The 69705-nt window shown below is 55.3% G+C and overlaps 3 protein-coding genes across 4 annotated transcripts; 2 read left to right on the top strand and 1 right to left on the bottom strand.

The window, feature by feature from the left end:
• Nucleotides 1-11606: 11606 nt before the first annotated feature.
• NPPA (natriuretic peptide A) lies at nt 11607-12203 on the top strand (the record flags this gene model as incomplete). Its single annotated transcript, XM_084244068.1, has 2 exons — nt 11607-11726; nt 11826-12203. 2 exons carry the CDS (start codon nt 11607-11609, stop codon nt 12201-12203), a joined length of 498 nt encoding a protein of 165 aa, XP_084100194.1.
• Nucleotides 12204-18795: 6592 nt separating this feature from the next.
• Nucleotides 18796-44256, bottom strand: CLCN6 (chloride voltage-gated channel 6; the record flags this gene model as incomplete). Of its 2 annotated transcripts, XM_084242576.1 has the most annotated exons (23): nt 18796-18876; nt 19993-20118; nt 20248-20355; nt 21805-21961; nt 22108-22265; nt 23058-23244; nt 24228-24334; nt 24417-24576; nt 24691-24844; nt 25128-25254; nt 27323-27449; nt 27965-28131; nt 28415-28528; nt 29087-29219; nt 30076-30134; nt 31122-31189; nt 31757-31883; nt 32434-32540; nt 35371-35437; nt 37255-37320; nt 37671-37736; nt 43305-43364; nt 44170-44256. In XM_084242576.1, 23 exons carry the CDS (start codon nt 44254-44256, stop codon nt 18796-18798), a joined length of 2613 nt encoding a protein of 870 aa, XP_084098702.1. The 2 variants fall into 2 exon arrangements, with proteins under 2 accessions (XP_084098702.1, XP_084098703.1); XM_084242577.1 differs by lacking the exon at nt 37671-37736.
• A 2004-nt stretch (nt 44257-46260) lies between these two features.
• On the top strand, nt 46261-56009 carry MTHFR (methylenetetrahydrofolate reductase; the record flags this gene model as incomplete). Its single annotated transcript, XM_084244067.1, has 12 exons — nt 46261-46575; nt 46813-47058; nt 48158-48396; nt 49233-49343; nt 51501-51694; nt 52399-52649; nt 52817-52951; nt 53156-53336; nt 53560-53742; nt 54606-54707; nt 55387-55506; nt 55788-56009. Exons 1-12 carry the CDS (start codon nt 46466-46468, stop codon nt 56007-56009), a joined length of 2094 nt encoding a protein of 697 aa, XP_084100193.1. The 5' UTR covers nt 46261-46465.
• Nucleotides 56010-69705: the final 13696 nt, after the last annotated feature.

The raw sequence follows: 69705 nt of genomic DNA, 5'->3' as shown, positions 1-69705 counted from the left end.
CCCCAAGACACACACACACACACACACACACCACACACATCACACACACATCACACACACACCCCACACTAGGGGTAGATCTCACAGCCCCTCTACAGATGGTTCCTGGAGAAAGTCTAAGGGTCACAGAAGACAGAGATGGTCCCAGGGGCTGGGAGCTGGCAAGCTGGCTTAACCGTGACTGAGGACAGTGACTGCAACAGGCTTTTGTGCCTGGAAGCAATTCGAGGCTACGGCCTTCATTCTATAGAAGCAAAAACAGGATTCCAGAGCAAGGAACTGACTTGCTCAGAGCTGCTTGGGGGATCAGGAGGGACAGAGACCCTTGCTGATGCCTGCCAGGGCTCCCTGCGCCTCCTCTCCCTCCCCCTAGGTGTCCCCTACTCTCAGGACAGACAACCAGGCCTGGAACTGGAATCCAGGCCTCATCATTTGTTCATTGTGTGAACTTAAAAAAACTAGATTGCTTCTTCTGAACTCAGTTTCCTCATCCAAAAAATGAGGAACAATAATAGCATTTTCCTCCCTCAGTGCGTGGCAAGTGCTATTTTATAAGTAAGATTTGCTTAGAGGTGATAGCTTCTGCCTCTGCTGCCCCTTCTCGGTCGTAACACATGTCCCTTCGGGACAACACTGTTCCCTGCTGCCTGTTAATGCCAGATCCTGCTGCCTGCTAATGCCAGGTCAAGGAAGGGGGTGATATTGCACATCATGGGGGGGGGGTGATGTTGCACATCATGGGGGAGTGATATTGCACATATTTGGGGGGTGTTATTCTGTCCTGTCTCTTCCCAGGGTTACTTTTCTTTGGACCCTCATTTATAACCACAGATGGGAATTCTAGACTATGTGCTCATGAGAAATAGATCTTGGACGGTCACATGAGTGAGGGCTTGTGGAAGGCAACCTTTACATGTCTTGCATCCCACCCGCCGCATCGTCATCTTTCCCATCACCCTTGCTGTTTCTGTCCTATGTGGCTGGTGGGGAGAGGAGGTGTTGGCAGCTGGAGGAGACTGGTGGAAGGCATTCCCGGAGGACTTCCTCTCTGGGCTTGGCCTCTCAAAGTTCCAGGCACATCAGTTCTACCCTTTAAGGGATGGAAAAAGGGCAGCATTCCAGAAGTTCCTTGTCATGTCCAGACTTTGAATCAGGCATTGGAGAGTTAGCATCTTAGTGTGGACGGTGGTGAGAGGCCGGGGAGGGGTCTCAGCGGTCTTTGGCCCCTACCCACGCTTGTCTTTCTGGATAGACCCGAGTTGAGGGGCACCAAACCCCTTGCTCTGAATTTGCACAGAGCGATCAGAACCACGGACAGCGGTCAGGACCCCTGGAGACCCTGGGCAGGTCCAGAGCAGAGTGGGGCTCTGGGGAAGGGAAGGGGGAAGACTCATTGCTGGTGGTTGCCTGCTGGCTGGGGTTGTTCTGAGCCACCCAGTGCACCCCGCACCTACACTTCCATAGGGCCTCCAATGCAGGAGCTCTGCCTGCCCTCTCCAGGAATGGCTGGGGGTGGGGAAGCAAGGGGAGAGCACCACACTCAGGCCCAAAATTGCGGGAAAGGAGGAAGTGGGAGGTGAGGGACCCACAGGTGTCCCCCACAAGCTCCAGCCACAGCCCTGGCGCTTTTCTATACAAGGCCTGCTCTCCCCAGCCTCCACCCCAGGCAAGCACTGGTCCCAGACCAGGAGGGTGCATTCCCCAGCCCTCAGTTCAGCGGGGGGTCGAACAAGGCAGATGCATCAGAGATAACCCTGGAGGACAGGGCAGGCTGCCTCCCAGATCTGGAATAAAAGGACCAAGTGCCCAGAGATTCAGGAGAGCGCCCACGGGCTGTGCTGAGAGGAGAACCTGCAGAGCAGCAGAGCAACCTCTGCCTGGCCCTCCCACTGCCCGGACCCCAGATGGCGCTGCCGCGGACACTCCTAGTCCTCCTGTTTTTGAACCTGTTCCTGCTAGGAGGCCGTGGCACCCCGGCGGGCAGCCCTAATGAAACTACGGACCGAGTGGGGAATTGATGAGTGCTGTGGGGCTGGGTACCTGGGAGGTGCCTCAGGTAGCCGTGATTAACCAGCTCCACCTGGAGTCCCAAGATGTGCCCTCCCTCCTGGAGAACTGGTGATAGGGAACCAGGAAGTGGTGAGATCGGGTGCCAGGTCTCCCTACCCAAGACAGTCACTTCCTTTGTGCACCTCGAGGGTGGTGGGGTGCCTGCACACAGTTCTGAGGTTTGGGCTCCCCCACCTGTGGCAGGAGCTGCTGGCCAATCCCCACAACTCAGTCTCAGGGCTGCAGGAGGATCTGATGACCCCAGCCCCGCTCCAGGAGGTCAACGACCCTGCCCTATAGGGGAAGGCTGGAGAGCCAGCAGCAATCGAAGTCCTCCAGGCCATGCGGTCGGTGCCCAACCCCAAGACAAACAGCTGCTTGGGGCTGGGTTGCAAAAGTGAGTCACCACCCTGCTCCTGGGCACACCCCCACACTCCCCTCGTTACCACTGTCAGAATGGCTACTGAGTGTGTGGCCTCTGGGGACCCCACTCTTTGAGGAAAGGACTCCTGGATGTCACTCCCTCTTGCTGATGTTCTCAGATGCAAGGGGTGACTGTCTGGAAAGATGAAACGCAAATGCCATTCACATCATGCTCGTGAGTCCCCGCCACCTGCTCTCTACCTCCTGCCTCTCATCCAAAGAGGCACAAGCATCTTAGGGTGGAATCTAGTCACTCCTGGGGGTAGAAAGAGTCCTCCACATTTTTCCTCCTGGTGTCCACTAAACCGTCTGTAGCTGCAAAGGCACAGACAGGGTTACCAGGGCGACATCACCCCCAGCCGACAGATGAGGAGACTGATGCCTGAGCAGATTATTCCAAAGGCCTGAACATTCACATCATCGGGAGGATGGGTGGGGGGCGGCAGGTGGGAGGGACATCACCTGGTGAGGGGAAGTGCTGACCTGCCTGTCCACCTACCTCGCTAACCTGTCCTCTCCCCTTCTACCCAAAAGGTCTGGGGAAGCCTTAAGAGAAAGTCTGAGGGCCTCCCTGGCGGCACCGGCAGTTGAACACAACGCTGTAAAGCTGTCCGCAACCTCTGCAGTGCGGGTTCCATCCCGGCCAGCCGGCGAAAGTCCCACGTGATGCGGCAGCCCTCTCCTGTCTCCCCGCTGCTCCCCTCAGCAGTGTGTTCCAGTCAGTCTGCCTGTTCTGCTCCCTGTTCTGTCTCTGGTGAACCCTCAACCCTCCCGCGCATCTGGCCTGTACCCCGGTTCTTTTATAAATAAATAAATCTTTAAAAGAAAGAGAGTGAAAGTCCAATGTTACAGGGCAGGGAGAGGGGCACCCCAGACCCCACAAACCTGCCTACTCTAAATAGGTTCTGCCACATCAACACAAAACATGAGACTTTAATGGGAAGGAACCTTAACACAATTAGGAAACCACACAGGAAAGGCAAAGAGTCGCGTTTCTAAATCAAGCACCCAAAGTGACCCGGCCCCTCCTGGTCAAAGTCCACCCAAGCAGGATTGGGCCAGAGCAAGGCCCCAAAACCTGCCACAGTCTAAAGCCCCTCCAGCGGGGACCCACAGAAACGGATCAGAAACCACCAGACAAGTCTGGGAGGAAAAGAGCAAAATCAAAATCCAGACAAAAACCGCCATGTCCCCTCCTCCAGGTCCCCTTCTGGCTCCATCCTGCTCCTTCCTTCTCAGTCTCCTCTGCAGCTTCTCTTTCTGCTCAGCTCCACCCTCCCTTGGGTGGGGCAGGGAACCTGGAACCTCCCATTTCCTGGGGACCCCCCTATTCCAGGATCACAGACATCTGCATCTGCTTCCCCATCCACCTCCTGATCCCCTTTGAAGCCACTGCTATTATTTTTATTTATTTATTTGATTATTTTATAGAAGATGGTTCTCACCTTCTAGCACAAATTTTCCACGGTAAAATAAAAGCCACCATTAAACATGGTTTTTCTTTCTGAACGAGTTCACTCTGTGCATTAAAAACAATTTCTAAACATAAACACCAAAAGCCTGTGTTTTCCTGAAGGTCCCAATGGAAACTAAATGTCTTACTGGGGTGTGAACTTGGCCTCAGAGTGGGGCTTGGCTTCGTTTTCTTTCAGGGACTTTCAGGCTCTGAAATGTTTATAACTACTTCAGGCACCGGAGCCTCTTCACAGACTCTGCTCTTGGCCTCTGTGGAGAAACTGGAGGAGATGGTCCAGGTGGGACCCTGCTTTCCCCTGAGGCCATTAGAGGCGCTCTCGTGGCTGAGTGCTGTTTCCTAAGGTCTCAGCTAAAATCTAGGGATGGGTGCGTGCGTGTGTGTGTGTGTGTGTGTGTGTGTGTGTGTGTGTTGCGTGTCAGGAACACACTGGCTCATTTGCATCCCTGAGTGGAGTGAATCCTCCATCCTGCCCCCAACCCCACCTTCAAACCTTCAGTCCTGACACATCCTGGAAGGGAGACTGTGACCCTGAGTTTTCAAACATACTCATGTCCTAAGACCCCAAGGTCAGAAATGGAACAAGAGGCGCAGCGTTTCAGGGCGCCCCTCCCTGACACTGGGCCCTCCCACCATGACTTCTCTCTGCCCGGATCCCACACTTGGAGAGGGGAGGACCGGGGAGTCTGCCTGTGTTGCCCTAATCACCAGGGCTCCTCCTAGACACGCGGCCTCTCCTGGGGGCTGGGGAGCCCTTCCCTCATCCTGCCCAGCATCCTGCACCCCAGATGCCCCAGACCCCGAACCCTCTCTGCTTTTCCGTTCCCCGGGGTTCAGCTCAAGTATTTGCTTGGCCCAGAAGGCCTTGGACAGGCTTAGCTCAGCGTGGGGCAGAGCTATTTTTATCCCCATTTTAGGGACAGGAAAACAGTGAAGCAACCTACCTGCCTGCAGGCAGTTGGGGCGCGTTCGTGAGCCTGCGGTGTGCGTGACCAAGCTCCTATGCTGGCCCAGAGTCACCCCAGGTGCTTCCTAGGGAACCAAAAGTAGCATGTCTTTGCAATCTGGCCCTAACTCCGCGCATCAGAGCCTATGGATACCGCACGGGGCCCATTTAGGAGTAAAAAGGAGGTTTCAGGAGCCACTTATCTTCCAATAAAACGGCATCCCCCTCCCCAGATGTGTGTGCAGGGGGGGCCCTGAGTGGCTAGAACCTTTAGTGCTCATGAAGGCATCCCGTGTCCCAGGCACAGTCTCCCCAACTCTTAGATTCTTGCAACACCTCCACGAATCTGTGAGTGGGTAGCCCCAGGGGCACCCGGACCCCCAGACTTCCACACGCGCATGGTGTCTGGCCCTCCCTGTGCAGACAGACGGAGAAGAGAAGAGGCAGAGACGCATGGTGACAACTCGTCTCCTCTTCCGTCCGCGGTGAGCCAAGCATGGCCGAGCAACTCACCGACCTGGCTCAGACCCCGGCCCACAGCCCCCGAGGACGAGCAGACCCCCAGCGCGATACATCTTCGCTGCAGTGGGTGTGCCCTGGGCCAGGAGGGAAGAAAGGGTGATCGTTTCCATGAAGTGCAACTCCCAGAGTTACCCATCCCCTCGTGGGAAATGCCCAGCAGACAGGGTTGGCCCAAAGCAGGGCTATTGAGGCAATGCTGCCCTCGTCTAGGGCACCTTCTGGCGGACACCCTTAGGAAAGGGGCAGAAGGGGCCAGCGGGTCTGTGACAAAAGGAGCAAAGTCAAAGGACACATCAAGGTCACAGCTGCCAGTGGCAGTTTCACCCACGTCTCTCCCAAGTGTCTCTCCATGTCTCCCCTCCGTGTCTTCTCCCTGGCCCGCAAGTCCCTGGGGCAAGTGCAAAGATGAGGAGCAAGAGGTCCTTCCCCCACCCCCGTGTCTCCCCCTGAGTCTCTCTCTCCCTGAGCCTCTGCGTGTCTCCTGGGCTGTCTGCCTGTGTCTCTCCCGGGCGGGGCCCTCTCCAGGTGTTCTCAGCCCACCTGCCTCCCATGTGGCTGCTCCGGCGCTGCCCCTCGCCAGGTGCGGCAGGGAACATGGAAACTCCCCCCCCTTTTTTTTTAAGGATTTATTTATTTATTTATACAAGCACTGGGTACAGTCAGAAGCGCGGGAGGGTGAGAGAATTCACCAGAGCCAGAGCGGGGAGCAGAGCAGGCAGAAGGACCAAGGTACACTGCTGAGGGGAGCAGCGGGCGGCAGGAGAGGTCTGCGCGCCATGTGGGACCCTCCTCCGGTGGCCGGGGAGCGGCCGGGGATCGAACCGGTGCTGCAGAGGCTGCGGGCAGCTTTGCAACCCAGTGCTCAACTGCTGCGCCACCAGGGAGGCCCCGGAAACTCTCCCTTTTATGGAGATGCCTGTGTTACAAAGTAAGGGCTCTTACTGTCTCCCATTTTAGATGGGGAAACTGAGGCACAAGCTCAGGGGCACGCAGTGAGCAAGTGGCAGAGTCAGGATTCCAGCCCCTGCAGCCTGGACCCAGGCTCCGCAACCCTGCCCCACCCAGGCCCTCCCCAGTGACTGAATTCAGCTTGCAGGGGGTTGGAGGTCCTGCCCCGAGTGGCACCCCTTGTTTAACTCTGGGGGCTGCTGCCTATCGGCAACCTATCCCCTCTGTTCAGTGAGCAGACCCCCTCCAAGAACCCCTAAAACTCAAACCCAGCAGCACCTCAGTATTTGTCAAGGTGAGTCCAGTTCTTCCATAAATGGGGTTCAGATAGGGAGGCCCTGTGTATTATAGGGGAAAAAATCTGCCACCCAAATATGTGTCTGGTTAAAGGTCGATGACTCGGGAGGGCCTGGGCAGGCTAGGCGGGGCGGCTTCGTGCAACAGATTTGTCAATTCCCCTGGGTAAGGACCTCTCCCAGGAAGTCTCCGTCTCATCTCTGTTCTGTGCAGAAGGCAGAGCTTAAATCTGCATCCTTTTGTCTACTGTGCCTTTCCCTGGTCACCTCCCGCACCCACCGCCCCTTCCTCCCCAGCGCAAAGCCCCTCTGTCTCAGCTGGGCTATGGGGGCGGTGTCTGAAGCCATGAGGGTGAGTTACTCGGCCGTGGCTGGTCTCACAGACATTAGAACACTTGCTGTCACCACACTGCTCTGCCTCTTTCTCTTGTCTGTCTGTCTGATGTTGGCTTGGTTATTTGCCAACCTGGAAGAACCCAGAGGGGCACAAGATGATTTCCTTTTGGGCCTCCCTGGGGTCGCAGGGGTTAAGTCTCAGCGCTATCAAGCTGTCGCCAGCCACTGCAACACGAGTTCGATCCCCGACCAGGGAGCAGGACCTCACCTGTCTCCCTGCTGCTCCCCTCAGCAACGTGTCTCATTAGATCCACCTGTTCTGCTCCCCACTGTCTCTGGGGAATCCTTCACCCCCGCACCTCTGGCCTACACCCCATTTCTTGTATGCATAAATGAACCTTTAAAAATACGTGTAAGGGAGCTCCCATCCCTGGGTGGGGGTCGGATGCGGGGGGGGGCACTTTGACCAGTGAGAGATGGAGATGGAAAGAAACTGTGAATTAAGGGCTCACTATGGTGTGAATTAAATTCTCCCTCCGCCCCGGCCCTCACCACGGAGATCTGTCGAGGCTCTAAAGGCCCAGAGCCTCAGGCCTTACCTGGAAGCAGCGTTGTCGTCTGGACGTTGTGAGTGAAGACAAGGTCATGGCGGTGTGGGATGCTCTCTGGCCAGACACGACTGGCGTCCTTGTAAGAGAAAGACAGACCGAGAGGGAAGGCAGCGGAGAGGGTTTGGAGTGCCAACAGAGGCGGGGGGTGTGGGGGCCCGGCTGTAAGCCAGGCAAGGATTGCCGGGAGCTGGACTAGGTGAGGAGGGATGCTCCCTAATAGTTTCAGAGAGAGCACGGCCCCCCAACACCTCGCCTCAGGCTTCTGGCCTCCAGAACTGCGAGGCAACACACTTCTTTGTTGTCAGCCCCCGTTTGTGGCGCACAGCAGCCACGGGCCCCCAAAGTTGCTCTCCCCCGTCTCTCCTCACAGGCTGTTCCGGGGTGCCGGCTCCACGCAGCCTCTGGAGATGCCCGGCGGGGCCAGCACATCCCAAGGGGCTGGCGAGGCTGTGGCCGCTTGGAACATGCCACCTGAGGTTTGCTCGTCCTCTTTCCTACCAGTGCTGGGAGCCTCTGAAACAGCCCGCAGGTCGCGCATCTCCTGGGGTCCATGGTCTTGTCCACTTTCCTTCTGAGTGTGGACTGGACAGAGCGAGTCACGTCTAACAAATGGCGGGAGGTCGCCTCCGAGATCAGGTGGCCGCGAGGCAGTGTCAGGCAAGCCCTCGCTCAGCCTCTCTTCCTAAGTCGTTGTCTCGACTAGACTCACGTCTAAGTCTCTGCAGAGGGCCGCATGGCAAGGAGCTGACATCTCTAAGCAGCATGAGCGAGGACCTGAGTCCTGGCCACAGAACAGGAGGGGGCTGCAAAGCCGATCGCCAGGCCGCGCCTCGAGACGGCACAGCCCGCAGCACCAGGCCTGAGGCAGAGGCAGAGGCACTCGGCTCATCGGAGCCAGACTCCTGACCAAGCGTTCCCTCCGCAGCAGAGTGGTGTTCATTTGCTGAGGTCTGGGGTGACTTGTTGGGCAGCAGCAGTTTACGGATACACTACTGGGTGTCCCTTCTTTCCTTTGCTCTTGCTTCCCTTGAACTGGAACGCCCGAAAAGCTTCAATAAGCAAATGCTGGCCTTGGGCTTTGCTTTCTAGGGAGGCTGCCTCCCAACTTCCAGTTCCAGTGACCCCGTATTGTCAAAGGAAAAGAACATCATTTTCAAAGTCAGAAACCACCATCCCTAAATATGCCAGCGTGTCCCCCAATTCTGCCTTAGGAACTTGGGAGCTGACAGAGTTGCATGATAATTGCCTGGATTTGTGGTTCCTGTTCTGGGCATGCGTGACGTCACTGGACCCTCCCGGCTCCCAGGGCGGCCACGGCCTCCCGGGGAGGGGCCTGATGTCAAAGTCCGGATGGGCAAATGGAAGGACCCAGAGTCTGGCTTCTCCCACCCACTGGCAGGAGTCATGCCGTCCTGTGACTAAGACAACGTCTTCCCCATGATAAGGAAATAAAGGCTTTTGATTTTTCAACTAGTGGGACAGGAGGGGGTGGGCGGTGGCTTTGGTTTTCTGTGCCTTTTGGTTTTCTTCTCTCTCACTCCTACAGGCTGCTTTCGCTATATTTTTTAAAGATTTATTATTTATGCATATGGGAGGTGGGCTGTGGGCCAGAGGTGGGGGTGGGGGAGGATGAGAGGATTCACCAGAGACAGAGTGGGGAGCAGAACAGGCAGATCTACTGAAATCCACTGCTGAGGGGAGCAGCAGGGAGACAGGGAGATCTGCTGTGCCATGTGGGTAGCTTCCTGGCTGGGGATCGAACTCGTGCTGCAGAGGCTGCGGACAGCTTCACAGGGCTGGGCTCAACCCCTTGCGCCACCAGGGAGGCCCCAGGCTTTTTTCTAAATACCCCATTAAATATTAACTGCCCCACATGTATCCCTAAAGTTGAACAGGGATATAGAATGAAGAGAAATTTGTCGTCAAGCGTTTCTCCATTCCAGATTCCCATCCAAAACTTTAATGGGTCAAAGCAATTGGTACATTTGGGGTTCGGCTGCATTCACTGGGTCCCCCGAGGGCAGGAGGTGGCGGTGGTTCTGCCCAAAGTCCTCAGGGCAGCACATCCAAATATTCTCTTCCTGCCACTTCCCTTCTGCAAAAAGAAAAAAAAAAAGCCGAAGTGAAGAGCAGAAACTCAACAAATGACACCACAGCCTCTCCCCCCCGCCAACTCCGGTTTATCTCTGGAAGAGAAAAGTGATGAATAAAAAGCGGTGGTGCACTCTGAACTTGTGTTTCTGCAAACTCGGATGGGACCTCCGCTCTCCTGGGGCCACCCGCAGGCTGCAGAAGTGGCTCGGGACAGAGGCGCTGCCCTGGGGCTCACGGGCCACCTGCGACGTGCCCTTCCGAAGCCTGCACCCGCTTCAAAGGTCGGTCTCAAAGGGCATCTCCAGGAGGCAGGCTGTGTGACGTGTGACGCGGGCAGCAAGGAGCGCCCCCCGTGCGGTGCTCACTGAATCATCTTTGCTAATAATAACCCTGCCGGCCGAGTAATTAAGCTGTGAGCACATTCTCGAGAGGAGCAGGATCTGATGATTCTGCCTTCAAGCTCCTGCTCGGACCCGCACCCATTTCTGATTTCAGCAGAGTGTGGCCGACCCAGCTAAGTCACTGAAGAGGGCTCTTAGAATAGCCCCCCGGACGCCTCTCACCTCGTGACCACGTCCGCCCTGACGCCCTCCGTCTTGGCACAGAACGGCTCTCCACCTGATCAGCTGAGTGAGCCCAGCCAGGCAGGGGTCTGGCCTGGCCGGAGGTGGTTGCCCAAAACACATTCCCTGGGCTTCCGTGGTGGACGGCTGCCGGGGTCGGGGGCTCTGAGGGAGCCCTTCCCTTGACACTGTTTCCTCCCTGCTATTCCCACTTGCAGTTCTACAGCACGTCACACTTCAAAATGGTTCCCTACGGTTACAGGCTCCTTTTAGCCGCCCAGAGAGGCAGGCGAGCAGGTTTTATATTTTCCCTCATTTTACAGACGGGGAAGATAAAGCCCCAATGATGTTCTGGGCTACCGGCGCTTGCCTCAGCCCTACAAAAGTCCTGTTCCCCCGTGCACCTGGTGCTGGGAAGCACCTGACGCCGAAGGTGGTGCTGAGGGGACATAGGCCACTTGCTGCAGGTACAAAGCTTTGCCACCCCTTGTTTCTCTTTGGGGAGGCAGGAAAACTGGGGCCTCAGAGGCTCATTACTTGCCTGGCCCAGAAATAAATCATGAAGGCGTTCAGGGAAATTGCACGCCTCATTCGCTTCCCATCCCCCCCCCATCAGCCAGCTCGTCAGGGCAGCTTTCCCGGGAGGAAGAAGGGACATTACTGAATTCTTGGGACATTCATCACATTTGGTTCCCAGCTGATTTAATACCCTGAAAAAATAACTCCCTCTTCACCTGATGACTGTGAGTCTGTGTCAGGCAGCCCCGCCGGAGGATGAGTCAGGTGTGAGGTCAGCTCCAGCATCTGGACTAATTTGTCCTGAGCTGCTGGCGGCCTGTCATTTCCTCCTGTCCCGCCCTTATTTGGAGCCCCCGACAGCTGAGCTGCGATCCAACCGGGGGAGCTGGGCACCAGCCAAAACGTCACCCACTGCTTCCCTGCCTTGGTCCAGTCGCTGAGGAGAAAGGAGCCTGAGGCATCGCTGTGAGATAACCAAGGACTCTTTTTTGCTCTCCTCACACCTTTGAAGTGGGAGCCTCTTGAGGCAAATCAACAAGAATGTGGCTCTTGCAGCTGAGGACCGGGGGTTGCCGTGGCTGCTGCAGGCGAAGGGGCTGTGACCAGCTCCGCAGGACTGATAACTTTAAAAGGGCATCATCTGCTCGCTCCTCACTCAGCTGCTTTATCACTGCAAGTGACAGAATGGGGAGGGTTTCATCCGTTTTGCGCTCCTGGAGAGCTGGGGGGCTATAAAAAGAGGAGGCGCAGGGCAGCTGGGAGACAGAGAAGGACAAAATCCAAGAGAGGGAAACCAGAGGGGCCTGCTCCTTGACCGACGCCAGAATGCGCTTCTCCACCATCACAGCGAGCTTCCTCCTCTTAGTGGTGGTCCAGCTCTTAGGGCAAAGCGGAGCCAACCCTGTGTACGGCCCTGTGTCCAATGCAGATCTGATGGATTTCAAGGTAGGACTTGGAGGAGAGGGGCTGCAGTCTGGGACCAGGGTCTCTGGGACTGCACCCAGTCACTGAGCCACTCCCTCTCTGTGTTTTTCCTTTGTAAAGAATTTGCTGGACCATCTGGAGGACAAGATGCCTTTAGAAGAGGAGGTTGTGCCCCCACAAGCACTAAGAGAGCAGAATGAAGAAGCTGGGGCAGCTCTCAGCCCCCTCCCTGAGGTGCCTTCCTGGACTGGGGAGGTCAGCCCAGGCCAGAGAGATGGGGGTGTCCTGGGGCAGGGCCCCTGGGACTCCTCCGATAGATCTGCCCTCCTGAAGAGCAAGCTCAGGGCCCTGCTCGCTGCCCCTCGGAGCTTGCGGAGGTCCAGCTGCTTCGGGGGCAGAATGGACAGGATTGGCACCCAGAGTGGACTGGGCTGCAACAGCTTCCGGGTAAGAAGAACTGGGTGTGGAAATGGGATGGGGTGTCAAAAATTTTTTTGACATGAGGTGTCAAAAAATACTACCAAGGACTCAGGCCGAAGTTGATTCCCTTTGAAGTTTCTGCCCCAACTAGGTGGGTGACTGTGAGTCTCAGGACAATGATACTGTCCTCAGCTACTAGAATGTTCTAATCGAAATGAAAGTTACTACCACTGGAAAATTAAAGGATCATGGGGCCAAGTCCCCTTTGTACTGTTGATGGGCAGTCCACATTACTCCCCAGAATTCAGAGATCCCAATGGATTAGATGCAACCTACCGGGGCCAACCTTATTGGCTTCTAATGAGTAACTCCTGCACCATCTCATGAAACCTGGGGGGGGGGGGGTCGTCAGGCTGGTGTGGAGACTGATGGGGAGTCCTAGGAAGCTGAATTTTCCAGTACAGCCAGTCATCAAGCCAAACATGTCTGTGTTCTGTTTGCAGTACCGAAGATAATGGCCAGGGAGGAAAAAGTGATCCAGGCCCTCATCCCTGGGTCTCTCACTTCGATCTCACCACCCGAGGACCTGGTTGTGAGGAGCAACCGATCCAAGCTGCAGCCTCCGGTCAACATTTTCACATTTTATGCTAAGTGTAGAAAAAGTGGTTTAATTGTGGCTTCTCCACCTCTCCCACCTACGCATTAAATGTTAGGGAAGACCCTCACCTGTTACTGACAGCGCTTTGAAACGTGAATAAAATTCAGCACCATGGACAGAGGACAATGGCCTGGATTGGCGTGATTTCTTTTATTTCCAGGGAAGAGAATTCAGCCTGCTAAAACTTTTCATTTTACCTTTTGTCAGAGAGGAATGCTCCCTTTCTTTCTACCTCCTTTAAAAAATAATTAGTAAGCTTTATTTTTTAGAGCAGTTTTCAGCTCACTGTGAAATTTAGCAGAAACCCTGTATTCAGCTCTGTCCAGAGATTTCCCACTTACCCCCGGCCCCGACCTGCACAGACCATCCCCACCAGAGTGGAACACTTAAAAATTTCTTTTAAAGGAAAGATGATTTCATTTAATTTTAAACATTCAGAAATCTAGAAGAATTGTGAAAGTACCGAGGGGTCCCTTGGCCCAGATCCATCAAGTGCAGAGTGGAACATTTGTTACTGTGAGTGAACCTGCACTTACACATCAGCCAGTGTCCATACTTCACACTGAGCTTGCTCTGGGTGTTGGACATCCTGTGGGCTTGACAAATTCCTCCTTTCATTCCTTCCTCCCTGTTTTTTTTTTTTTTTTTCCTTTGAGTGGAGTTGGGGCTCAAGCTGCAGCTCTCAATATGCTGACTTCACTCCAGCCTGATCATGGATACCAAAAGGCCCTAGGAAACAGCAAAGGAATGTATTTTTACTTAGGTTTGCCCATAGTGAGAGTGATGGAAACTCACAAATATCGGATTTTTTTTTTTGCACACCTTGGGATTTTTTTTTTTTTTTTAAGATTTATTTATTTATTTATACAAGCACTGGGTACAGTCAGAAGTGCGGGAGGGTGAGAGAATTCACCAGAGCCAGAGCGGGGAACAGAACAGGCAGACTGACAAAGAAATACACTGCTGAGGGGAGCAGCAGGCGCAGCAGGAGAGGTCTGCACGCCATGTGGGACCCTCACCGGCGGCCGGGGATCGAACCAGCGCTACAGAGGCTGCGGGCAGCTTTGCAGCCCAGCGCTCAATCGCTGCGCCACCAGGGGACGCCCTGATTAGTTATTTTTTGAGGCACATTTATAAAATGAGAGCATTAAATTTTCTCTGCTACGTTTTGAGAGTTGGCTATGGAGCTGAGTGAACTCATTTTAGGAAGAATAGGTACAATGTTTTGGGTTCAAAAGCTGAACAAAGTGAAGACAGTAATGTTTGCTATGTTGACAAACTGCAAGCTTATGGGCCTTTGGGATTCTGGCGCGTGTTTGAGAAATAGCCACCATCTTTCCCTAAGTCAGGCTTGCAGATTTTATTGAGGTGGGAGCCACTGGGGAAGACAGTTTGTACCTGTTTCTAAAAAGGCTGTTGTCTTAGGCAGAAAATATCAGGCACTAAGTTGATCCACAACAGAAAGTAGTACTCCCCTCCCCCTCCTGTGTACCCCCAACACCATATCGGCTTCTATGACACTCCTCCAATACCCCTTTCACTTACATGCTTGGTTCTCCATGTGCTTGATGTAGTTGCTTCCACCTGGAATTCCCTTTATCCAGTGCTCTTGAGACCATTCTACTCATTTTTCCAGGCTCGTTGCCAAGACCATTTCTTCCAGGAAGCCTTCCTTGAGATAACGTGCCCAGCACAAATTAAGATCGTTGTTAGCAGCATTTTGTTAGTAGCTACCATCTGGACACAACCTGCCTTGGAATGCAATTGGCTGTCCCTGATGACCCTTCAGTAGCCCCTGCAGCACGTAGTCGAACTGATACTGTTTTCTTGTACAGAAATTAGGAAAAGAGGAAATACGGTAGCAATTTACTCCCTGTAGAGAGAATGGGGGCGGTGAGCAAAGAATTGATGGTTAGGGAGTGGAGGTGGGGAAAGAACTCTAACCACTTCCACTAAAAATGTCCTTAAGTGCACTTTGAACATAGAAGGCAGAAAACCAAGAAGCAGGGGGTGACTAACAAGGACAGAGTTAGACAGGAAGAGAAGCATTTGCCCAAACCTGGCTGCTGAGCACCGGTGCTGGGAAGCAGGAGTGGCAGGGAGGGGAAAAGCAGGAATCTGGGCACATGCCTGAGGCGTCCCCGTGACAGTGGGTTCTCATGGGATGGATGGAAGGTGCCAAATACCAGGGCAGAAGATGCCCCTGGAACTGAGAGGGAACTTGGCAGGTGAAGCGATGTGAATGATTAACTGAGATCGCTTCCACCATGGCGGGTAAGGGCAGCTGGGAGCAGCTCAGTAAAAGAAAGTCTCCATGCTGGGAAAACCAAGAGTGAACAAGAAGCAATGTCAATTGCACCAACAGAAGCAAGTCCCAAGGTCTAAACACCCAGAGACCCAGCACCGGTAGCGTTTCTCCTGGCTGGACGTGGCACAAACCTTGAGGGGCCAGCTCCCAGCACGACGCTGCCGGGAGCACAAACGGCTGACTGTCCAGCTGGTGTGGGGAGCAGCAGCCGACATAGGCGGCGCTCGCGGGAGGGAGATCAGTAAACAAGTCTCCCAGTGTCCATTTGAAGGCAGAAACAGGAGGGTGTGATTCTGTGGGTTTTGCTAAGACTCACAGGGATGAATTGGTTCCGATCACGAAGGTGGAGAGTGGCCCTGGGAAGTGTTCCTCTGGGAGAGGTGTGGAAGGAGAAACCAGGCTATAAAGCTACCCTCAAGCTTTGCAAGTTTTCCATATTAGAAAAAGAGGCAGTAAAATAAAAGTCCAGTATGCACTAAAGTGGCAGAGACAAAGGGCTAGAGGAGACATGACGACATTTTATTCTGACATGTTATGGTTACGAGAACCGAGTTCCAAAAGTTCAAATAAAAATAGAATTATACAAATTAAAAAAAATACAATTTATATACACAGTGGAATTAGCTAACATTACTGTAGAAACAAACAGTGCAAACAGGAGGGGGAAGCTGCTGCTGTGAATGAGCAGCGAGTCCACAGGGGCCGCTAGGGCAACACTGAGACCCCCGGGTGCATACAGACCCCCAGGGTCATGAGAGTAGCACTCCTGTGCAGGGGATGCCGGGGGTCGAGCAAGCTCCATTCAAGCCAGGAACCTTAGTTCAACATGATCGTGAGCAAATCAGCCCCAGGGCACAAAGGGTCCAGTCAGGACAGGACCCTGCGCCCCACCCCCAATCACCACCATGAATGCCAGGCTGAAGAGGAAACACAGGAACCCCCTTAGCCAGCCCCGGAGCCCCCTCTGTGGGTTTTATCTATGGGGTTCATGTCACCAGGTGGCAAGGGGCGGCTGGAGGTGAGGTGTTGGAAATGCCAGTCTCTAATGAAAATCAAAGGCGCAAAGCTGCCAGTGGTTTTGCTCTAACGGCTGTCTTTGGGCTGATCTGGAAAGGGCAGAGGCCAACAGAGGACAGGAAATGTCCTTTCCTGGGGCCTGGGTCCTCCCTGGCCTCCAGTCGGGTCAGGGGAGGGAGGCGGTTGCATTCCACTGTTGCCAGGGGTGAGGATCTGGTGACCAAAACACAACAGGATGTGCAGGAGGGAGGGATTCCAGCCACATTCCCCAGGGCAGGCCTGAAGTCAGCTGCTGGTGACCCTACCCCTGAGGCTGCGGTCCTTGGGGGGAGCTACCCCATGGGCCTCTGGTTCTGCAGCTCAGGAGGGCGGGAAGAGGGGATTCAGCATCTCTGATGCTTCAGCCATTGGTCCCCTTCTTAATAAAAGGAAGAAACAACGTGGCCCAGTTTTGAGCGCAGCCTTAAAACTAAGAGGCAAGGGAGATGCGCACAGCGAGACGCAGGGGAGGAAGAGGGACAGAAACACAGGGAGGGACAGTGAGGGGCAGGGCTTGCCTTTTTGTGTGGGTTCCCATGAGCTGGCTACTAGCTGGCCACTCATGGGCAACTGTGACCTATCTGCTATCTACACATCACAGCAGAGCGTTCCTAGACCTCCTACGGAGCAGAGCCCGTATCAGGCGGCAGCCCGGGGACGTCAAGGCCGCTGCTGACCTGATTATGGGACTGTCTCCGCGGTGATCTTGGGATGCTCTGCCTGTGGTAACATCAAATACTTTGCTGACGCAAATGGTTCTTGATGGAGGGTCATGATGTCCCCCTCCCTGTCCCTTGTAAAACTTGTCCCCCATTCCTATCCCACCCCCCGGCCCGTACTCCTACCACTGTCGCACGGTCAGCTTTACCAGCCTGGGTGCTTTCAACCAATGGCACAAGAACTTCTCTGCTCAAGAAGCAGAGTCTGGCCTTGCCAACCTGCTCCATGACTGCTGTGTCCCTCAATGCGTTGCGCTGCAAAGAGGCGACAAAGCTCCTGTCGCAACATTTTTGGTCCTTGGGATTTTCCTAGCTATTTATTGTTTTATACACATTTTGCATGTAAGTGCTTCCGAGATGCTGAGACATTTAGAATTCAAAGTAATTTTGATCAAGATGATAAGAATAATAAGGTGGAAAGGGTGCAGAGCCCCTCTCCCCAAGCCCCAGCATGCCCTGACACCCCAGGCCCCGCAGAGGGGAGGAAAGAGGTGCCTCAGGGACAGGACCCCTCAGGCCCCTTCCATGATAAAAACCACCTGGCGTGAATGACCACCCCTGGGTCCCGAAGCCCCTCCACAGGGCTGCGGCTGCGTCCAGATGCTGACAAGCCACAGTGCACACAGAGGGCAGGAAAAGAAGTGAAATGTCTGATGCCCAAGGGAGCCTACTGGGGGCGGGGAGAGACCAAGCAGCCTGGAGGGAAACTGAGTCACTGAAAGACAGAGGGAGACTCCCAGTGTTTAATGCTAGAACCTCAGAGCATGCGCTGGCAGGAAGCATCTTCCCCTCCCCAGCACAGCCCCCGCAGCACTGCAGACCTGCCTGAAGCCCCCATTCTGAGCACCCCAGGGGCCAGCACGCCTGCAGGCTAGGGCTGGCCAGCAGCGGCGGGTCAGGGGGTGGTGGGGATGCCTGTGAAGGGCAAACACCTCTTCTTCTTCCTCAAATGAGCCACCTGCTTTACCAAGGCACATGCTTTTCAAGCCACATCACGTACCTTTTAGGAGCCCCCTTTCCATCATAAATGCCCATACCGTTCCCCGAGTCAAGCGAAGCAGTTCTATCTAGGGGTGCCCTGCTTTTAGTTGACTTAGAGGGTAAAGCCAAGGTCCTCTGGGCTGTGGCTGCTTCCCTGGGAAGACAGAGGTCAAACTTAAGAAGGTTTAGGAATTCAACGGAGAGGGCGAGCCGGGCAGCGCGAGGGGCGGCTGTGAGTGGGGGAAGGCGAGCAAGCTTCAGGATCAAAGGCTAGGACAGGCGTCCACCGGCCCCGGTGCTAGGCCTGTGGTTTAGAGCTGGCCATGGGGCTTGGGTGCTTTGTGCTTCTGGAGGGTGTGGTTTTAAGGAGACTCAAATGACGTAGGGAGCCCAGGGTGCCAGCTCACATCCAGGAGAAACCTCCCTAAAATCCATTGCCAGAGATGTCGAGTGAGAACCTCAAAGACTGGACAGGTTTCTGGGTGCCAATTCCTAAGTTGAGACATTCACTGACTTTGGAACTGGCCCCTGAGTGTCGGAACGGGCCAGAGCCACGGCCGTCATGGTTTAAGGCAACAGCTGGGTCCCGAGGAAGCAGCAAAGCGGGTAGGAAAACTGCTCTGGGGTCACCCTCCTGGGGTGAGCTGACTTCCCCTCTGGTCCTGGCGTGTCAGGGGAGGGGCCTGTGCCAACACTGGATGGTAGGGACGTGGAGGCAGGAAAGGGGATGACACTTGCTGAGAGTCAGACAAGCCCAAACTGATGACGGGCCCATGCTGTCCCAGGCCTCAGAGCAGCGTGCTCAGGGACTGCAGGCTTTCTGAGCGAGGGGGCAGCTGGAAATCTTGAGTGCCCAGAACAGCCCCAGCCGTGGGGGCAGAACAGGGCAAGCCGCCCACCCTGGCAGCTCCAGGGGTGGGTGGGCTGGCGTGTGGCAGTGAGGCAGCCTCAGAGGGTCTGGTAGTGCTGTCGCAGCCGGGCCTGCAGGAACTCGGTGGTCAGGTTGTGTCGTGTGATGATGCCAACGATCTAGGACCAGGAGAGAAAGACCCACGTCACCCGCAGGGCAAGACCCGGTGGCGAGAGTCTGAGCGGACAGTGCTTGCCTGGCCCAGGGTGGCGAGAGCGGACTGGCTGCCGGCCTGGCCGTGCGGGACAGGTCAGCGTCGATGTGGCCACGACTCTGTGACCTTCAAGAGGTGTCAGTCCTAGAGCACGGCTTGGACATATCTAAACGGGTGTCCACAGGGACACCCAATCAATATCCACGACAGGACTGAGCAGACCAGACAGCCATGCAGTGGGGAGCCCGCAGGCCATTAAAATAGGCATAGCGGAGGCTCTCTGCACAGGCAGCCCTCTCTGTAGGGTAAGGGGGAAGTCATTGTGAACAGTGATAAGGTTTTCAGGAAGCTTGCTGTGTAAAACCTCTATATCTAGTTGCAGAGAAAAAGACAGATTCTACCTTGAAATGTGAACAAGCTGCCTCTGGGGAGATAAGAGGTAGGTTTCTCTTTTTGTGTTTACTTGTATTTTCTGATTTTTCTACAGTCAAATAGTCACACTCAGGTAACAAGAAAAAAGGGAAATTCTAAGAAATAGGAAAAAATGGAAATGCCCCCAGCACAAATGACCAGGTATTGTATCTTTTCAAACTCCCCAAATATTTTGCTAGAAATTCTCTCATTTACTGACACAAATTCCCACGATGGGGTCAGAGTGAGGGCAGGGTGAGGGCGGTTGGGAAGACATGAGACAGGCAGCACAGGCCCCTGTTCTGGAACCATTTCAGGAGAGGGCCCTACACGGCGGCGGAGAAAGGTCGGTGTGACACGGGCGCCCTCTGCTGGCCCAAGTGGAGCTGGCCTAGAAGAAACCGCAGGAGGCAAAGGGGAGAGGTTTGCTGAGCTATGGGGGAGGGGGCCACACCCCACTTTTCCTCCTCACTCCTGGTGGGAGAACTTTGGGGGTGTACTTAGTCAGAGAAAGATCCCCGTGGGATTCTGATGTTTCCTCTTGGGTGAGAAGCCCTGGCTTATAAACAGCACTGTGGGGAGAGAATCCTTTCTAGAAGGTGGGCGGGTGGACAAATGCAGGCCAGCCCATCCGCAGGCAGCCCCTCCACCCGCCAAGGCCCAGACTCACCTCGCCCACTGCGTTCACCACCGGCAAGTGCCGCAGGCCCATGGTTCTGAACAGGTTGAAAACTTGGGAGACGTGGGTGTTGGGTGAGACAGTGAAGGGCGAAGGGTTCATGTATGGGGTGACATCCTGCAGAGGAAGACACCACAGGTCACCTACAGCAGGTGTGTCCAAACAGGACGAGGGGACAGCCGTCCACGCAGGGAGGACTCTGGCCTTCTTTCTGGCAGACTGTCCCAAAGGCGCAGCCCTTCTCACCACGATCATCCTGGGGTTCAGCAGGGTCAGGTCCAGGTCGTGGATGTCAGGGTAGCGAGGGTAATCCTCGGCCATCTCGGCGTAGGACAGGCGCGGCTGGCTGGCGCTCTGCAATTCCAACCAAGACACTGGCCTTGCACCAAGCACGGCAGCGGGAGGCCACATCTAGACCCCCCTCCCACAGCCTGGTGGCGGCCTGGAGCAGGGGCCGGACGGCAGGGCTTTAGGGCGAGAACGTCTCATCCCAGGCAGTTCTCGGCCAATTCCCAGCCAAGTCTCTGAAGTTTAAGCAAGAAAAGAAAAAATTCATAGCAGCGAGGTGGACTCCCTTGCATCCCCCGGAAGAGAAGTCCAAGTCCACAAGCCTGGCACCTGCGCGTGTCTTATTAGATATCGGGTCTTGGGATAGAGTCGGGATGCGGTCATGTTGGATCAGGGTGAGCCCTACAGCCAATGACTGGTGTCCTTCCAGAAAGAGGAGAGGAAGTCCAGGGAGGCCGACGGGGGCAGACTGGAGCAAAGCCTCCGCCGTGGAGGAAGGACGGCAGCCACCAGCACGAGCCAGGAAGAGGCAGGAAGGCACCTCCCTGGGAGCCCCCAGAGGCCCGAGGCCCTGGATATTCACGCTGACCTCGAGAACCAGGAAAGGAAAAATCCCTGCGGCTTGAAGCCACCCAGTGCATGACAACGGCTACAGCTGTCCCAGGGAAGGGCCCCGACAGCCTGGCCGCACTCCTCTGGGCTCAGTCTCCGCAGCTCAGGCCTCTCACGGTCACCCTGCGTCCTGGCTGCCCCACTGCTCTCAGTGTCCCCGTGCTGCTGTGACCCTCGCCCCTAATTCCACTCTGCACACAGCTCTCTAGCCCACTGCCTGCCAAGCAGCAAGGGTCCCCAGCGCTTTATCGGCAGGCTCTGGTGGGCTCCAGCAGGCAGGCGAGTCCTCCGTGACCCTCTGCTTCACTCCTCCGACCTCCTCATCCGCACAGCACCTTCTGCCCCACCTCTGCCAGGCTGGCCCTCCCTGGTCATATCTCCGAACCCTGGACCACTCCCTCGTTAGCTGCCCACTGCCAGGCCAGTCATGAGTGACCCCAGCCGGCCTCCCACGGCCAGACTGCAGCCGGGAGTCGGCGTGGAAATCGGGTCTCTGGCTGCTTGTCCAGCTCCGTCTGAGGGGTTGAAGCATCTGAGGGCAAGTGCGTCTCGGGTGGCCAAGGGGACAAGTCTGAACAAGCCACCACCCTGACTGCCCAAGAACCAAATGAGGGAAAAAGAAAACCACAGAGGAGTTGGTGGGAGGAGCAGCGTTTCTGCTGACGACACAGGTTAAGGCTTATATCAGAAATGAAAATGTAGAACTATTGAGCAGCTGCAGGCCGGCAGAACTCGAGGCCGAGTGGACAAGGGCTGGAGGGAGCCTCACACGCTGCCCGGCATCGCCTGGTAAGACGCTGCCGACTGCAAAGGGGACCCTCAGCCTCCCAAGGACCCAAAGGATGGGGCTGTGTCCTGCCACCTGCGCCTTCCCGAAGCATGAGACCCGGGCGGATGACTCACCGACTGACTCTCAGAGTAGCAGACGCCCCGGACGAGCAGCGTGACGAGCTGCGAGCGCAGGATCAGGCCGTGGAAGGTGAGCGGGCGGAAGCGCTCCTCCATGGTCCAGTCTTCACTCGGGGACTGGTCGGGGTACAGGTTGGGGTAGGGAGTGTATCTGGCACACAAAAACCACACGCTGCCTAGCACTCCTGCCGCAGCACCACATCCATGCCGCCCCGCCCCAAGCGCCCAAGGAACTCGGGGCTCCCTGCCGTGGAGCCCGGGGCGGGCCCTTCCGCAGCCCCGTGGACTGGCTCTCACCTGCGCTCCAGCATCTGCTGCAGCAGGTCCTCCTTCTCAGCTGGCTCCTCGGAGGCGACGTGCTCGTCACACATGTTCCGCAGCTCGCTTGACGGGTAGGACTTCATGGACTGGCTGCGTCTGCGCTGCTCACCCGCCCGCGTGAGGATGCTGGACTTCTGTGGACAGGAGGGCGCCCTGGACACAAGCTCGACCAGGGAGGTCGGGGTGTGCAGTGTGTGGATGCACCAACGTGGCAACGGCAGCAGCAACCGGGCAGCAGGATTTGGGGGACATGAGGGGTACGAGCCTGAGCTCATGGAGGAACGCAGCCTCCTCACAGCGGCTCTGGGCTTGTGACTCAAGAAGCTGCGGAGCCCCAGGCCCCGTGGTCTTTGCCGGCCTAGCACCTCTCCTCCTTGAACTGGGGAATAGCAGCCCAATTCTCCAGTCTTGGGGTACAGCCCCTCCTTCCCTTCAGATCTTGGTGGGATGGTGTGCACCTATCCCCAAAGCCAAGGGCACATGGCCCCAGGGAAGCAATGGGGCTTCCCCCTGCCTGGATGTCGAATCAGGAATGGCCGCCCCCGCCACGCCACGCTAAGCCGCCCGCCTGCCAGAGCATCTGTGCCGCGCCTCAGCTTGCCGCCAGTCCCGTGGGCTCTGACGGATTCACCTTCTTTCTAAGTAGGTCAAAGTCTGTCTGCTGTTGGCAGCTCCAGGGCTCTCCCTGACACAACTGGCACTGAAAATGGTCTGTCCACACGCCGACTGCAGGGAGACTGGACACACATCCTGATGGCCTAGCAGAGGCCAGACTCGCTGTCGAGCCCAAGCTCACTCCCTCACACACGCTAAGCAGGGCTGATGCCCCCCCAAGAGCCAATGGGTCCCGCAGGGGGAGCAGCTATAGCACGTGAGCTGCAAAGAGCCGCTGGCTGCTAATCCGCCTCTCAGGCTGCTCTGCTCACCTTGAACTTGATGTTGTTGCTGATGAGCTGGTTGCCCTTCATGAACTCCTTCTCGTTGCCGCGGTTCTCAGTGACCACGGGGAAGGCGTGGTGGACTGTGGTGCGCAGGATGCTGACCAGGGACTGGATGCGGGTATGCGGGTACACGTAGGTCAGGTTGGGCTCCATGATGTCACTGGCTCTTAGTCTGGCGAGGGAGGGGAACCGTGCAGTCTCAGCAGGGAGCTCCCAGCACCCCAGGAACAAGCTGTGAGCAGCTTGTGGCCCCCTGTACTTCCCAGACCACCCGGGGGCGCTCTTCTGAACCATCTCTGGCGGCTCCTTGAGCACACCCCACAGTCCTTGGTACTTCTATCCCCTTGGATAGAACCGCCCAGGCGATTCCGAGGCCTGGCATACCCATCCCTGTGCTGTCACACTGCTGGGGCGTGACCCCTCAATCCACACGAATGTCCCCTTACCACTGACCCTCTGCACTTGCCCAGGGCTTGGCCCTCCCTCCTCATCACACCGTGGCACTTGCCACACCTCACCACCGAGCCGCTCACTGTATCATGGAGATTTATAAGAAACCTCTGGGGGACCCCTTTAGACCACAGAGCCCCACAGAGCAAGCCAGCTGTGCGCACACACTCACACACGAGGCGCTGGATGGTATGACAGGCCTCACGGCTGGCAGAGCTAGAGATTTACTCTCTGGATCTTTACAGGAAAGCCTGCTGCCCCCTACAGCTGACCACTAGGGCCTGGTGCGATATGCGGATGCGGGCAGCCTAAACTGCTCGTGGGCCAGGGGAGCATTTGGTGATGATGCTGGAATCACTGCCGTTGACAGGACACATCATCGGGCACACGGGAGACTTAAATCCTCAACCACACAAAGACTTCATCCAGAAGCTTCTTTTCAGATTAACCAGAATGCCATAGGAACCGAACCAAACCGCCAAGCGGCCCACTCTCCTCTGCCCCCACCCTGCCCTGAGCTGCCAGCACCCTGGGCTCTGCGATACCCCCAAACCTGAGTGCTGTTTGAAGGACCTCCCTGTGGCTATTTACCGCCTCACCTCTTCCCTCCTAGGAACCTGAATTCCCATTTCTTCCCTGAACACCCATGGGCCCTGGCCCCAGAGTTTATGCATTCTGAACCAGCACGAGAAATCACGGCCTCACTTGTCCATCTCCACCTCTGTCTCCCATTCCAGAAGCGGCACGCCTCGCAGGCCCACGTGGATGTCATAGATGCCCTTATTGAAAAGGTCCCCCGTCCATTTGGCCACCTGTAACACAGCAGGGACTTGAGGCCGCGCAGCGGTGGGGTGCACTTGGCCCCGGGCCTGGAGAGCCAGAAGCGGAGCTCACCATCAGGGTGATCATGATGGGAAGCCCGTACGTGATCTCGTTGGTGGACTCGATCAGGATGACCGTGAGGCTGATAGTCATCCGGACGACCCCGCCCAGGAAGGCTGCGGCACCGATCAGGGCAAAGGTGCCCGAATAGATGTGGCCCAATCCAATGTAGCTGGTGGGGCGAGAAACCGAGACGCGGCTCAGAATCCTTCGGGGTGGAGGGCGGGAGGAATGCAGTCCATGGTCCGCGCTCTTGAGGGGGTTCACGCACGCACGCTCACGGTACCTCTTGAGGACGTTGGCAACTAAACGTCCAAAAGCAGCTCCACACAGCAGAGAAGGCACAAAAAGGCCACTTGGGACAGATAGGCCGTACGTCCAGCACGCGAGCAAGAAGTAGAAGACGAAGAACAGGGCCAGAGTGATGGGGCTGAAAGTACCTGCAAGGCAAGGACCCACCTGAGTCCCAGCAAGGCAGACGTCCACCAGACACGGCTCTTCACGCTGAACCGGTTCTGCAGGCACCAAACCAATCCAGCCCTGCCCACCAGCCCCTCGGCCCCTGCCAGGTCCCCCCGGGCCCAGGCAGCTCTCCAGGCACTGGCAGAAGCACTGACCTTGTCTGGGTTGGCGGACAAAGGTGAAGCCCCGCTCCTGCTGGGGGTGGGGGGGGTGCGGGGAAGGGGGCCGCTCACGGGCCAGCTGGCCAGGGCAGACACTCACCGTCCTGGTGGAAAAGCTGAAGGATGGCCGACTCCTGGGGGTTGAAGAAGAGCGTGGCCATGTCATTGTAGGTGTCATTGGGACAGAAAAAGGTCTTGATGCTTGAATTCACGTCTTCCGACATGACCTGAGGAGCAGAAGTCGGGAGTTACACCAGCGCCCAGTCAGGAAACCCTGTGTCTCGGGCGGGGCGTCTGTGGCTGGTGGAGTCGGGCTTGCAAGTTATACCCAATATTAAACAGGAGGCAAAAGAGGATGCACACCCAAGATCAGCCAGCGCGGTGCTGCAGGCTTTGCATTTTGAGAAAGAAAGAATCAGGAGGAAGACCTTGGCCCATTCACGCTCATCGTGACTGCGTAACTACAACTGGGATTCACCTTGGCCTTGGCTCCGCGTCCTCTTCCAGGGTGGATGCAGACACTGATTCTGGCTGCCTCTCCCCCCAAGCCCCATCTGGCTGAATAAAATCTAAAGTGGGGAAAGAGGAGACTGTCTCTCCACATTTCACTCTTGCTCTCCCCATCGTGGAGAGGTGAGATTCGGCCCCGCCTGACTCACTGGCGGACGAGAGCTTTTGGAGGGTGACAGTCCCTGGCCTTCCCGCTGACACCAGCACGTACTCCAGACCTGTCACTAGGCATGCGCGTGGAATGTCTTTAGAAAATGACTAAGGACACACATTCTCCTGGATTCAGTTCTACCGATGACATCCAGAGACGCCCTTACATGGGCACGGTAACAGTTAGAGGTGATAGGTTTGCTTAACTCCCTCGGGTGACCCTGGCTGGAATAAGGGCAGATTAAGGCTGCCCGATGGGAGAGGACAGCGCCCCCTATTGGCAGAACCTGGCAGGGAGAAGCTGGCAAAGGAGAAATGTGCACAGAACAGTGAGCGGTGAAGCTGAGAGGACCCCTGGTGGACCCCATAGTCTGGTGTTTCCAGAATATGCATGGAGGAATGCCAGTCCCAAGGGTCTCTGGAGAGAAGAGGACTCTTTCCAGTCAAGGGCACTGGAAAGCAACAGGGCACCTGCTGGGAGCCAGGGCTCCTGGCGAAACAAAGAACAGGCTGTCATCAGGTAGATTCGGCTCTCACTCTGCTGCTCCCGAGTGAACTTGGGAAAGAACTTTATTTTGTGAAGCTTCAGTTTCCTGGCAAAACAGGAATAAAACCTACCCCAAGCTACACATCACTAGCTGAGTGATCTTGGTAAGCCCTTACTTTGCCTCTGTTTCCTCATCTGTAAAATGGGGGTACTACTACCTGCCAACACAGTGGTGGTGGGGAATAAATGAAGTCACGGATGTCAAGTACTTAGAATACTTGGCACACAACAAATACCCCAGACACCCACAACACTGAAAGGCACTGAGAGCCCTGGAATGTCTTGTACCAGTGAGGCTTTCTGAGTTGTGGTCAACCCACTTAGCCACAGGATTCTTGTCCATCTGCTTGGCTCTGAATCACGTGTCAGTATTCCTTAGAACACACTTTGGAAGCTAGAGGTCTCAGAATGAGCTGGCCTAGGGAATAACTAGCAACAGGGGACAGCAAATTCTTTCTGTGAAGAGGCAGACAGTAAATATTTCAGACTTTGTAGGCCACATGCTGTCTCTCTGGCACATTCTACTGCTTTTTTTTTTTATTACAACCCTTTAAAAATATAAAGGTCATTCTTAGCCTGGGGGTGAAGAACACGCAGTTGCCAAGGGCCAAATGTGGCCAACCAGATCTACATTCCAGCTGTTCTCAGACCAAAGGATGCTGGGAAGAGCCAGGACTGCTGTTCACCCTAAAGAGACAAGTCCTCCCCACAATCATGTGGGTGAGGCTGGTGGGCACCTTTCAGGGACAGAGAGAGCAAACTGGGGCTGGAAGACGTGAACTCAGCTTCCTAAGCTTCTGTTTCCAATTAGGGGTGTTCATGTGTACGTGAGTGTGTGCATGAGCATGTGCACATGTGTGTGCAAGCGTGTGTGTGTGCATGATGGCTGGGATGGCTCCCCAAAGTAAAAAAGAGCAGGAATGTACATGTCCTCTTTTGGGAAAGGTGACTGTCACCCTTCTCTCTGTCACCTGACACAGGTGTGTGAAGCGATGAACCCCAACAGCTATTAGTTCTAAACACAGGCAAGCATTTCTGGATTCTTCCTTGTGGGTGTAGGACAGAGGTCGTGGGTGCACTGGGGTTACCTGGAGCTGGAATGAGCCATTACCGATTTGACTCGAAGACGACATTGGCCTGCATTCTCCCAACACCATGGAGGCCACGAACACCGCCACGGTGGTGACCAGGGACACCAGGAGGCTCTCCAGGACTCTGGAAGCAAAGTGCAGCATGACGAGATGTCCTGGTCTCAGGAACTCAGTGACCACCCAGCCTGCCCCCAGCCCTCACTGCCCTGAGCAGGCCCAGCAGCCCCTGCATGTGGTGCAGCGGCACAGTGAGACTGCGTGGCCACCTGCGTGTTTCCAGCTCCCATTGTGTGGAAAGCAGGGCCAACAACACAGCCACGCACCCACATCCTCTCTCGCCAAGAACAAAGCAGCCAGCCTTCCATCTCAGGTCCCTGGGGCCAGTCTCCTGGGCCCTTCTGTCCTGGTCAGGTCAAGAGAGGCTGGGAGTCAGCGGAGCTTTGCTGTAAAGGCCGCTCAGACTCGGCCTTCAGGCCTGTCCCAGAGCAGGGTCAGGACCCTGTCTATGTTCTAGCACCAGACACGAGGCACTGGTGGAGGGAGCAGGGTCTGGTCTCACAACGGCCTTCCTGGGGCGAGGTGGCCTGGTCACACAGAGCTCAGGGAGCCATGGCCGGCTGGGGGCAACTGCACAGGTACCTGACGAGCTTAGGTTTCGGGTGCACGTTTCGCATACGGTACTTTGCAAGCCTCTTGTTCAGACAGTTGAATGTGGCTCCCAGGAGGCCCCCAATGACCCCCATCACGACGAAGAAACCCAAATCCATAGCTGTCCAGAGATGACATTTTTTATCAGAGTCAGAGCACTGAGAGAAGGGGCAAGGGAGGGAGAGAGAAAAACCAGAGCCCATGAGACCAGGAAGGACAGAGGCGGAGAAGACAGAGTGAGCGGCGAGGCGGCCTTCTCTCTGCAAGCACCAGCGCAGCAGTGCTGGTCCTGCCGGGCCAGGCACGGGCAGGCACAGGGGGCCACGCGGCAGAGACACCCGCTGGACACTGTACCTACCCTACTGACCACTGCTCCCAGGCACTGAAGTTTAGAGCAATTCTCATGGGTCAAGAAATTCTGGAGGAAAGGACCAAACATACCTTAAACTCGCCGAAGTTCAGCAGTCCAGGGAGCTGGAAGGAACCCCAACTTTCAAACTGGATCCCAGAACGAAAGAAGTTGAGGGTGAAGGTGGCAGACATGGAACAAAAGAGCTAGGGGACAGGCGACAGAAACAAGAGCGTTTAATCACAACACACCCCGCCTTCTCCCTGAGCTGACCCTACTGCTCTGGAGACTCTGGTCTAGACTGGATCCAGGGCCCCCGGGGGTCATAACTCAAGTGGGATGGACCTGGCACAAGCCAGGCCATGAGAAGTTTTCACTCAAACAGCCTCCTGTGGGCCTGATCCTGGGCCAACGAGGAACAGAAAGCACTCAAGGGAGAACAGACGCCTCTGGGCGAGGAACTCGGAGTCAAGGCCATGTTTTGCCACTGCTGGCCTGACGCCAAGGCCAGTTTCAAGTATTCCTTTTAGATGATTCACCCAAAGGGTAACAGCAATTTCATGTGGGGGAGACAGCTTGGAGGGTGGGGAGGACATGAACATGGGGAGTCTAGAGTTTGGAGGTTATGGGTGTCTAGGGGAATTTCCAGTAAAGCCAAGCCCTCCTGGTCTCATCTAAGTACAGGTGGAAAATCAAGTGGGGTGTCCAGCCTAATTACAGGGGCGTGGCCAAGCTGACAAGCGCTCACTGCAGGTCCTCCTCACCACTTTCCACGTCAGCCCTTGGTTCCAGAAAGACGAGCCCTCCTCCAGACTGAATAAGGTACCCCCGATGGGAGCCCCAAAAGCCGCAGCGACTCCGGCAGCTGCCCCTGCCGATACAAAGTCCCGCTTGTCTCTGAGGAGGGAAGAGAAAGAGCTGGTTGATCCCCGACAGAGCCCTTGGGTGCAAGAGGCAGCTTTTCACCTCATTTCCAGCATCCCCTCTCACACCCTGCGAACGGTCGGGCAGAAGAAGGGCAGGGCTCTGGTAAGACAGACTCGGGGGCACACACAGTTCACCAAGGAGTCAGAGGCCCTCCCCAGCCGGGTGCCTGTGGGTGGAGGGGCTCCCCGTCATTTGCTGACTGTGAGCAAGGAGCCCCAGCACCGGCAGGAGGTGGGTGGAAGAAGTCGGGCTGTCCTGCTGAGACACATTCTCTCCAGGCCTTCCTTCCAGAAGCCCCAGCACCAGGGAAAATGCCAATGTGCTGGGTACAGAGAGAAGGGCAGCAACAGTGACTTGCAGGAGTGCCAAGAAGAGGGGACATCGCTGACCCCGGCTCCGGTTCCATGGGCCTTGCAAGGCGTGTAGGTCAGGGACACACCCAGCCCACAGCATGAAAAATTCCAGTGAGACCACCAGAAAGGCGACCCAGAGAGGCGGCTGGCGGAGTAAGCACTTGGGGAAATAAAACACATTCTTGCCAAAGTCAGAACACAACTTTCTTGGTTGCGATTTCGATCTTGGACTGTCTCCTCCATCGTCTGAGACGGTCCAGGCCTTATGGCGCAACAGAGCAGGGCCAGGCTTCCGCGTGGCCCCTGCGCTTGTTTTCAGGAAGAGAATTCAAAGCCCACCCCCTTCCTGTGCGTTGGGCTTCCGGCACAGCCGCCCAGCGAGGAGGCCGTGAGCTGGCCAGGGCACGGGCCGCGCAGAGTAGGAGTAAATTAACTGTTTCTTCAAAAACACCCAGATCCTAACTTTTCCATACCTGTCGCTTCGGAAATAGGGGAAGTTAAACTGGATCTTCCGTAAGGAGATGCTCTGGCACTAAAACAAGGGGAAAACAGAGAGAGGAGCTTAGGAATCTGAAGCCTGGGTGGTCGTGGCTGGGGGGTCCCCTAAGCGCCCCCCTGGACAGGTGTGCTGAAGGGCTGAGTCCAGAACAGCAACTTGGAAATAAAGAAGTTACACCTGGGACTGGGAAGGACTCCTTTTCCTGCCCCCACATTTCCAGGGTCTTTGGAAAGTGCGTCTTGTACATATTCAACAAGTCGGAAAGAACAAGGGGAACCGGCTGAGCGGAGGCTTGGGAGGAACTGAAAGGGCGTGTGGTCAAGGAAAGCGTCCGGAGAGCGAACTTTTGAAACAAAGTCTCTCGCTGCCCAGACCTGGCTCTGCGCCCTGGGGCCTCTGGGCTCACTTCTGAAAGTGGGGAGCCAGTGGGGAGGAGTCGGGGCAGCAGCAAGAGAGGAAAAGATGGGCTCCGGAGGAAAGACTCCCCTCTTGCCTTTGCCTGACAACTGAGGGGCCGTAGGAGCACTGAGAACCGGTGTCTGGAGAGTTCGCAGTCCTGAGCTGGCCCCTTTGGGAGCCTCAGTCTCCTCATCCAGGCATGAGGAGGAGGAGGCCAATGAATCTCTCCAGGTGATTCAGTTTAAAGAAAGGAGCAAGGGGTGGGGACGCAGGGAGCTGCGCACATGATGCCTGTGCACTTCAGAGGGAGCAGCTCTGCCCCAGCTGGTGGTCTGGGGCTGGGCAGCACTGGGACAATGTGGGGTGCTCAGGAGTAGCCAGGGGACCCCCAGGCGACTTTCATTTAAACATGTCATCTCTATGTCGCATTTTTCCTTCCAGGGTGCAGCAGGGCCTCCTTGAAACTCGTAGGCACCTGTTGCCCACCCTCCCGGAGACAAGCCCTCCCAGGAGACAAACTAGAGTTTTCTCAACTTCCACGGGCATCAGACTCCCTAACATGGGGCTCCGAATGGATTTTTCCGCGCTGAGGGACGCCCCCTCCCGGCCACTGGCTCTTACCTGCGGCAGGCCAGCTCCCACCACCGCGCCACTGTGGATCATGGGGCCTTCCTTCCCCACAAAGAGCCCTGGGACAGGTGAAGAAGGAGACCACGGTCAGCACATAACGGTCTCTAGGTCGGGAGACCTTTCTCTCAACGATTATAAAACAGAGATGATCATATCACTTTATAAGGGAAAGAGTGAGCCAAGTCCCATCAAACAAGCTGTTTAAAGTCTTGCTCCAAGAAACAAAAGACTCTTTAGGGGGTTAGCAAGCGGCAGCCCATGTGCCTGTTTTTGCACAGCCAGAGAGTTGGAAGTTTAAGTATTTACATCATATCCTCTGTTTGCCTCTTGGCCCACATCACCTAAAATACTCGTCATCTGGCTGGTCCTACAGGAGGTGTGCTGACTGCTGAAAGTTAGCCCCACAAACCCACCAGGTGGACACTCTACTTCCAAGCCCAGCGTTTGCTGCCATGCTAGGCAGTAGCTTCCTAACAGTATCTGCACTGACAAAGTCACCAACCGGCAAAAGGTGCGAGATTCGCTTGAGGGTGGGCCCTGCAAATCTGAATCTATTTACACCCAGAACAATTCCGTCATCTCTACCCTGGATACATGGGGGCTCAGAGACAGAAGCGACTCCTTACCTCCAGCCACACTGAACAGCACCCCAAAGACTTTGCACAGCAGGGTCCGGAGGCGGACGATTCCGGGCACCTTCACTCCGTTCAGATAGCACTTGATCTCAGGGATCCCGGAACCCGCCGCCACGGGCTGACGGGGAGAGGAGGCGCACCCACAAATCACAATTCATGGGTTCTGAAGCCTACTCTCAACACCCTCACCCCTCAAAAGGGCAATGGACCCTCTTCATTAGCTGCCTCAGCCTCACTTGTTGGGTCTGTTAAAAGGAAATCGCTAGGACTCTCCCTGAGTTTCTGACCTGGGAGGGGAGGGGAGGCAGGAGGAACTGCACTTCTAACAGGGTCCTGCTGATTCCGCCTCGCCTGGGAGCCACTCAACAATGACCGTAGGCTGCCCCCACATCTAGAGACCCAGAGCTCTTTTGTCTGAGGGGGGCCTGGGTACCCAAGTCAATTCAAATGTGCTGCTGAGGCCTTGCAGCACCCTACTAATCGAGATCTTTCCTCTTCAACCTCACCAGGGGCTGAAGCTTCACTTTCAGAAATATCTCTAAGTGGCCACTTTCTGCAGGCACCTATATTCGAGGCCTGAATCCGTTTCTGACATCCCAGAAATGGAGATGGAGAACATGAGTGCCAGAATCCAAAATGTCAGCAAAAGGGCGACACCCACACCTCACCTCAATGAGGACCAGAAGGCTTGCCAAGAAGACAAAGGTCAAGTTGAAACCCAAGAGTTCAAGGAGGGACAAGGCAAGGCAGCCTTTCTGGCTACATTCTTCCACCGCTACAGACATGAGGTTAAGGGAAATGTGCCGGTAGCCAGGGCTTTCCTGCCATGACTGGAAGTGGTGTGGCTTCTTTTCTAGAATATGCTGACTGCTTACTGCACAGCTGCCTGTCCTCCACACATACATTTCTTTTTTTTTTTTAAAGATTTATTTTTATTTATTTATGCATACAAGAACTGGGGTACAGGCCAGAAGTGCGGGGGGTGAGAGGATTCACCAGAGACAGAGTGGGGAGAACAGGCGGATCTACTGAAACACATTGCTGAGGGGAGCAGTAGGGAGACAGGCGAGGTCTGCTGCGCCTCACCATACATACATTTCTTAAAAATTGCTGAGATGTCTTCTACATCAGCAGCACTGGGAACCCTTTTTAATGATGAACTATTTCAAACATTAAAAATCAAAAGTTACATCCACACCCCACAGGCCCAATCTCACCCAACTCAACACTGTGTCATCTTTGTTCCGAATGTTTTAAAAAATAAAACATTAAATGCCACTGAAAAACAACCACCTTCATGTTGCTCTTGCTCCCTCTTCGGAGAGACGCCACTAACCTGCAATCATGTAGGCCTTCCCCAGACACTGCCCTCACTGTCCAGATTGTTCCAGGTTGTTACTAAAGTGGAACTATTACTGGATGGACATCCCACGGTTTCCTCCCCACCCCGCCATTAAGGCTTTGAGAATTTGCCATGTAGATAGAAAACAGCTCTGGTTCACCCCTCTGAATGTTTGTATAAACTTAAATCACATGAACATACCACAGTTTTCTGAACCATACATTTGGGGTGGTTTCAACTTTTGCCATGAAAAAGCTGCACAGACACCTGTCGCCTAGACCCACACGGATAAGAGGGGCTCTTGAGCCACAGGCAGGGGTACCTTCCTAGGAACTGAATCTGCATCTCTCAGGTGGTGGCAAGGCCAACCTTTCTCCCCTGACCTGCCACCCACGTCCTGTCGGGCTCCCCTTCCCGCTGGGCTCTGTTTTATTGTTGTTTACCCTCCAACAAACCACCCGTGCCCGTACCCCACCTGCTTCCCTCCTCCATCCCCTCCACCCTTCCTCCTATTCCCCCTGGTAACCATTATCTTCTTTTTTGCCAAGTTCACATTTTAATTTCTTCTATTGTTTGTGCGTAATTGTACACACAATTAGGTATTTATATTCCGCAGATGAGTGAAACCATATGTAATCTCTCTTTTATGTTTTGACTGATTTCACTCAACAAAATCACCTCAAAGTCCATCTATTTTGTGCCAAATGCCACCGCCTCATCCTTCTTCAGGGCTGGGTAATATTCCACTGGATATATTGCTTCTCTATCCATTCACCTGCTGAAGGGTACCTGGGTAGTTGGGCTCTTATTGAGTTACAGTTCTTTCCTTTATTCTGTATTGTAATTACTTGGCTCTTCAATGCACAGTGAACAACCTCTCCCAGGCTGCACCCTTATTTATTTGGCTTATGGTGTTTTATTGTTGTTCTTTGTGGGTTTTGGTTTTTTGAGTAAGTATAGTACTTAACGTAGATAGGTTTTTCAGTCTTTTCCCTTTCACCTCATGCCTTTGGAGTTGTAAGAAACGATTCCCTACTTTTGATATAACATGGTCTCTGAAACTACTATTTTGCCTATTTGTACTTGACCCACCCAGAATTAATTTTTAGTGTAATATAAATATATTTTTTCCATATATATAAAGTTAATGTCCCAGCATCTTATATTCCATTGCTTCCTCACTGACTTATAAGCCTAAGGCTGCAATTCACCACACTTCTATATACCCATGGGCCAGTTTCTGCTTCTCTTGTTTCCTATTGGTTGAACTGGGTATTTCTGCACCAATCTGACAGTTTTAACACTAGACCTTAAATCATAGGCATCTTGACAACTAAGACAGCAAGTCCCCCACCTGTGGTTCAAAGCTGTCTCGACGTCTTTTGATTTTTCTATACAAATTTAAGAAGAGAGTGTTCAAGTTCCACAAAAAATCCTACTGGAACTTTGATGGGTATTGCATTGAATTCACAGGTTGGCTGAGGCAAACAGGCATCTTTCTGGCATTTGCGTCTTGCTAACCATGAACCAGAGATGTTCTCCATTATCCTTTGGTGCCATTCAATGATGATTAAAAACTTAAAGCCCAATGGCTAATACACAGCTCTTCAAAGATTATATCTAATGTTAAACTCACTTAGTGGGTCTCCCTGGTGGTGCAGGGGTTTAGTCTCAGCGCTATCACCCCTACGGCCTGAGTTCGATCCCCGGCCAGAGAGCTGTCCCACCTGGTGGAGAAGACCTCTCCTGTCTCCCCACTGCTCCCCTCAGCAGCATATTAAAGTGGATCTGGGCCTCCTCGGTGGCACAGCGGTTAAGTGCTGGGTTGCGAAGCTGCCCGCAGCCTCTGCAGCACTGGTTCAATCCCTGGCCACCAGGCGAGGGTCCCACATGGCACGCAGACTCTCCTGCCACCCACTGCTCCCCTCAGCAGTGTATTTCGTCAGTCTGCCTGATCTGCTCCCCACTTTGGCTCTGGTGAATTCTCTCACCCTCCCGCACTTCAGACTGTATGTACCCAGTGCTTATATAAACAAATAAATCAATCTTAAAAAAAATAAATAAATAAAGTGGATCTGCCTGTTCGTCTCCCCACTCTCTCTGGTGAATTCTCTCACCCTCCCACGCCTCTGGCCTATACCCCAGTTCTTCTATGCAAAAATAAATAAAATCTTTTTTTAAAAAGTTACACTCAATTCTGGGCAAGAAAGCAAAGTCAATGACCGATGACATCCAGGAACACCAAAGACAGTGAAAAGGATACAGGCTTGCACCACTCCAAACTTGATCTGGGTGAAGAGGCGCACAAAGAAGTCCACAAAGAGACCCACCTGTGAAGAGCAAGCCAGCATCAGGCACGGCCCCCCTCACCCACCCTCATCACCATGTTGACAACTGGCCAGTGGCTCCCAGGTAAATAACAGAAAACCTCTCAAGGCCCACTAGACCCTTGTCGGAGGTCCTTGCTCAGGGCTCTAAGGAAACTGGAAAGACTTCTGATAGCCGTGGCTCGGATCACAGGCTTTCCGCCTCTAACTCTGCCTCCTTTCAAGCCAAGGCCTGAAAACTTTTTCCAGTATTGAAGCAAAAGGTGGTGGCAGAGCAAAGGATGAGAGAACCAGTAGCGGGAGAAGCTGGTGCTACCTAATAGAGGCAGGTCTGCTGGCGTGCAGCACAAGGGGCCAGGTCAAGGGGCTCGGAGCGATAAATGGCAGCGTGAAGGAGCTTGGTATGAAAGCAAGCGACTGGACGGCTAATGGCTACACTTATTACAGAGACATCTGTGACCAGAAACACAGATAGCAAAACAGACACTGAAATTTCAATATAACAAATCAACCCAAGTTTCCCCCAAGGGCATCCACTGAATGCCACCACAGAGCCTTCTGAATGCCATTTAGTCGTTAGTGAGATGTCCCTCGACCTCCAAATTTATTACAGTAAAAATGTGGCAAGTGACATGAAGAGAAAAATCGTGCTTGACTCTCGTGCCTATATTAAAGACATGCTGACGATATTTCAAAGGTACATCCCGCAGCATTAAATAGGAGACCTGGGGCCCATTCCAGGCCACTGCTTAGGAAAACATGTAACCCCAGTTCTAGACTGATTGTTTCTGTTTCCCCAAGATTAACATGATGAAATTCTAAGCCCCATTGTGATGGTATTAAAAGGTGGGGGCCTTTGGTGGATCATTAGATAATGAAGGTGAGACCCTCATGCATGGAATTCATGTCCTTAGAAAACAGACCCCAGAGGGACCTCTTGCCCCTTCCGCCATGTGAAGACAGAGCCAAAGGACAGCCAGCTGTCAGCCAGAAGTTGGGCTATCACCAGACATGAAAACTGTTGGCACCATGACTGTGCAGTCTCTAGATCTGTGAGAAGTAATTATTGCCTAAGCTGTCTAGTCTATGGGATTTTTGCTACATACACCCGAACGGACTAAGACCATCCCCTACTCTGACACTGTATTGGTGGAAAATCAGATCTGACACCTCCTTTTGACAGCCTGTGAACATTCCAGCTTCTCCTCCAGGCTAATCCATGGTAAGTCAGCCAGACGGTCCAGACCTTGTGCTGCTAAATCTCGCCAATGCTGCCTAATCTTTTCTTGTTTGTGATTCATTCCTGAAGGCCCTGACCCCAGATCCCCATGCATTTAGGTTTATTCCTCTACCCACAATCACCAGTTCTACCTCTGGATTAAATGAGCAGTGCCCAGGGAAGCAGCCCAGGACAGCACGATACGTTCACCGAGGGCAACGGTGTCCTGCCTGCTGGCCTGCCATGCTAAAAGGAAGGGCACATTCATGGTTGTGCTCCCACTACTTTGCTGCCCCCCTACAGAGGGACATCACATTCACCAGGCACTCTCCCCACCACGTCACCTACCTGAGAGGACCATACTCTAGCCTGGGAGATAGGTCTGGACCAAGGCTCTGAGTGCTTCAAAGAGCAACAGAGTTGCATGACTGTATGGCTCACTTTCAGTTTGCAAAGCAAAAGCAAGTGTCAGGATTATTAATTTGAAAAGAAGAGGAAAAAAGGAAAGGCCTCTCTGTTATGCCAATAAACAACTCATTGGCCCGGCCAGAACCCACCCTCTGACCCCCGCCCCTTCTCCCCCACGCCCCCGCCTGCTCACCAGCCCAGTGCAGACGCCAATGGCAAACACCATCATCCACTTCACTGCCTCATACCTCCGGCCTTTCTGTTTACACAGGAAAAGAGTGGCTCAGTTTGTTACAGGGCCAGATCAGTACGAGAAGGAATGTATCTTGGTTGATCGCTCTGACATTAAATTCTGCATGGACAGTGGGCACAGTGCAGCAGAATTCTGAGAGGGTGGGTGCTTTACAGTGCTACAATAATGACTCTAGGGGCGGGGGCAGCTGCATTGATAGTGGGGACTAGGGTTGGCAGGATAAAGGTCTGAAGAACAAATGCCGATATCTCACGAAAGGGATCCAAAGGGGTTAGGGTATTTACTGAAGCATTTAAAACAGAAAGAACAGCTGTCTTAAGACCTACTCAACCTCAAGAAAGCAATAAGGGACTTACCTTGTTATCCATGGTCTCCAAAACTTCCAGGTAAGGGTCATTGATACAGCGATCATAGTCCAAACTCTGAAAGACGGGCATGAGAATAGACAAGTCACAACCAGAGGGGAGGAATTAGCGACACTTGCAAAGGGCTGGAACTCCAGGTTCTGGGCATGGGCAGAGCAGTGGCTCCCGGGAGGGTGGGGTGGGCAGTGCAGCATTGCAGGCTGCTCAGACCTGGCAGCACCTGACTCTGCACTTCTTATACCTAACACTTCAGCAGCCCTGCTCAGGGTTCATACCTCAAAAGTTTTCAATGACCTATTTTTAAACATCTGGTCTCTGACGGAACATCCAAGCAGAGCTGAATATTAGATCTTCAGCATTCAGTGTTACCAACTTGATTCAATGAATAAACTTCAGTGAACCAGAGCCAAACTGATTTAGAAAGTCAATTACTTTTAAGTATCTTTTCTTGTTAGCATCTGTGATAGAGGGGTGAGTCACAAGACACACAAATCTGGAGACTATTGTAACAAGCAACTTCCAGTCTGTGTTAGGCAGAGGCACGGATTGAGGCCAGATCCTAAAAATTCTTCGTCTGCAGCCGTATTCCTTAAACTGTGCTTCACGAACACTGCTATTCTGCAGACAACTTGCAGGTGTGTCAGAGACATTTCAAGAAACAATTCAAAGGAGATTTTATTTCTATAAATTGTGGGAGAAGCAGCAGTGTGGTGACAACAGAAGGTGGTCTGCCTCATGTTCTCTGCTTCCAGTAACCTGTTCCTACCGCCAGGGTAGTTAGTGAACAAGCTGGGCCCTGGCCTGGGGCCGCACCCCCAGGCAAACACAGGTGTGACATGTGACTATTTATTACAACTACCCCAAATTCAAATTCCTGTTTAAAAAAGGGGACTGGAGGGGCCTCCCTGGTGGTGCAAAGGGTTAAGTCTAGCACTATCAAGCTATCTGCAGCCACTGCAGCATGAGTTTGATCTCCAGCCAGGGAGCTACCCACATGGCACAGCAGACCTCTCCTGTCTCACCCACTGCTTCCCTCAGCAGTATTTCAGTTCTGCTCCCCACTCTGTCTCTGGTGAATCCTCTCACTCACGCACTTCTGACACACATCCCAGTTCTTGCATGCACAAATAAATAAATCTTCAAAAAAAAAATTAAAGAAAAAAAATTAAAAGGACACTGGAATATCAACAGGTGACTAAGTCAATCATCACACACCCAAATAGGGAAGCGTATGTAGCAATAAAATGATTAGGACATGTCTTCATAGATAAATGGGGAAAATGTGCAAAAATTAAGCAAAAAAAGCAAGATAAAAAATAAAGCTAAATACAGGATGGAAAGTACAATATCCCATTTTGATTAAACAAAATCAAGGTTATTTCACATTAGCATATAATGCAAAAACATCTGGGAAAACTCAGTGGTTTTCTCCGAGGTGGTATTCACATGTGGTATTATTTGGGATTTTCCAGCAAACATCATGTCCTTTTTTTTGGATAATAAAATAAAAACACCATAGTTGGTCAAAAATACTTCTGCTGGAAAACCAGCCTCATCATGAGTGAATACACACACACACTTTTAAAAATCAATTAAATAATCTCCCATTCTAGGAACAAACGGGGAACAAATTAAAATATTGAAAAAACAAATATCCTTCACATCAGATATATATAGGAATTACTGACCAATTAATTATTTGCTTGATGGTTTTGTCCAAAATCCTCCTTAAACACTTAAAAGGCTTTTAGACACACACTCTAGGCAAATCCACTGAGGCAGAAAGCAGATTAGTGGCCACCTGGGGTGAGGGCAAGGGGAATGGGCAGTGACTGCTAATGGGCACAGGGTTGCTTTTTGGGATGATGAAAATGTTCTCAAATTGATTTGCTGATGGTTACATAGCTCTATGAACACACTAAAAACCCCACTGCCATGTATACTTTTAGTGGGTCAACTGCATAGTAGGTGAATTATAGCTCAATAAAGCTGATAGAAGGGCACTTAGTCCAACCAGGACATCGACTTTTTCCTTTTTTAATGGAAGAATTTATTAACTTCTTTTGGGGGCCTCCCTGGTGGCGCAGCGGTTGAGCGCGGGCTGCAAAGCTGCCCACAGCCTCTGCAGCACCGGTTCGATCCTCGGCTACCGGCGAGGGTCCCACGTGGCGCACAGATCTCTTCTGCCGCACCCGCTGCTCCCCTCAGCAGTGTACTTGGTCAGTCTGCCAGTTCTGCTCCCCGCTCTTTCTCTAGTGAATCCTCTCACCCTCCCGCACATCTGGCCTGTACCCCGGTTCCTATATAAATAAATAAATAAATCTTTAAAAAAAAAGAATTTATTAACTTTTTTAATAGTTCAAGACCTTCAACATAGTAACTAACTACCAGTAGACTATATGATCTGTTATTAAGGTTAGATACTGCTACTTCTTTGCTATGACTAACTTCCCTTTATTTCTGCTCTTTGAGTTGGAGGACTAACAACTTTTTCTTTGATAATAAAAATTTTTTTCAAATAAAATGTTTATTGGTGTTCTGCAGGGTTGCTGCCCTTGATTATAAGTAAAATGGCACCTGGCCACGGGGTAAAGTTGGGGTCAGAATGCAGCTCAAATTCAACCAGGAAGGACACCTTAGTGCTCACATAGAAAGCACATTCAGGGGATGCTTGGGGCAAAGAGGGGGCTCTGTGTAGCTCAAAAGAACAATAACAAGTCCTCACTTAATTTCGATATATTTTTAGAAACTGCATCTGTAAATGTTCTTCTAGGATGTGCTCTGTGACCTGCACAGAAACATTAGGATCTGGCAATAGCCCTGGGTCACAAATTGGGGTTCTTAGTTTTTAAACCACTAATAATGAGAATGGAAATCAAGAAGAGGATTTTAACATCTTGTAAAACACCCATCTTACCAAAAAAAGAGCCAAGTATGTACAATAAGCTCCTACAGGGCAAGAAGGATTACACTTTAGAAAACTTTCAACAGGCTTTCTAGGGGACCTTTACCAAAAAATAAAATCTGAGCAGACTTCCAATTAAGTGCCTAGCTAAATTTGCTCTATACAAAGTGAATGCTCTCCAGAAGCTCACATGAAGATGGTTAATTAAGAAATATTAATGACTCACATGAAAGAACATTAACCCATAAAACTGACATAAATATGCATATCAGCTGAAAGTAAATGCATTACAAATACAAGTGCAATTTAGTGAAAGGCGTGAAGGGAACAGCAGGGTAATGGGGCAGGGAGGACACGGTGAACTCCCAGGAGTAGGATGAAAGCTTCCAGAGAGTCAGATAATACAGTTAAGATCTCACCAGACTCTCTGAGGGACTGCAAAGAAATGGTACAACGTGGAGTGTCTTATACTAATTCTTGCAAACCTCTCACCTATGAACAAGTAAACAAATATTTGAGACCTATGAGAAAATGCATCAGTGGATGTCACATACTTTTTGAATTGTTAGAAGCACACCCATCATAAGTAATATATTAAACTATACCATGGTGGTGCAATTGGCAAGTCCTAGAGCCCTAAAATTATTTTGTCGAAGTAATTTTGTCAAGTAAACTACAAGGGAAAAAAAAAAAAAGGATGAAGAAGGAGCCTCCAGATTAAGAGATTTAAAAGATATATCAAATAAATGCAACATAAGGACCTTATTTGGAACCTGATTCAAACAAAAGATCTTAAAAATACACATGATGTTTATAAGAACAGGGAAATGAAAACACTGGATATTTCATATCAAGGAATTATTGAGTTCTTAGGTGTGAAAATGGTATTGTATTATGCTAAAAGTCTTTATCCTCTAGAGATGCACATTGAATTATTTATGGGTGAAATGATGTGACGCATAGAATTTCCTTTGAAATAATATGAGAGGGGGGAGCAGATAGGAGCGTGGATACAAGACTGGGCATGAGAGGAGTCACTGCTGAAGCTGTGTGATGAGAACAAGGGATTTCACTATCCTATTCTGTTCATCTTTCAGCATTTGAAATTCTCTACAGTAAAAGTTAACTCCATGCTACTCTCCAAATTATAAATTTAGGTTCACTAAATTCTACAGCAAAAGTAAGATGAAATGCTAAAAAGAAAATTCATTTGGTATGTTACTGCTCTAGGATATTGAATTTGAATTTTTTTTTAAAGATTTATTTATTTATGCATACAAGAACTGGGTGTAGGTCAGAGGTGCATGAGTGAGAGGATTCACCAGAGACAGAGAGGGGAGCAGAACAGGCAGACTGACTGAAATACACTGCTGAGGGGAGCAGTGGGCGAGACAGGAGAGGTTTGCTGTGCCACGAGGGTCAGCTCCCTGGCCAGAGATTACACTCATGCTGCAGTGGCTGCGGATAGCTTCACAGTGCTGAGACTGAACCCCTTGCACCACCAGGGAGGCCCTTAGGATACTGCATTTTTTAAGACTTTATGACACTAAAAGAAAAAAGGATTAAACATATATATAATTAATTCTACATCCTGGAATTAATTCCAAGGAAGCAATTAAGGATGAACAAGAGGGCCTCCCCGGTGGCGCAGCGGTTGAGTGCTGGGTTGCGAAGCTGCCCGAAGCCTCTGCAGCGCCGGTTCGATCCCCGGCTGCTCCCCGGCCACCGGAGCAGGGTCCCACATGGTGTGCAGACCTCTCCTGCCGCCCGCTGCTCCCCTCAGCAGTGTACTTCAGTCCTTCTGCCTGTTCTGTTCCCTGCTCTGACTCTGGTGAATTCTCTCACCCTCCCGCGCTTCTGACTGTACCCAGTGCTTGTATAAATAAATAAATACATAAATAAATAAATAAATCTTTAAAAAAAAAAAAAAAAGGATGAACAAGAAAGGACTTTATCACACAGGAAAGTCACAATAAAACCCTAATCCTCTTTAAAAATATATTATAGAAAAGCATCTAACAATATAAAAATTGTTATCAAGTTGGGAAAAAAACAGTATATTTAATAGAACTCACTTCTGTTACTTAAAAATAGCACATGTGTAAGCATAGAAAAGAATATTTAGTAAGGTGTTAATAGTCATCTCTTGTGAGTGGAGTTATAAGTTTTTCTCTATCTTTTTTTGGTAAATAGTTTAAGAATTCTCTATCACAACCACAGTTTGCTTTTTTCACTTCAAAAGCCACAGAGATGTCATCATGAACAGATTAAATGATAAGAAGGCATGTATGTTAAGTTTCCAGCAGCGTTGATTTTACTAAACACACACACACACACACACACACACACAGAGTCCCACACTTGAAAACCAAAACTATGATCAAGAATATTTCAGAGAGAAACTGTTTGAGCAGGAAGCAATCAACTGGAGGCTAAGTCTCTCAGAAGAGTAGCCCACACCTATAATGAACACACACTGTCAGTGGCTTTGACTCTAGGTCTCTACAATTTGTAAAAGCAAATAATCTGATGGCAAATACATACTCAATCCAGGTTAAGGTGCCAAAGAACCAAGAAAGCGTGGCAACATACAGACCCTTCCTGGGAGAAGTTACCTCTTAACCACTCACTCCCTGCAGAGAATCCGAATGCTTCTATCCACAGCAGCGACCAAGTCATTCCCTAGTTTTGTTACTCAAAACAGCATCTAAGAATCTCACCTCATAGTCTTTTCTTGGAAGAATTTCATCCTCTTCCTCCTGGGTTTCTCCAAGGATGGTCTAGAAAAACAGAGCCACAGAAAGAAGACCCTTTGAGTGATTAAAAGTGGAAAGAGGCAGAAGTATTTACTGAAATCAGCTGCTAGTTTCTCAATCTTCTGGAACCATTATCATCAAACGGTAACAAGACCACACACACTCAAAAAGTGGGACAGAGAGGGAGTGATGTGGGTTCTAGTCTTCCAGCTGAGCTCTTCATTACTAATGGCACATTTTTCAAATAATCACTCTTCTCTTCAGGGATAGATGTTCAGTGCAAGTTTGGCGTGTGTGTGTGTGTGTGTGTGTGTGTGTGTGTGTGTGTGTGTGAGAAACTGTCCATACGACAGTGCTGAATTTGAAATCAGAAAAGACCTGTCAACTCGGGGAACACTGCAACTCCAGTTCTCCCAGGGTGCTTTGCAAGGGGAAGCTGGATTGTCAGTGACCCAGAAAGAGTGCGGGACGGCGTGAGGAAGGGCTGGAGCAGCGAGGCCGGCTGCTCGGCAAGCCCCACGTCCAGGGAAGAAGCCCATTCTGAAAACACTTGTTTCGTTCAAAACTCCTGATGGCAATAAAGGAAGACACGGCAGGCATGAACTAGGGGCGACGTGGACGCTTCCTCACAGTCCCGGGAGAGGACCTGAGCACAGACTCAGACTCGTGCACGTGAAGCCCGGCAGCTGCTGGGGAGCTCGGGCTGCGGCGCCCCGGCCCCACCCGCGGCCACCTGCAGGCCCCGCTCGCCCGGCCCCACCCCCGGCAACGCCTCTCGCCGTCCCTTAGCAACCGCCCCCGCCCCGGCCCGGCCCCACCCTCTCCTCACCAGCTCCTCGGGGGTGCGGGTCTCGCGGTCGCCGCAGCAGCAGCACCACCTGCAGCAGCAGCACAGGGACCCCCTGCACCCCGCCATCTTTCTCCTTTACTGGCACCCCGGACCCCTCGGCCAACCCCCTCCCACTCAGGATTCGCGCTCACGTGACTGGCCCCGGGAGGGTCACGTGGCCCCCTCGCGCTTGGGGACGAAGACAGGGAGTGGCTGCAGGCGGGTGGGGCGAGCGCCCGCGTCACAGGACGGCGGAGGGGCGGCTTCCAACCAGACCGCTGGGCGCGGCCATCTTGGGGCGGGACTTCCGGCCGCCGTACGGATGTGGCCCGCCCGCGGCCCGCCCCCCGCGGCCACCGGCTACCCGCGCCCCGCCCCGGCCCCTGAGGCCCCGCCCCCCGCGCGCCCCGCCCCCGCGCGCCCCGCCCCCGCGCGCACCCCACGGCCTCCTCTCGGCGGCGCGCGCGCGCCCTCGGCCACGCGGGACGGGAGGGTGAGTGAGGCGAGGCCCGGCCGCGGGGGCAGACCCGGGCCTGAGCGGGGCCCGCCCGTCCGCCCGGGCGGGGGGCGGGAGCCCCTCTGCGCGCCCCTGCGGCTCCCGGGGAGCCCGCGGCTGAGACCCCAACCCCGAAGCGAAGGCGTTTTCCGTCCCGGGCCTGGACGTGCGGCCGGGGGACCACGGCGGCCCGAGCGGGGGGCGGCGCCGAGGCCTCGTCTCCAGCCCCTGCGGCCTGGCCCGCCCGCCGGCCCCGGGAGGGGAGCCGCTCCGGCCGTCCTGTCCCCGTGGCCACCGCGCCAGGCTCCTCACAGGTGCCCGCCGGGACCCTCGGGGCTGGGGCGCCCTGGCTCGCCCGCGGCCCGGTGCCCGGTGCTTGACTCGGGTGGCAGCGCGCGGCAGGCGCAGAGGGTGGTTTTGAGTGGAGGGTCTTCCCTGAGCCCCTGGGGCGCGGTGAGGGCTGGTGGTTAGTGCTGAGGGCCGGCACTGGGGCTTCCACAAGCAGGACCCTGGGCGCACATCTCAGGGACGGGGGTGGGGTGGGTGGGGGGGGGGGGAAGCAAACCTGTGAACCCACAATTACAACTCAGGGTATTCTGGGTCCCCAACTCATCATGGACACATCGAGGCGTAGGAAAGGTGAGAAAAGGCATGTGGCTGGCCCCTGCCTGGAATCCAATGTCTTCATTGAACAAGTGAGAGAGCAGACCCTTTGCTGGCGCTTCTGCCTCCTACCCCTCAGGTCCTCCCGGTCCGGCCCACAGGTCACAGAAAGGCCAGCCAGGCTGATCCCGGCACTGTCCCTTCTCTCACTCCCGTGGCCATCCCCACTGAGAAACCGGAGTTTTAGGTCAGAATCAAAATAGGGAGATGTGTTGGCACAAGTGCCCTTCGTCTGGTCACAACTCCTTAAGGAGCTTTGGACGAACCCAAGTGTATGTCCTTGTGTTGTTTCTGGGGAGAGGGGCAGCGGATTCATGAGTTTCTCGTGTAGGACCCCACTTAGCTTGTGGACATTTCCCGAAAGGGATGAACTTGGCCTGATTGTTCCTCTAAGGCTCCATGTCACCACAGACCAGCCTTTCACGACCGTGTGTCTGCACACCACCGTGCAAGAGAGAGTGATGTTTTGTTTTTAAGTTATGCCTTATTTCAAACTGCCAGGTGACCCTGGGCCCCCTGTTGGCCTGCTGTGGTTGCCGTGGCTCGGGGTTTCGGATGTGGTGGCTGCACAGTCACTGTAATTACTTGAAGTCAGGATCGCTGCCTGCAAGGCAGACCCAGACGGGGCAGCGTTTGTTCTGAGTTAGACATAAATTCATGCCCTTACTGAACTCGGGCCTGACTGCTCTTGGAATCCAACCAACGTCAAGTTCTAACCCATGACACGGGTCTTTTTAGGAGAAGCTCATGAACTCGGGAGCTATCTGGCTGCTTTGTCTTGGCCCTCACCCCTTTCACGCTGCATGCAAACTGTTTCCAAGGAGAAATAGGAGATGTTCCAGACAGGGCCAGGGCAGAGGAGCTATTCCTGTTTTGGAGAGTGATCCAGTGACCCTGAACGTTTGCTGGCCTTGTCTCCACCAACTCCTGCCGGCTCGCCCCCGCTTCTCCCTCCTTCCATTTGCCTTCTACCAGAGCTTCACCCTCCCTCTCGCTTGGAAGCCTTGCCCCCGCCCCTGAGCCGGCCCCTGCTCTGGCCAAGTCTCTTCCTTTGTCACAGCTCCGCCCAGTCGGATACACCCGCTGGGAAGGCTCCTATGTTTCCTCCCCACCCACTCTGGGTGTAAGCTGGCGGAGATGGACCACCCAAAACCCAAGGTCCTCCCAGCAGGTCACCGCTGCCCCGCCCTAGGAATGCGGGTCTCCACGGCCGGCAGCATGAGGTTCTCTGTGCCACCCTCCATCAGGTAGCTGTTGCCAGGACCCGCAGGCTGAAGGAGGTGTTTCTGTGCCGGGTGGGGGCCTTGTCTGTTAGGAGCCAGGCAGTGGCTTGGCCAGGCTTTGAGTGAACAGCTTAGAGAGAGGTAGCCGAGGGGCCACTGAGCGGGGTTATTGTCATTGCACAGGCCTTCTTCCTTCGAGGAGATGTATCATCTTTCACTTGATCCTGCCCACTGATACCCTTGCCCCCCACCCCCATGCAGCAGGAGCTCAGCCATGGTGAACGAACCCAGAGGCAGTGGCGGCCCCAGCCCCCACTCAGAGGGCAGCAGCAGTGGTGGAGAGAGCTCCAAGGAGAGTTCCAGATGTTCCACACCAGGGCTGGACCCCGAACGGCACGAGAGACTCCGGGAGAAGATGAGGCGGCGGATGGAATCTGGTGACAAGTGGTTCTCCCTAGAATTCTTCCCTCCTCGGACTGCTGAGGGAGCTGTCAACCTCATCTCAAGGTGAGCTGCTGGAAGTTTCAGGATTAGTTGGGTTGGAGAGTGGCGGTGGGAACCTGGGGGAGGGGTATGGTCAGCCTGGTGACAGGGCTGCACTTTGACCTCCAGAAGAGGCCTCCAGAGGAGGTGGGAAAGCAAAGGCAGAGGCTGTCACTTGATCTGCAATTTCTTGGTTGCCCCTAAATGTCCTTTCATAACTGGAATTTTTAGGCTCTTAAGTGGGTTAAAATAAAAGGTGGACTCTCTCCAACTGTGTCCTCTGGCAGAACTTGGGGCTGGGCCAAGTTCTGGGAAGTCAGAGCAGCGGCTTAGGGAACATTTTCAGCAAGTTAGGAATTTGCATTGTGCTTCTTGAAATCTGGAAATGCCGACTGAATGACGCTAGTGCTTTATGAACTGCAGTTCCTTTTTCAAAGTTTATGTACTTTCCCTGTTTGTGCTTCTCATGTGTCGCTCCCATGGTTTTGAAATTTAAAGGCACAAAGATTTGGGGAGGCACCGCATCACAGCTTGTAATCCGGGCGCATTGTGCACACGGCCCATGGCTCTCAAGTGGTTCCAGGCTTGTGGCTTTGCCCTGCAGGAACATGGCTGCTGGCTGGGGCCGTGGGGGGGCAACATAAAAACAACTGTCTGCTGACCCCCTTTTTTTCTGTCCTAGAATCAGCCTCTGCTTGCCACTTAGAGTTCCCGGAACCCTACACCATCCAAATGTCTTAACACACCCAACATAATAAGCGTGGTAGATCATCTCCACCATGACAGTGATAGTGATCATGGCAGCCCACACTGACGGGGCCATCAGTGTGCACCAGCACTGCCCTAAATGCTGGGGAGCCCCCCAACATGATATTCTCAGTGTTGCTATGAAGCCAGCGCTGTTCACTGCCACATATTAGAAATGTGGAAACTGGGACTCAGACAGATTAATTTCCCCAAGGCCACACAGCTAATACATAGCAACGCCAGGACAACTGTGCACACACACAGGTTACGCTGCTTCCAGCCTGCGTCTGCTGCATCTCTGTCTTCCAGGCCCCAAGGGCAGGGGTGAAGGGCGATGTGCCCCCAGGAGCCCTCATCAGAAAGAAATTCCTTACAGGTTTGACCAGATGGGGGCAGGCGGCCCCCTCTTTATCGATGTGACCTGGCACCCCGCAGGGGACCCTGGCTCAGACAAGGAGACCTCCTCCATGGTGATCGCCAGCACGGCTGTCAACTACTGTGGCCTGGAGACCGTCCTGCACATGACCTGCTGCCGGCAGAGCCGGGAGGAGATCACGGGCTACCTGCACAAGGCCAAGCGGCTGGGCCTGAAGAACATCTTGGCACTGAGGGGAGGTATGCAGCCAGCACTTGTGCTCTGGGGCCTCGCCTTCCCGAAGGCCTCTTCTGTCCCTGGAGTGATCCCTTACCTTTCTCTGGGCCCACGCTGAGCACCCTCAGGGCGCTCTCCTTGCCATCAGCATCAGTAGGCATTGTGGGTAGTGAGGACCACAGGCCCTGCACAGGTGGAGCCACGCCTTGACCTCTTGCCCTCCACTTAGGAGTTTAATGAGGAATGCAGCCAGGCCCTGATAACCCCCTGCCCTGGCTAACACTGCTTCATCAATCGCTGGCAGCACCCAGCTCTTGGCCCAATCGATGAGCACGGCGCTGGCACGGGGCCCAGGAGTGACAGTAACTGCTTCTGCCTCTGGTGCTGGTCATGGGGCCACCCAGGTGTGGGAGGGTGCGCCAGATGGGTGGGATCTGACGGCCTCACGCTCCCCGCCACAAGGCCACTTCTCAGCCGAGAGGAGCAGAAGGTTCTCCTGGGAGGTAAAAGCTCCAGGAGGCTGGACAGCAAGCATGGGAGTGGCCGAGGACACCAGAACAGATGGCATTGGAGCGGGGCAGGCTCCCAGAGTCCCAGGCTGGGAGGAGTGATGGCTGTCCATCCATGCTGCCGGCACAGCATCCGCGGTCAGCCCTCCGAAATGTGTGGCCGGCTAGCCGCTATTTTCCTCCCCACTGTTTACCGAGTGCTCTGCTAGAGAGGGGAGACATAAGCTTAAATAACGCCGAGACTCTGCCTTCTAGGAGCTCTCAGTCCTGGGTGCAGGGGTAGGGGAGAAGGAGCAGAAAGACTACCTGGAAATGGGGTTTCCCGGTGACTGACCTCCGCCAACCTGCAGACCCCATTGGTGACCAGTGGGAGGAGGAAGAAGGAGGCTTCAACTTCGCTGTGGACTTGGTGAAGCACATCCGAAGCGAATTCGGTGACTACTTTGACATCTGTGTGGCAGGTGAGTAGCTGGAGTGTCCCAGTGTGTGGAGACAGGAAGGGATGGACCCCAGAGCGGCACAGAGCCCGCTGGTCATCAGTCAGACCCCCGGTGCGCCAGGGCCTGCAGAGGAGACTCCAGCAGCATCCTCGCTCTTGTCTGCCACCGCTGCCTCCGGGCCTTCGCGCGCTCTGAGTCTGCTTTCAGCCCTTGTCTTCTTTCTTAAAACAAAAGAGGGTGTTAAGATTCCAGGAGGCAGGGAATCTCAGACCCCAGACGGGGAATGTCCTCAGACCTGACTGGGTGCTGGAGCCAGGGAGCAGTCAGAAACCACGTCCCCCTCATTCTCTCTGGGGCCAAAACCCCACATCTCTGTCCCGCTCCCTGCCTTGTCTGGCAGGCATGTGCCTTCCACACGCGCCCGCCACCTGCCCGGAGTCAGTGCTCACCTCAGGCAGTAGTCCCAGTGTCAGTGCCTAATTTCCAGGAATCACGTCACTTCAGCTCTAAGTCCATCGCAAGTGGTGAGGAATGGACAGGGCAGGCTTAACCTCTCCCCCCGTCTTCGGGACTAGGCCCAGACTCTCCAGGGAGGCCTTGGGTGTGGCAAGGGGCACGTGTGTGCAGGAAGTCATGTGTCACATCATCTTGACATGACAGTTTTTCTCAAATACTTTGAAGAAAACTGCATCATTTTCATATTAAACATAGTGACGTTATGGAGTCGTATATCAAAGTGATCTGAATATAAAAAATAAGCCATGTGACTTTGAGGAAATGACTGCTCAGGCATGACTTAGGGCTCAGTCCCAGGCCCCCACGCACATGTCCACTCATCCTGGAGTTTAGATGACTGAGCATGGGCCGCCCATCAGAGTTAGCAGCAGGACCGGCGCTGGTAAGTGCCGTTGCTCGCACGGGCCCTGGGCAGTCGGTCAGCTGGTGAGTGCAGTGGGCCAAGGTGGTCAGGAGTGGGAGCCGGCGGAGCCGTGAGCTTGTCAACACGTGCTCCGGTGCCTTGCCGGATCTGTTTTGGTCAGTCAGGGAAGTGAGGAGCCTCGAGGTGGGTGAGAAAGAGGATTATGGGATTAGAAGGCAGCAGCTGCCACGACAGAGAACACAATAAACTGAGCAAGGCCCAAATGAAAGCAAATGTGAGCCTGGCTGGGTGCTTGGAGGTTTCACAGCCAGACTTTGAGCTACTAAAACCTCTGTTTTGCAAATTCCTGCTGGCAAAAAACAATCGTTTATATGTCCATTTTTGATGACTCAAGGGTTTCTTAAGAATGAAACCCTTATCATAGCCAAGCAGCTTGGCTGCCCAACAGCCTGGGTCACAGGCCTGCCCCCTTGCTACCTTGGGGGCCAGCCCTGGACTCAGGCCCAGACGCAGCCTTCTGCTGGCAGAGCCCCCGCCCTGTCTTCCTGTGCAGGCCAGGAGGAAAGTGCTGTTTCAGTCAGTTAGGGAAGTGAGGTCCTTCCCAGGCAGCTGCAGAATTCAGAATCTTCGGCAGCCCAGGCACTTGACATCCCAGCAGCCTAGCATTTCACCTCCAGGAGCTCCTTCCTTTGTGGGGCTGCCGTCCCGTTGTCAGGCCACCCCTGGGCCTGATTCTGGTCCTGCCAGCAGAAGCAACACAGATTTTGACTAAGAGGAATCTTCTTTCTCTGGGACATGCCTTTGGCATTTGGAAGTGGTTACTGTATCTTCTTCATTCTTTCCTTCAAGCCAGTCACCTCCACTTTCTTCAATTCTGCCTTCTGTAACACGGTTCCTAAGTTTTCACTCTTGAGCCCAGTCCAGTGCCTAGAGTCAAGCCCAGCAGCCCAGTGTTGCCTGCTGAACGTAGCCCGTTCTCTTGTCCACGACCTAGAGGGGAGCCAGATTTACCCAGCTAGTTGCCAGGGCCATGAGGCAAGACAGCCTGGGGCTTTTGGAACAATTCGCCCCTTCCCTTGGGAGGGTGGCTATAAGCCACCTATCACCGAGAGTCATCCCCAGGTGCGGGGTGGGGGTGGCGTGTCAGTGTGAGCCCCGCCTCTCACCATGCCACCTGCCCATGCTGTGATATCGGAAGGCACACGTCTGCAGCCTGAGGCAGAGAACGCTGTGTTCCCTGTTCATCACTCACCTAAACAGGTGAAGCCACCTCTCCCTACTGTCATCCCTATTGGCAGGTTACCCCAAAGGCCACCCCGACGCAGGGAGCTTTGAGGTCGACCTGAAGTACTTGAAGGAGAAGGTGTCTGCGGGAGCTGACTTCATCATCACCCAGCTATTCTTTGAGGCTGACACATTCTTCCACTTTGTTAAGGCCTGCACCGAGATAGGCATTACCTGCCCCATCCTCCCCGGAATCTTTCCCATCCAGGTGAGGGTTCCAGGAGGGCTGGTGGACTCCCTCTGTCTCCTCCTCGCACTGGCTAGCCCTTGGGGTGAAGCGCCAAGTTCAAGGTCAAGCTCTTCTTTGATGCTTCTTAGATTTCCCACCAGACAGATACAGACATCGTGTCCTGCCACCCATTTTAGTGACTGCTCATCCTCCCTTCCCCCCAAAATAGCAACTGTCTGTTGGAGGGGCTTGTACTTTGGCTCGCTGGCAAGTGTCACTAAAGGGAATTAGAATCCTCATAAATTTTCGTCAGATTGGTATTTCCCAACATGAGTTTTATCAGAATCACTTGATAACGTTTTTCTAAAAGATCCTTTTCTAGATCCCATCCTGAGAAGTTCTGATGGAGCAGGGGCCTAGGAACTTGTTTATCACTTCCTCAGTTTTGCTGGGGCTCCTGGTGATGAGTGAGGCTGGGGAACCCCTGGGTTAGCTGGCCACCCTATTATCAATTAATACATTGAGGGGGGCTAGACAGCTGGCTCAGACTGATGGCGGGGAAGCACAGCTGCTGTACCCCAGGAGCGGGGAAGGAGCCGGCGCAAGCAGTGGTTTCCGAGCCAGATGGCCGGAATTCAGAATCTTCGGCAGCCCTTCCTGGTCTAGTGGGGAGGTGCAGGGGATCGGCTTCAGGGAGCGAGGCGGGTGGGGAGGTGCACCCACACCCCTCGTGTCTCGCACAGGGCTACCACTCCCTCCGGCAGCTTGTGAAGCTGTCCAAGCTGGAGGTGCCACAGCAGATCAAGGACGTGATCGAGCCCATCAAAGACAATGACGCTGCCATCCGCAACTATGGCATCGAGCTGGCCGTGAGCCTGTGCCAGGAGCTCCTGGCGAGTGGCTTGGTGCCTGGCCTCCACTTCTATACCCTCAACCGTGAGATGGCCACCACCGAGGTACTGAAGCGCCTGGGCCTGTGGAATGAGGACCCCAGGTGAGGCCGCACCCGGGAGCCACAGAGCAGAGTCGGAGTCATAGACTGAACATGCCAAGCTGTGCTGGCCTCCGGGGCCGAGGGCTGTCTGTGACATGGCCAGCGGTACCCTTGGGTTTCAGTCTGCAGAACACAGCTCAGCGCTGCCTCTTCTCCCTCTCACCCAGGCGGCCCCTGCCTTGGGCTGTCAGTGCCCACCCCAAGCGCCGGGAGGAAGATGTCCGCCCCATCTTCTGGGCTTCCAGACCAAAGAGCTACATTTACCGCACCCAGGAGTGGGATGAATTCCCCAATGGCCGCTGGTGAGCACCTGTAGTCATCCCCTGGCAAATGAATCCTGTTTCTCGGGAGGAGGGAGGCAGGAAGTTGCATGTTGAGCCCCTGGAGGACGAGGCACAAGATGCACAGGGTGACCCCCCACGGCCCTGGGCATTGGGGACAATTGTCCTGCTTCTGGAGCCCAAGGTCAGAAGTGGGTCCTGACCTGTGGGCACCTCCTCCACCAGGGGCAATTCGTCCTCCCCAGCCTTTGGGGAGCTGAAGGACTACTACCTCTTCTACCTGAAGAGCAAGTCCCCCAGGGAAGAGCTGCTCAAGATGTGGGGGGAGGAGCTGACTAGCGAAGAAAGCGTCTTTGAAGTCTTTGCACACTACCTCTCGGGAGAGCCAAACCCGAATGGCTACAAGGTGAGTGCTGTGGGGGGATCCCTGGTGACACCCCACTCTGCCTCTCTGTGGCCCAGACTTCAGGGCTGTGACTTCCCCAGCTTCACCTGTCTGTGTCTGAACACACCCCCTCCCAAAGGGGGAGGTTGGGAAGTCCCCACCTGGGACTTTTGGAGGCTTCTGGAGGCAGAGATCAGCCGAGAGGGAGGGCCACAGCCCCAGCCCGGCTCACCTTCTTTCCCAGGTGACCTGCCTGCCCTGGAATGACGAGCCCTTGGCAGCTGAGACCAGCCTGCTGAAGGAGCAGCTGCTGCGGGTCAACCGGCAGGGCATCCTCACCATCAACTCACAGCCCAGCATCAACGGGAAGCCGTCCTCTGACCCTGTGGTGGGCTGGGGCCCCAGCGGGGGCTACGTCTTCCAGAAGGTGCAGTAGGGCCACACGGTGCCCAGGGAGATGCGGAATAAGGTGCCTTCCTCCCCAGGGACTCTCTATTCTGAGCCTCAGTGGACCCAAGTGGGCAGGAGCTCACACTTGAGGTCAGACAGAGCTGGGCAGGCTGGTCTCCTGTAAAAATGGGGGTACATCACGTCACATTCTGAGGGGGAAACATGGCGATGCTTAGCATGTGGGAAAAACATGGGACGCACACACTGAATGGAGCTGTGATCACCGTGCCATCAGACATCTCCTCCGGGGCCCCTGGGGGCAGAATGACGTTCAATCTCATGTCCATGGGCTCTGGGCTGGAAAGGCCTGGTCTAAGCACCAGCTGTCTCTTCACCATCAGTGCTGCCCAGGTACCCACCTTCGCTCCGCTTAGTCTCCTCATCTATAAAATGGGAATGATAGTTTTATAGCAAATGAACCAAAATCAACCCAGCTTAATCCCAGAGAGAAGGCTGGTGCTTGAGAAGCCCCTTACCCCCAACTGTCCAGCGTGTGGGGAGGGGAGGGATATGTGCCTCTCACCTGCACCACGGCTCTAGACTGGGCCTTCTCTGCAGCTGCTGTGAGGCCTTCTCCATGGAGCCCTCCCTGGCCCATTGATGAGGGTGGAGATGCCCTCAGGCCTGTGCAGCCTCAGCCCTGCCAGACTGAGGAACCAGCTCCATGGTTCAGGATCCATCCTGAGGTGCCCCTGGTCCCTACTCCTTGGCACCTGGCGCATGGGCCACAGGGCAGGCGCCTGACTGGTGGTGCTGGCATATACGTGGGTGGCAGCACAGAGAGGGCATCTGGCAAGGACTTGGGATCACTGCCATGATGGGTGCCTGTCTCCCCCACAGGCCTACCTGGAGTTCTTCACTTCCCGTAAGACCGTGGAAGCGCTGCTGCAGGTGCTGAAGAAGTACGAGCTCCGGGTGAATTACCACATAGTGGATGTGAAGGTGGGCGGCTCCTGCATCCAGAAAGGGGGCCCGGGGATAGGGACCCCGCTGCGCTCGGCCAGGCAGGCTTGAGGCAGACCCAGAGCCCCTGGCTTAGAGCTCCCCGCCTGGAAGGGGAGACCACTCAGCAGGTGACCACGAGCCGGCTTAGAGCAGGATGCTGGGACTCCAGGAGCGGAACAGATAACCTGGGAGGTCAGGGAAGGGTGGGTGGAAGCGTTGTGTGTGGCCTGAATCTTCAAGGACGAGGTGAAGAGCATCTGAGGAGAGGGCAGGGGGCAGGCCTGGCCTCAGGACTCTGCTGATGGAGTCCTCAGGGTCTCCACTGCCCTGCCAAGAATTTGCATTTTTCTTATGGCAGCGGGGAGCCATCCCCAATGGTGGAGTGACTTGACCCCATGTTTTCAGCAGGTCACAGGGACTGGTCTGTGGACAGTGGGGGTGGGGAGACTAGAGTCAGAGGCTCCTGTGGCAGCCCCAGCAGCCTAGCGAGGCCCGCTGAGCTAGACTGTGGGCAGACACTGGAGCACAGCTAGGAGGGGGCAAAAGGGGCAGGCAAGGCCCAGGACGGCCCCCCTGGGATTCAGCAGAGGCTGCAGAGCTGGGGGAACAGGTGGAGAGCCCCAGGCAAGGAGAGGTGGTCTTAACCAGTCTGCTCTTACCCTACCCTTTCCCTCAGGGCGAAAACATCACCAATGCCCCTGAGCTGCAGCCCAATGCTGTCACCTGGGGCATCTTCCCTGGACGGGAGATCATCCAGCCCACCGTGGTGGATCCTGTCAGCTTCATGTTCTGGAAGGTATGGCTTGCCCTGCCCACCTGAAGGACCCTGGCCAGGCAGCACTGCTGAGTCCTAGGCCTCGGCCTTTCTGGCTATGCCTGACTGTGACTCACCATGTTTATTTCTGGGCTGGGGGTGGGGTGGAAGTTGGCACTGGCAGTGGCCTTGTTCTATTCCTGGAAATAGCCCATGGGGCAGTGACAGAGGCCCTTGGAGCCCTGAACATGGGCCCTGCCCCGAGGACAGCCCTGTTAACACTGCCTCTATGTGTGTGTGCACATGTGCCCACACGTGTGCAGGATGAGGCCTTCGCCCTGTGGATCGAGCAGTGGGGCAAGCTGTACGAGGAGGAGTCCCCGTCCCGCATGATCATCCAGCACATCCACGACAACTACTTCCTGGTCAACCTGGTGGACAATGAGTTTCCGCTGGACAACTGCCTGTGGCAGGTGGTAGAAGACACATTTGAGCTGCTCAAGCAGTCCTCCCCGGGCGAGCAGGAGACAGAGGCTGCACCCTGACATCCTTACCCGGAAGCCGCTGTGTCCCACCTTCCTCCTCGCCAGGCCCGGTTCTCTAGGGACCCCCATTCTCCTTCCCTCTTCCCTGAGCCCGGGCCTCCACCCCCAGAGGACGATGGCAGCTAGACAACTGTGAGGCTTCTGGGCTCCGGCCAGATCCGAGTCGGCCCACAGAGGAGCCTGGTGCCCTCTGTACTGCTGAGAGTCTCTTTTGTGGGAGCCTCCATCCCGCAGAGGACAGAGTGGGCAGAACCCCCTCCTCTCCGAGAAGGGGAGGAGACCGGTTTGTGCTGACTGAGCTCCTAGGACAGCCCCTAGGAGCCCGCCTGGAACGGCCGGCGACCTTATTGTTGGGTCTGAGTACAGGCAGGGAGCACAGACCGCAGGCACTGAGGCCTCACGGAAGAGAGACAGCAAAAGGAGACTGTGCCCCCTCGGCCTCCGGGACACGCTACCGGGCATGACCTACTTGATAGAAGGGGCAGACCAGTGCCCAGTCCACCTACCCTGCCGGCCTTGGCACCAGGCTCCTGGATGGGCCTTGGAACTTAACCGGCGCTACCTGGGAACTCAGCTGAGTTTTCATCTCTCTACAGTGCTGCTTTCTGAAACAACGGTTTCTATGTTCCTGTGACTCGAGAGATAGTGCCTCTTGCGGGTTTAAAGGCGTCTCTCCTCGTGCACGGGGAGCCTGGCTGTCCCCCGTTCCCCGGGCCATGGGGACACCCTGCCATTACCAGCAAGGGCGAAAATGAGATTCACCCAAGCAGGTTTGTTTCTCCCTGGCTTCTTTCGCAGGTGCTAGCTGCTGTCTCCCCTCTGCTCACCCCCACTCCAAAGCTGTCTGCCTGGCACTGCTCCCCAGGAGTCAAGTCCTGTTGCCCAGGGCGGGGACAGGCAGCTGCACACAGCTGCACACCCTCTCCTGTCCTGCCTGCTGGTCTTTGCAGGCTCAGCGGAAAGGGTGGAGGTCCAGGGAGCGGCCTGGCAGATGACAGATGGCAGAGGGGTGGCCTGTCCTGTTCCTTCCTTGGCTAAGGCCAAGGGTCAGCCTTTAGCAGAGACAGCAAGAGAAGCAGCTAGAACTAAGACAGGCATTTTATTGTCCTTCAGTGCTCTGAGGGCAGCTGCCTGGACCCCAGGCTATGGAGTGAGCACCCTGTGGCTAACAGCATGCCCGTCCCGATGGTTGGGCTCAGGGACAGGGGTGACAGTGCCTTTCCAGGGAGGCCAGCTTCCATCCGCTGCTCTTTCAGGGAAACAAGTCATAGCAACAGCCGCTGCCGGCGGCTCCTTTCCCTGGGCTTCTGGCTGCCAGGCTCTGGCGCCACTTCCCAAAGGCCTGGAATCAGGGAGGGGGAAGGAGAGGCTCTGTGGCTTCCAGGGTCTGCACTGTGTGCTCAGTCGATGCCTGGGCCCAGATCCTCTGCCCCCAGGGGGAGGAGCTGCCTTCCCTAGCCCAGGCAGGAAGCCCTGCCCTAGGCCAGATGCACAAGCTCACAACAGATGGGATTTGTGGCCTGGGAGGTTCTGCTCAGTGGAGCAATAAGGACGGGCTGGTGGACACTCTCAGGGACCCATACCCTGCTGGCCAGTGTGAGTGGCAGCTGTGCCAGAGGCCAAGCCTCGTTCCCAAACCAAGCAGCAGGATGGGCCTGACTGAGTACTCGACCACCAGCCAAACCACAGGCTCCAGAACCCAAGCTCTTCTCTCACCGAACTGACCTCCCTCCCAGCTCAGAAATGGCCAGGTGTGACACTGGTTTTGGAAGAAGCTGCTGGGGATGGGGGGTGGGGAGAAGGGGGAGGGAGGGAAAATGTCCCAGCAGTACCTGGGAAAGGAGCCAGTTGTCCTCTTGTTGCTGAAATCGCTGAGCCACCTGCAGCTGCAGGACCCGCCGCCGCCATGTTCTCCAGGCCCACCCCAGCTGCCACTGCCTGAGCTGTGGGGACAGTTGTCGAGAGCCTTGATCTGGCCTACTGTCTCCAGCCCATGCTCACCGGCAGCCCCCAGCCCCTCCGGCGCCACCGGTCCTGCTGCAGCCCCAGCAGGAGAGGCTGTCACCGAGGCGTGTGAAGGCCAAGTCCTGAGTCTGTCCCGAGGTTTCAGGCTCAGCTGGTCTGAAGACTAGTTTGACTTCTCTGGATTGGGATTGAGAATGGGAAAAGATGGAGGTCAGCATGAGGGCAGGGAGGGCCCGGCCCCACTCACCAGCATCTGAGCCAGCTGCTCTGTCCCCTGAGCATCTGCCCAGCACCGCCATGCCCTCGCTAGACGCTGGGCCTGCAGGGCACCCTGGAGCCGGTGAAGCAGAGCCTCAAGGTGCCAGCATCGCAGGTACTTCCTCCTGCGGGGAGAGGCGCTGCTGTGTGTGCTGATCACAAGCACACCCTGACCCCTTTGAGACCTGCACCTGCCTCTCTGGCCTCCATCAGCAAGCACTAGCCAGAGAGGCCCAGTGCTGGCCACGGGTCAGGCAAGCCCCTAGGCCGGCCCTGTCCCACCCTCACCCCGGGGGCAAGTGAACACGTACAGGGGCACTCGCACAGACACACACACACACACAGCTGCTCCTACCCCAGCTGCCTTCTCTGGGCCTCGCCCACCCCTCTGAGGGTGCGGTCCCCTTCTGGTCCTGCGGGTGTCCAGCCCCGGGCCCAGCTGGTGCGTGTCGGCCACCGCCACTGCAGCCGGAGCAGGGAGATGTGCCGGAGGGGAGGCAGTCTGTCGCCTGGAGAGGGGAGTCGTCAGGAGAGGTTAAGGCATTGGTTCAGGAGTGCGGAGCACCCGGTAGTCTGCTCGTAGGTCATGAGTAATGGCAAGGGGCAGACAACAAAAGCACTGTGACACCCCCCCACCCCACCCCACCCCAGCTCCCAGAAGTCCTGAACAGCTGCCCAAAGAGAAGTACTGGTGGGGAAGGAGAAAATGTCGCTGCATTCTCAAAATGGCTGACGTTCAAAAAGGAAATGGGTGAGGTAAGCAAAATACAAAAGAACTTGAAGCTGATTTCCAGGCCTGAGCTGGCTGGCAACCACCTAGCCCCTGCACTTGAGACATTGGCCCCGCGGCAGGGTCTCTTTACTCTGTTCCCAGGATGTTTCTCTCCACTCCCTCTGTCCACAGAGGCTGTGGTGCTGGGCTGGGCCAGGCAGTAGGGGTTCTGGGGCTGGGGGCCTGCAGCTGTGGATCTGAGGGAACAGACAGACAGGAAGCCTGAGCAACAGGCTTGGAACTCTGGGGCTCAGCTGAGTCTGGAGCTTCCAGAGGAGGCAGAAAAGGGCCCCCCCCCCAGTACTGTGGCCACCCCTGCAGCTCCCCACACCCACCACGTGGCTGGAGACCAAGCAAAGGGGTGGAGCATAGTAGCTACCTGTGCCAGGTACAGCCTGGAGCTGTCCAGTGAAGTCCCTTGCTGAAGCCCCCCTTCCTGTTGCCTGTTGGGTGTGGTCTGCCTCCAGCTCCCAGCTTCTCTGGAAGGGGCTGTGGGCCAAGTGGGTGGGGCTGCCGGGTGAGGCTGTTCACAAAGAAGGGGGCCTGGAGGTGAGCCCCCTAGTGACCATCCCAGTCCTTACTCTGTTCCTATTGGCCTCCAGTTTCTCCATCAGTCAGTGGGGGCCTTGCTTGCCTTTGCTACCGGGAATGGGGGAAAGTCTCTGGGAGCAAGCCTCCTCTGAAAATAAGGATTGTAACTCGGATCTAGAAGGGAAATACCTCGAGACCCCCAAATCTGCTCTCGCCCAATCCCGTGTGGATTCTGCAAATAACCAAAGCCAGTTCCTTTCAATTCCATTACCGATGTACTTTGGTCTTTTTTTCTTAGACTCTTTCTAGAATCTATTACATATTCCTGCATTCGGGCCATCTTTAGGGACACCATGTGGCCTTCCAGAAACTCGGGCTCTGTCCCTTGGGGACACGTCTGTGGCCTGCCAGGGTCACTGGAGCCCGGCTCTCCTTGAGGCCTCGGCCCTCCTGCTGGGTCATCAAGCTCTTGTCACCATTTGCTGGTTTCAGAACTCCCTGCTGCCGGTGGAGAGGGGCTGGCGATTGTCTTTGGGTAAGGAGTTATGCAGGAAATTCTTTTCATTGACATTTCCTCGTTTTTCTGTTGTGAGCTTCTTTCACTTTTACAGTAATAAAAAAGTGGCTCAGTGAGAGATCGCTACTGCCTCGTGTGCCTGGACCTCGAGCTTAGGTGTTGACGCCTAGTGGCGCATGGCCCCAGGCCCATCTCTGCACTGCTCCTGCACTGGGTGGGCACTCCTGAGGCACTCGGTAGGGGTTTCCCGACCTGGAGTTGGCTTCTTCCAGGCCGGAGGCTGTCTGAGAACTGGGTAGGGGTGGTGGCACAGGGCCAACGGGCCCCTGGAAAGCATCCAGCCCCCCTTGCTACCAGGGCTGAAACGTGCTGATCCAGCCAGTGGTTGGGGCCATTTTGGATCACCCACCCCACCTGGGCCCACCCTCACCTGCTTCCACAGGGCTGGGGTGTCCATCAGAGCCAGTTGGTGCTCTCTGCTGGCCTGCCTGGACCAGGGCCTGGGGTGGGCAGTGCTGGCCTCCTGGGCCTCAGCCCCACGTTCCAGCCGCAACGTGAGCAGCACAGTCTGCCACTGGGCCCAGTGAGTCCGCAGGAGGCGCTTAGGCCCAGCCTGCTGGAACTGGGTGAGGGTAGCACGCAGGACGCCACCCCGGGCTGCTGACTGAGCCCAGGCCTCTAGGACCCTGGGAAGAGGGTGGAGCACACACACCTGAGGTCGCAGACCAGGGACTCTATGCAACCCTGCAGGGAGCCCTCCCCAGCCTGGCAGTGCCCCCTGCAGGAACAGAACCTCCAGGCAACACCCCAGGCCTCTTCTCCTCCATCCCTCTCATGGAGAGAAATCAAGTTAAAATGGACATGAAAGGCAGCAGAATATCACAGCAGGACAAGCATCCTGCTTAGGGGATGGAGAGGAGAGGTGTGCGGGCTGCATTGTCACCCCCCCACCCCCCGCTGGTCCCTCACAAGAGCATGGGTTATTGTGCACCTCTGCTGGGGATCTGCCCTTCCTCACCCCCACCCCCCACTTGCAGGTATTATCGCAAATCCCAAGGGCAAATCCTCTGACCTTTACAGTTAAGACACTGTGCCTGAAGATAGTTCACATAGTCAGAAAGTGCCAGAGCTGGGACAGACCCCAGGATCACCTGTACCCAGATATCCTCTCTCCCTGCCCAACACAAGCTCAAGGCCCCAAGTGGAAGTACAGCGAGGGGCTGCCCTCAGGCCCTGGGCACCCACCTGGCGCTCAGCCTCCGGGCAGCGTGGGCTTGGCTCAGCCGGCACTGGCAAGCCTCACGCACCCACAGCGTCCAGCACAGAGCCATCCTGGCCTGGGCCTGAGCTTGCTCTTCCGCCCTCTGGTGGGCCTCACGGTGCTGGCCCAAGGCCACTCGCCATGCAACAAAGGCCTGCTGGGCCTGGGCCCTGCGCAGCTGCCTCTCGGCCTGGCGCCCTTGCACATGGCTCCTCCAGCGAGCCACGGAGGCCTGGGCCACACGCTGCTCCAGTGCTCCGGCTGCAGCAGCCACTCGGGTGCCCTTCCACGTGGCAGAAGTGGCCCCAGGGGCCCTTGTCCTCAAACCATCCCGGAAGGTGCCACACATGGCCCCAAGCACCCCTCTGTCTCTCACAAGCCCACACCAGGCCTGCAAACAGCTGAAAAACAGGAGCAGGGGAGAGGCCCAGCTGGACCTCAGAGTCTGTTGAATTTATGCAAAATTACACCTGCAGACACCCCCAGCCCCCCGCCCCCCGCCAAGCACCACAGGTGCACGTGAGTTTGCACACAGAAGCCCTAGTACCTTAACTGCATCCACCCAGCGTATCAGGTTAGAACGTGGACTGTCGTTTGGGGACAGAGGTGCATGCAGACTCCTGCAGGGCAGGGTCAGAAGCTGCCCCAGGGGACCAGGGAACACAGGGGTGGTGCATTGGAGTCCAGCTCCCCCGGGGGAGCACTACACCCTGCCCAACCCTCACAGGCTAGGGGGTTGCTGAGGGAAACACCGCCCTACTTCCCAAGGGGCCCAGAAAGTTCTGTGCGGATGCAAAAACTAAAGCACAGAAGTCAATCACGGGTTCACTGGCCCGATGGGGACCCTGGGAACATTTGCACATTTGTGACAGCCCTGGGAGCATCACCCAACCCCTGCTTTTATTTCTGCAGTAATGAATGATAAATGTTGCACTGAGATCATCTCTCCAGGGATCGCATAACCCCCCACACTGATTCCTCAAGCAACATGCATTATGGGAGAGTTGAGTCCCCTCTGAACTGGATCCTCAAGCTAGAGGACTGAAGGTGGAGTCCTGGGCGTTGTGGGGTGCAGTGCGGGGTTGGGGCTTGCTCTCCCACACCTCCCCAGCCAAGCAGACAAGGGTAGGGCGTGGGCGCGGCTCCCGTGTCTAGGCTGGGGTCTCCCTTCATGCTCATTTTCCCGGGGTGGGTTAGCAGAGGCCACGCAGCCTGAGGCCCTCTGGGCCCTCCTCCTGCTCCTCCAGGGGTGGGATTGTGCTGCCCCCCACTGCCATCAGGTCCACCCACCTCTGCATTAGAAGCGGCTCCGGCCTGGCCACCGTGTGTCTCCTTCGAGCTGCCGCCTGCCGCCAGCCCCAGAACAGGGCCCTCCGCCAGCCCTGGAGGTGGCCTTGCACCCATCTCTGGTACTTGTCATGCAGAAACTGCTGCCCTGTGGCCAGAGAGATGCTGCAGGGCTGCTCTCCTGACCTTGCTCCAGGCCCCGCCCGGTAACTGTGGGCCTGCCCGGCCAGGCTTCTGCCCGCCACCCACGCAGGAAGAGAGGAAGCCACCCAAGTGTGTTGGAGGCCGTGATTACAGGTGTCCCGCGTGACCAGGCTAACCCAGCTCACGGTGTTGCTTTAAATTTCTTGGTGATGTTTAGGGATTAGGTGGATGCACATAAAAATCTAAATTTCTGACTTTTCTTTTAAAACTAGGTCTGGCAAGTGGGGGAGCATCAGAGCACTCCTGGGCAACAGGGCTGGAGAGGCAGCTGCCCCAGGAGCGAACTTCACAGCCCACAGAGAGGCCCCCAGGGCAAGGCCTGCCAAGGGGCCCATGGAGACGTGGGCAGGAGGGCCCAGCTAAGCCTCACTACATGCTTGACCCACAGAAGCTGAGATAATGTGTGCAGCTCGAAACTGGTGAGTGTTGGGAATTCCTAACACAGCAGCAGGAACCTCATACCGTGGCAGGCCCCTCAAGTGGGGACCCTGCCTTAGCTGGGTTCAAACGAAGTGCAAAGAGAACAGTTCTTTATGTCCAGAGGCCAGGACCCCTGTCTTGGGCTCTCCCCGGCCCTCCCCATTCTTTGGGCTGCTCTAACAAGCAGCAGTCTTGGCCGGGTCAGTTAATCTTCCCACCTGCCACCTTAGACGCTGCCATTCCCACTGCCTCAGCTTCCCTCCCCACTGCTCTATCCGCTGAGCCAGCTCCTCACCTCCTCCTGGAAGCCCGCCCTGACTGACTGTGCTCTGAGGATGCCTTGACTCAGTGCGCCTCTCTGCCCACTTCAGGGGCAGACCAGTGACTCTGGAAGACCAGGTGAGGACGATGAGGAGGAGGAGGAGGAGGAGGATGGGATGTGACATCTACCAGGGCTGGGTTCTGAGCTGAGCTCATTGTGTGTATTGTCTCAGAATCCCCACGATCACCCTCTGAGGTGGGGGCTACTGTCACCCCACTTACAAAGGTGTAAGTTGAGACTCAGAAGTCGAGCAGTTTGGTTAAGGTGCACATACCCAGACCACCAGCGGGACTCATCCCGCAGGTCCTGCTCTGCCCCCCTAGTGCTGTGTGTGTGGAGGGGCCCCAGCTGGCGGTGTGCAACCCCGAGTCTCCCGACCGACCTGGCCCTTCCCTCCCGCATGGAGTCCTGGGCCCTGTCCCCACTCACTCTGCCAACAGGCACGCCAGCGGCCCAGGGCATCTCGCGCCAGTCTCCGGCCTCGCACCCAGGCCCACCGCTCCAGCTCTCGCCTCTGAGTCAGCCGCAGCCGCCACACGCCCAACACGGCCCTGTAGCTCCTGCCCCATGCCAGGCGAGCGGCCAGCTCTCTCCGGGCCCTGTGGGTCATTGCCCAGTGGCTCCAGCCGAGGATGACGCTGGGAAGGAGGTGTCCACCCTGAGGATGGTCACTGACACCCCGGCCGGCCCAGTTCAGCCTTCCCCTCCCTTCAGCAGTGGAGGGGCCCAGGCGGCTCCTCTCTGTGTCTGTCATGGGCAGGGCGGGTTGCTGGGGCCTGGAGGGCTCAAATGCTACTTAGAGGGGCACAGAGATAGGCGTGAGGATAAGGTGGGACCCAGACCCTCCGTGTGAAGTCTGTGCCTGACCCCTGGCGATGGGCACTGCCAGGAGCTGTGCTGGGAGGAGCACGTGTGGCACTGGGGGGCACGCGCCCCTGCCTTGCTTTTCCCACGGAGCGAGCGCCAGAAGCACCCCACACAATGCAGAGACTCAGACACCAAGAGGTTAAGCAACTTGTCCAAGGCCACACAGCCAGCGAGGGGCAAGGCTGGGGTTAGAAGTCAGACCAATTCAAGCACGGGGCATCGAGCGAATGAACGAGCCACAGCGGTGATGTCTCTGAAACCATCACCTCTCGCACTGTGCAAAGCTGAGAGGATCTGAATTTGGGGCCCAAGCTGATTCAAGTAGGAGGCAGAGTCCCCTGAGGTTGCCATGAGGGCCACAGGTGGCTGGGACAGGGGCTGTCAAACAACCCACTGAGTGGTGGGCAGCTCAGCTCACCCAGTCGGGGGGGGGTGCCTACCGCCTCTGGAGGCTGTGCTGGTGCCACCTCGCTGCACCCCGGGACTGCTGGGCCCTCGCCTGCCAGAGCAGAAGGCACTGTCCCTGCTGTCGCCTCCGGGCTGCCTGCAGAAAGTTCACCCGGAGGGTGTCCAGGAAAGCAGGGGCCCTGGAAGCCTGGGGAAGGAGGTGTGGAGTCCCGGGTCCTCCAGCTTCTGCCCTGTCTCCATGTTCCTCCCCATCTACCCTGCCACCCTGGCCCCCGGCCCTGTCCCTCACCTTTTCCAGGGAGCTTTGGGATGTGCTGCAGCTGCCCAGGGACTCCAGGGCCGAGGTGGTCCCGGCGCTGCCTGGCACTGTGCCCAGACCCCACACCCTCAAGTGCCAGCCCCTGAGGATGCCCCGCAGCGTCCGTCGCCACAAGCCCTGGAAGAAGGAGCTACAGGAAAAGACAGGTGAGTTCCTGGGCCCCGGTTTCACCCACGGCTGGGGTTGGGGGGGTTTCCCCACCGGGGTCCGAGCTAGAAGGAAACTTGTCAAACGTGTCAAACTGGGGCCTGAGCCCCACACCAGCTTCCCAACCCAGCCGCACACAGGGGCCACGCCGGGCTGGAAGGAACACCCAGGCCCACGGGCTCCCACCCACAGATTGTGACGTAATGACGTGGGCGCAAGGTTTCCGGACATTTCCAGAGCAGCTCTGGAGAGCGCAATGCCTCTGGACCTCAGTTTCTGCAGCTGAATAATGAGTCAGGTGGGGGCCGGGGGCGGAGAGCACAGCACCTCGCCTCCTTCACTTATGTGTTCACGGTGTTTCCTCCGTGCCCAGGGCGCCTGCAAGGGGCAGGGCAGAGAGGAGGAGGCCTCTGGGGCTCTTGCCACTGGGGCTGGGCCCTAGTCGGGGGATGGGCAGGGTGGGCTTCCAAATTCTGGAAGGGGGAGCCATTATCCCAACCTCCCCATCAGGTTCCAGACACCCTGGGAGAGTCCACGCCTGTGATCCCAGCCGCCCCCGAGGTTCTCTGCACCTTCACCGTCTCCGTGTTCCTGGGCCACCTCCCGGCCCCACACACCTGCCGTCACCACGAGCTGTGCCCCATGCTGGGCCGTGAGAAGAACAGGACGTGGTCCATCTCATCCAGGGCTGAGCATGCGCCTGTGCCCACCCGGGCCCCCGCCCAAGCCCAGGTCACTAGCTCCGGACACCTACTCGGCCTGCTGGTGCTGGGAGAGCTGAGTCTTCCAGAGCAGCAGCGCCCGTTGGAGGGCCAGCCTCTGGCAGGCTTCCTGCAGCGAGCCCCCACCTGGCTGCTGGGGCAGCCCCCAGGCCTGGGCCCTTGTCCCTGGGCCATAGGCTGTGGCCGCTCCCAGGATGGAGCTGCGGAGAACTGTGTTCCCTGAGAAACAGGACGAGACCAATCAGCGTGGTCCCAGGGACCTTCCTCAGCCCCAGACCAGTGGTGACTGCACCTCTGCCCCTGTCAGGGCCTCTCCCCCCACGGGCACTTGCCAAGGCCTCCCTCCAGTGCCAAACACGTCAAAGAGCTCATCGTCCCCAGTCAGGCTTTGACTGGGGCACTGTCTGTGTCCCCCTCAGACTGGGAGCTTCCTGGGATGGGGACCCCTTCAGGGTGGAAGATGGAAAAGCATCTCTGCCTGGAGGAGCTCACAGTGGAGGGTGGGGAAGGAGCCCAGCCAAGGCCTCACTGCTCCAGGGACCCCTCCTGGATTCTCCTAGGACCAGGTAGGAACCCCAGACAGTTCCCAGTTCCACCACCTCCTATTACAAGAGCCCACAATTCAACCAGGGCCCTCTGCAGAGGGAACTGGGGATGCTGCTTGCTGGGGAGGGCCAGAGAGGGGGCCCTGGGGCCGCTACTTGCTCACCTGCCTTCTGCCGGCAGAGCGACAGCTGGGTCACCTTTGCCCCGTCCGAGGCCCGGAGCTGCTTCATCTTCACCCACTGCTGCAGGCTCATCCTTAGGGCCCCTGAGCGGCGGGCAGCCAGGTGGTGCCGATACCGGATGCCCCTCTGCAGGAACCGCTGCCAGGCCCCGAAGCACCTGGAATAGCCGAGAGGAAGTGCTGGTGCCAGCGAGGCGGACGGCAGCTCCAGCCTGCTCTGGGCCAGACACTCTGCTGAGATGACCCTGGGCCAGAAGCCACGTCCCTCCGGCCTCGGCTTTCGTGTCTGTAAAACAAGGCTGCACCGGGACTCGACACCTTGGCCACCTGCCTCCACCCTGGGCCCTTCCATTCCTACTCAGGCAGCAGAGTGATTGTTTTCAAATCTCACCATCAAATCATCTTCCTCCCCTGCTAGAATCCTCTAGCGACACCCCCTGGCTCTTAGAGCAAAGTTGCAACTCTTCCCCAAAGCCAAAAAAGACCCTGCATGATCTGCCTCCCCACCAACCCCCCCTACAACCCCCTCCTTCCCTCCATAATTTTCTAACTTTATCTCAAACTACTGTGGGCCCCACCCACCCACTGGCTCTCGAGTTGGCCACGCCCCAGTCACTGGCCTTCGCATATGCTGATCCCTCTGCGTGACTCACCTGTCTCCTCTCCCCCACTAGCAATCATTCCTGCCTCCCACCTCCTCTGAGCTCTGCTCCGGCTCAGTTGCCTCTGTTAATAGCTCACACAGAAAACTACACCTGGTTTCCCCCCCAGATACATTGCAAGGAAAATAAATGGAGGGAGCCCAAAGATTAATGAGATTTCCACCGACCGCGACCTTGTTTAGATCCCCATTCAAACAAGCTGTATCGAAATATACAGCTGATCCTTGAACACAGTGGGGGTGAGGGATGTCAAGCACCCCCTCATCCAGAAACCAGAGTGCAATTTATAGCCCTTCCCCCGGACCCACGCTTCCACACCCGCGGATTCAAACCACCGAATTCGTGGATTTAGAGGCTGCAGGCAGAAAAAATAAGCCCGCGTGTGTGCGGATCTGGCTGTTCCAGCTGGGTTGTTCAGGGTCACCTGCGCTTGTGAAAGGACTGGACGGGTGACTGCTGGCCGGACAGTGGCCGGTTAGGGAGGATGGTTCATTTTGCAGGTGTGATCACGGTATCGTGGTTCCTTTTTCTGAGCAGTCTGTATCTTGTAGAGAAGCTACAGAAGTATTTATGGGTGGAATGGAAGGTGAATGGATTTCAGAATAACGTGTGTGTGGCGGGGGGAGTCGCTGGGATACAGATGAAACAGGTGATTTTTTTGGAGATGAGCGGTGGGCACTGGGGTTTATTAATTTCTTCTTCTACTGTTGTGTAAGACAATGTTGTCTCGTAATAAAAAATTAATAAGGGAAAAGACCCTCTGAGTCTGTGTCCCTTCTCTTCCCACACTAAACTCGGTGGTATCCGCTCGCACCCTCTGTGACTGCTCATTTCCTGTCTGTCCCTGCACTGGCCAGGGCACCTCCAGGGCAGGGAAGGGTCTGGTGGCCCTGAGCTTTACCCATAGCCAAATCCCAGCCCATGGGTGGTGCCTAGCACATCGCAGGCTCTCAGTAAGCAGCAGCTGGTTCATTTCTTATTTTCATCTTTGCCTCTCAGTACCAGGAGTCAAGAACCGGCTGTCCCCATGCGCCTGTCCCCTGCCTCAGGGAAGACAGCACCCACACACCTTCACTTCCCCTACCTGCACATCCAGGCTCTCTGGGACCAGGTAGCCAGGGGGGCCACCCAGGCCACGTCTGCAGCAGGAGGGCGCCTGGCCTGGGGGGGCCTTCCCAGACTCTGAGTCCTCAGGGTGGCCCAGGAAGACTCTCCCTGACCCCTCTGCTCCGGTCTGGCCCGCTCCTTCTGATGGCACCACAGGAGGAAGACTAAAGGGGGGTGTGGAGGAAGAAGGGTGGGCAGAGGGGATGAGACCGGCCAGGAGGGACTGCTGACGCCTGGAGCACCCTGCTGTACAGCTCCCCACCTCTGGGCCTCCTTGTCCCAGGGGTGGGTGGTATCCAAGGGACTTTCCAGCTCTGACATTCAGGCTCCTGCCGGGCCTGCTGCACCAGCACCAGTGACACACAGATGCAGTACGTCCTCGAGCTGGTCACTGGGCAGCTCTGGACGAAGTAAGATGGCCGCCATGCTTTCTCAACACTGACTCAGGGCCCCCACCCGCCCCCGCGGAGCTCCCCTCCCCTGTCCTGGCACCCACATCTCACCAGCCAGCTGCTGCAGGGCCTGCAGGGTTTGGGATCTCCTGGCTCCTCCACCTGGTCTCGGCCGAAGATGCAACGGGAGCCTCCGAGCACCTGCTTCCTCCCTCAGGCTCCCTGTGCTGGTGGGGAAGCCCCCAGGGAGGGCTAAGGCTGTGGCTGAGGGAGGGCACGGGCCCACCCTGCCCACCCAGCCCCCGGCTGTGCTGCCCTTCCCAGGAGAAGGTGCCGCTGAGCCACCTGCCATTCTCTTCCAGGCAGTTCATAGCGTTCTTAATTAACAGTCACTTGGAAGCGTCACTATTTGTATTTTTTATAACAAACGGACTAAAATAAATATCATGGACCTCCCTGTGGCACTGGGGTTAAAGTCTCAGCGCTATCAAGCTCTCGCCAGCTACGGCAGCCTGAGTTCGATCCCCGGCCAGGGAGGTGACCCACAGGGTGTCTCCCCGCTGCTCCCCTCAGCAGTGTATTTCAGTCAGTCTGCCTGTTCTGCTCCCTACTCTGTCTCTGGTGAGTCCTCTCACCCCCCACATCTCTGTCCTGTACCCCAGTTCTTGTACACATAAATAAATAAATCTTTAAAAAAAATCACTTAAATAAAATAAGTATTATTAAATAAAAATTTCGATCATTAATATAAATACCATTAAATAATTAAAATATATATTATTTTACAAATGTAATTGAATCATATTTA

The sequence above is a fragment of the Talpa europaea genome, assembly GCF_964194135.1.
Source record: "Talpa europaea genome assembly, chromosome: 9".
Lineage (NCBI taxonomy): Eukaryota > Metazoa > Chordata > Mammalia > Eulipotyphla > Talpidae > Talpa > Talpa europaea.
Note: the sequence above shows the minus strand (reverse complement) of the source record. Positions and strands in the feature narration are given on the sequence as shown.